The 72,089-nt window shown below is 38.6% G+C and overlaps 4 long non-coding RNA genes across 8 annotated transcripts; 2 read left to right on the forward strand and 2 right to left on the reverse strand.

The window, feature by feature from the left end:
• Positions 1 to 4,100: 4,100 nt before the first annotated feature.
• Positions 4,101 to 44,306, forward strand: LOC147654507 (uncharacterized). 5 transcript variants are annotated; one of them, XR_015285292.1, is made up of 5 exons: positions 30,735 to 30,948; positions 33,618 to 33,697; positions 36,109 to 36,150; positions 42,222 to 42,345; positions 44,092 to 44,306. It is a non-coding gene; the product is annotated as an uncharacterized LOC147654507 (long non-coding RNA). The 5 variants fall into 5 exon arrangements; XR_015285293.1 differs by lacking the exons at positions 30,735 to 30,948; positions 36,109 to 36,150 and adding an exon at positions 4,101 to 4,200; XR_015285290.1 differs by lacking the exons at positions 30,735 to 30,948; positions 36,109 to 36,150 and adding an exon at positions 30,528 to 30,692.
• A 2,727-nt stretch (positions 44,307 to 47,033) lies between these two features.
• Positions 47,034 to 49,985, forward strand: LOC147654508 (uncharacterized). Its single transcript, XR_015285294.1, has 2 exons — positions 47,034 to 47,232; positions 48,427 to 49,985. It is a non-coding gene; the product is annotated as an uncharacterized LOC147654508 (long non-coding RNA).
• A 3,339-nt stretch (positions 49,986 to 53,324) lies between these two features.
• LOC147654509 (uncharacterized) lies at positions 53,325 to 57,561 on the reverse strand. Its single transcript, XR_015285295.1, has 3 exons — positions 57,446 to 57,561; positions 57,051 to 57,098; positions 53,325 to 56,960 (listed from the first exon to the last, which is right to left on the reverse strand). It is a non-coding gene; the product is annotated as an uncharacterized LOC147654509 (long non-coding RNA).
• A 7,392-nt stretch (positions 57,562 to 64,953) lies between these two features.
• LOC147654510 (uncharacterized) lies at positions 64,954 to 71,711 on the reverse strand. The gene is made up of 2 exons (XR_015285296.1): positions 71,248 to 71,711; positions 64,954 to 70,531 (listed from the first exon to the last, which is right to left on the reverse strand). It is a non-coding gene; the product is annotated as an uncharacterized LOC147654510 (long non-coding RNA).
• Positions 71,712 to 72,089: the final 378 nt, after the last annotated feature.

Here is a 72,089-nt window from a genome sequence, read left to right on the forward strand (position 1 = left end):
CTTATTCCTCTGGAATCTTACTACCTTTCATACTCTGCAATGTGTTCAGATGTAGGTGACAAACTGCTATAAATCAGAAAATTATTTGGGTTAATATCTGAGAAATTAATAAATGCTTAGCATTTAACATTGGGAAATACAATCATTTTAACACAAAATTTATCTTGTATTCAAACCAAAATTTACCTCCACAGTTAAAGACATGCATAGGAGGAAATAAACTCTTCAAAAACATGCTCACAATAAATGTTCCACTCTGCTGATGAATTTGTATCAAACCTCTTCACCCTCTCCTCACTAGAACCAGCTCCTAATTTGCTTGTGAAGACACTCTGCATATTAACCACATATATACCTTCTGCATTTAAATGGCAACTGAGAAAGCAGAGACAGCATTTCAAAAGTTCAGATATTTTATTTTGAAATTAGAGCAAGGAAAGAATTTCAGGCTCCTGCAAATGCAATGCAATATTTGAGAGATGAAGACCAGCAATGGAAGACTCCCAAGACAACAGGATGTTCTCTAAATGTTACCTGAGCTCCTGAGCTGGGTACGGGCTGGGTTCCATAAAGGAGGGAACAGTCCAGCATGAAATTGCTTTTCCTTATGCACACATAACTAAAATGCACACAGTGGATTTTATTGTTTGCTTCCACTCCTATTGTCCACACTGGCAGAAAAGCTGCAGTATTATTTCAGACTCCTAAGTGTGCACTAATAACCAAAGTCTAGCCTCTTTTGAAAACAAAGTGGACCTCTGAATATTAAAGCACAGGAAGAGCTAAACCCTGTTCTGTGGGAAGAAGATTTGACAGGAAATTATCTTTACAATCTGCTGCTGAATAAATATGAACTTTGCTTTGAAATAGATTCTTAATTGAAAATGTGAAACATTAGAAAAAAAGTTAATGTTTTTTAATAAAGCAATAAAGCTCATACAGCCAAAGTATTCTGTATGAAGAAATACCATCCCACATAACCAGAAACATCAGACAGTGCAAATATCAAAAGACAATTTGAAGAATAACATCCAGATTGTTCCTTAAAACCATGTCCAGCAGATACAATAGAACCCCTTTGTGAGTTATATCTGTCCAAAATGGGTCCCTGACTCCAGAGCCAACAGAAGGGAAATGCTCAGAGCATGAAGTGAGAATGGGGAAAAATGGACAATGGATGAAAAAGGCCTTTCCTCTTCATGTGAAGAATGAGATGTCAGTGGAACTGGTGTGACTAACAGGAGGAATTATACTGATATAAATACATGAAATCTATGTCTCAGGTTCCTCAGAAGGAGCAGGTGGTGCTCAGAGCAGCCCTTGGTGTCAGCAAGGGCAGATGTGACAGGCCCTGAAGCCAAGGGACAGAATTTACAGCACGAGGGGGCTCAGTGGATTTTACTGGGCCACTGCACTGATGCTTCTGTTGCTCCCCTGGTTTTTCAGTAAGGAGCAGTTATAGATTTTACATCCTGGACTTCAAAAGCACTTTGGAGATCTCCCTTGAAGACTAAGGGATAGATTTAAGGAACTGGAGGTCTGGGATGTGATACTTGTGAAAAATGTTCTCTGTGATAAAGAGCTGTCTATCCCTTCCTGACCTTCTGTGTAACTACATTCGGGATTTCACACATCTAGTTTTATTTCTTATTTATTTAGATAGATCTCAAGACAGAAACCTAACACTTGAAAGGCACAAGGCATCTTGCAACAAAATAGAATAGCACTTTCTTCTCTTCAGCTCTAGCACCAACCACCACACTGAAGAAATCCAGCTAATAGTTCTGTCTAATATTTTATTACTATGCAAATAAGATACACCAAAAATACACATACACTATTATTTTCACAGGCTGGTTTGAAACAAACTCCATTTAATAATAAAAAAGAAAGGTTAAAGTAAAATTAACTTTTAAAGTGAATACTGTTATTAAACCAGTAACAAGGTAAGAATACTGTGGTGTTCAGACCTCATGAATATGTTAAGAGAGTTTCAAATAATGCTGGCACAGAACTGTCTCAAGAAATCTTTCATGTGGTATACATTGCCTTTTGCTCTGCTCATGGATGTATTTAAAAGTTTTAGATACTTTAAATAAGGAATGAGATTCTATTTGACATCATATTCCACCGAGGTTACTCTGAATTATGAAAAGTAAGCCTGTCTCTGTAGAGATATACCCCTACAAGCAAAGGTACTTCTCAGATATTAAATATGGTTCCTTCAAGAGTCATACTGATTTACAGAAAGCCCAGAGATCAGAAAATATTAAGTATTAATCAATATTCTAATTTTGTTCAGGCCTTGTATCATTTAACCTATTTAAATACTTAAATGTGATCAGTGAAATTTGAGAACAAGTGGGAGAGAGAACTCTTGATGAATTTGATGTCCACTGTACTTCAAACACTGCAGTTTAATACAATTCTGCACTTGGGAACACTGAGCCAGAGTCTGAAATGTGACTTTTAGCATGTGAAGACAGAGATATGATACCCAAAGAAGTGTGCCAAAATTTAAATTGCTGATAACTCAGAAGCTCTTAGAACTATGTGGCAAGTAACTGAATGCCTGCTCTGAAAATCTGGAGTTCATTAAATACCCCAATCTAGTGTTCTCAATGTTATCTTTATTTATATTACTTTAGGACATTCCTAATTGAAAAACAAGCTGTGCCCTCTCTTTCTACTACTGTGTGGAAATAGAAACTACTAGGAGCAGTCCCTGGGTACCTGGAGATGTCTGGGATTGAATGTGTAAGTGCTGAAGAACTGAAATGAAACATGGTAAGAGAACATGTCCTTCTCAGCAACAATTCATGATTTTGGATGTCTCATCTGAAATACCTTTAGGAGGCTGTGATTTCCTCCTCACCCATCCTTCCAAGAGGAAATAAAGTCCAGCAAAGTAGATGCTTAATGGTTTCTAATAGCAATCACTGCCTTTTTTTTTTTTTTTACCATCAACAATCACACACTAGAAAAATTTGTCATGTCTTAAACAAAAAAGTTCTCAAAAATGTACTTCCTAAAATTTGTTCTGCCTAGCAAATGTCCACTCTGTGGAGAGGCTTTACTCACAGGACGCTTCTGGGGATCCCTATCTCCCAAATTCAGGGTCACAGATTCAGACTTTTCTTTGCCTAGGACTGATTGTTCTCTCTAGGCACCTCTCAGCTAACTGAACTAAACAAATAACTTTAATGAGGACTGATGGATGCAGAAAAACCGAGTGGCTTTAATTAAGCCAACTAATGCATCTGGAAAAAAGGATTCTGGGCTCACAAATCCTTCATGTTAAGTAAATAATCAGTGTCATCAGAAGTAAATAAAAATACTGGAGATTAAAGAGGCTGAAGTTTAGTAATTAACATCGAATACATTTATTTGGGGGTAAGATCCTATTTAAATTTCATTCAAGCAATGTTTCTTTATTGGAATACCAGTGATTAAGGAGAATTAGGGAAAAGAGAGTTTGGGCCTTGGTTATTTTTTTGCAGGGATTTGAGTTTTTTTTGCTGTTTCGGGCTTTTTGACTTGGTTTATATATATATATATATATATATATATATATATATATATATATATATATATATATAAAAGCTCTGAAAAACCATAAATCATCTCAAAGAAGCACAATCTATTTCAGTCACTTAGTTTTCAAAAGATACATTAGCTTTCACTACTCAAGATTCATTAAAAAACTCCATTCCCCTCACTGATGGTTAAAAGCTGCCTTGATCCCTTTGAGAAAGTGCCATCTGTGACTGTGCCACACGAGTATATTCAAAATCCATTTATACATGAAAAGACCTGCTTTGTAAGACAAAGCTTTTTCACAATTATCTCTCTGAAGCTGGCATAGATGTGTGTAAAAAATATATTAAAAAAGAAGATGACAGACAACCATCTGCTTCACTTTGTTAATGCAGAGATGAAATAAACACAAAAAAAACCCTTAAAATAAAAGACCTCCACAGCATTCATGACAAGAACAAAAAAGTCAGCACTGCAGTTCCTCTGCAAAAGGAATAATAGGGATAAGTGGGGTGCTTTTACATGACTTTAAATCACTGCTTAGTTTATTTTTGACCCTGCTAAGACCTTCCTAGGATTTTGCCCCCTGTAAGGCAGCACGAGTGCAGTCTCAAAGATACACCAGGCTCAGGGATGTCTCCAAGCTCAGAAGACAGAGCAGAGGTGAGGAGAAACTTGACAAGCACCAATGGGTGGGAGTGGTCTGTAAAAGTTCAGAAACTCTGTGGACAGGGGTCCTTGGGTGTGCATGGTTAAAAAAGGCCCAGCAAGGCCTTTGTAGGTGATCAGACAGAAACTGGTGCTGTCACCTGGTTCTGCTTTGCTACTTCTCTTTTTCCATACCTGAGAAATACACACATGCTAAAACAACCAGTTTCATAAAGAAAACCATGAAGAAAGACTGCTTTGTGAGAGTTGAGGCCTATAAAAGGCAACAAAAGCTGTTACCATCAAGAGAACTTGCTTTCACATGCCAGAAGTGCTCTTGATGTCCAAGTGAAAACAAAGACCCTTATTTTCATAGCTGCACACACAGGAGCAGACAAATGGACAGTGAAGGCCACCCAGTTTCTCTTGCTTGGTGACTTTACTGCCTGTTATCAGGACTGCAATAGCCACTAGGTGTTTATGTTTGCAGCTTCCTGTGTTTTAGGCCTTCATTTCCCCAGATGTATTTCTTTAATCACTGTCCCAGTGGATGTATTCTGAGCAGAATACAAACAAATAAAGTATTTCTATATCACGATATAGAAGAATATAAGATTTGCTGTAAATATTTGTTTATGAAAATGTCTCTCCCAGGTATAGCAGCATATTAGCTACCGAGACACTTGACAAATCAAGATGTATATATTTACAGTGCAAAGTAATACATCAGAATAAACAATAAACAAGTCACAGGAATACAAGGCATGTGTGAAGAATGATTGAAAGTGAGTGGTTACCTGATTTTGAATGATTTAAATGTTTCCAGCTGGAAGGCATAACTGAAGGCTCACTTTATTGAAAGTGTGTGCCTCAGCCAGTGAGTTCTGCTGCAGGTAAGGATTTCAGCAGTGTACGTGGCCTTCTAACTTCGGGCACACCCAGAACAATTCTCCTCTCTGCTCCTTGGTGTAAAACAGTGAGACAGCCCCAGTTTCTGTCCCCAGCAGTCTCTGGTGAGTCTCACCTGTCTTTGCATGAGGCAGGAAAGTGGAGCAAAGCCTTTAATGTCACCAGAGGTGCCAGGCTCCACAGGAGCGCTCGGGCAGGAGATGCTGAGGAGTGCAGGCGTCACTCCTGAGGGAAGCTGTGAGCCAGGGAAGGGCTGGGAAATGCAAACACAGCAGGGAGGTGTCTGCAGCTCAGCACTGGTTCCTGACCCCAGAACAACCTTCTGAAGCCGTGCTCTCTCCCAGCCTTGCCCTGAATCCTAAAGACATTCCACATCCTGACCCCATGCAGCTCCACGTCTCTCCCTCCCCTGCTCCTGTCACTCACTCAGGACAATGTTAACTCAAGTGAAAGGATTTCTTTGTGTGATGTGATAAGAAGTGGAACAGTTGACACCACCATTTTCTCTACAGCCACAGAGCAGCTCACTTGGCACTCTTGGCTTTAAAATTCTTTCTTACATTCAGGGATGCATATGGGGGGGAAAAGGAGTTAAACCTAGGAAAAAACATCACCTGTTTCTCAGATCTGGATCCTTGTCTTGCTTCCTTCTCTGCTGGATAAAACAAAAATCTAACTGGCAGCAAGTTTTAAAGGTGGAAAACAAGGTTGGTTTCTGATAGTGCAACATAATGCTCTTAAAAAGGGAAGAGGGGAGAAAGATGGGAGTAGGACTGGCACCTCTAACTTCTTCTGCTCATACTTTGTGGTCACACACTGACAGGTCACAGGTATTTCTACCCAAAACTCTGATTCATAACACATTCTTTCTACATCTGTCAGGTTGTTAAAATGCTCAAATTATTTATAAACTTTCCCCAATTCTCAAACCTTGAGCAAAAGGTTCAATACTTTAAAAAAATCTTTCTACACTCTTTTTTATAACAGAATTTTTACACTTCCATTCAAGTTTCCATTCTCCATAACCCATACTTAGAATGGCTTCAAATTCCAGGCCCAAGAGCAGGAATCTTTCAGAAGGCAGGAATTTCCCAGTTTGGTTACATTCACAAGCCCAGCAAGGGCAGACATTGCAGACACTCTCAGGACCTCTGAGATCACCTGCAGGACATGAGGTGTGAGGTAGCAGGAATCTGCCTAAAATCTCCTCAAAAATCTAACCCTTCTGTCTGCATTGACCTGTATTTGGGAAAATCACCCAACCAAGGTCATCAATACCCACCATGCAGTCAAAGTTCACAACATCTGCTGGATTCTCTTCTCATCCTGACAAGGTGCAAAGTCTGCTCTGCCACATCTGCCTCACCCCAGTTCACATGGAAAGGAGGAATTAGATACTGCACATAACAAGTTTCAGCTTAATGAAATAAATATATAAATAAATATAATACACATCACCAAAAAGGTTTGTATCAGAATACTTCCATGGAGTGTCCAGGGAACTGGACAAGTATTTAGCAACAAACCAAAACCAAGCAAAACATAAGGTAAATAGGTGAAATATTATAATTTGCCTAAAGTCGGGTTAGTTTGAGGGTTTGGGGGTTTTTTTGTTGGTTTGGCTTGGTTTGGTTTGGTTTGGTTTGGTTTTAGTGCACATAAGCTACAGGGCTATTAAACAAATGCAAAGTCATTTTCCAAAATTACATTTTTCACTTGGAGACCAATTTATTTTCCCTGCACAGACATTTTGCTTGATGCAGCAGCATAATTTTTGGCATTTGCCACTCTTTCTTTCCAGATGACAAGCACATCTCCATTGCTTTCAACATATGTGACTTAATAATATTTTTTTTTTCCATTTTCTCAAAGCATATTGAAATCTTTGCAGACTTTCATCCTCCCTCTCCCTTGAGGAAGGACATTATTTTTTAAAAACCTATTTGTTTTTTGTTTTGTTCTTAGAGTTCATATTTTAAAAAACCTGTTTTATAAAACTCACTGTATTTTTGCAAAGATTAAAGATGTAATCAATTAAGGTCCCAAAGAACTTACCTGTGTAGCTTTTCACTGACAATCCTCTATGAAAGCTCACACTGTAAACAAATCCAATCAGAAATAGATCTCTTCCATGGTTTTAACTGAAAAACAGGAATATCACATTAATAAAATTCCACACTGTAGCAAAACAAACTCAAGAAAGGATCACTGTTATCTCAATCCCATTTTGGACAGGAACAGCACTTTATGGATCATCTCAAGATCTGAGTTAGGACATTTTGGGAATAATAAAAGTTATCAACATGCTATTTGCTTCCCTCACAAGAGTCCTAGAGAACGAAGGAGACTGGTTTCAAATGCAGATTTAAAATTGGCAGAAGGATTTAGTCTGTAAGTTACAGTTACAGTAGGGTCCTACATAATTTAAAGCCAGATTAATACTTCGGTAGCTTTTTATGGATGACACCTGTTCTTTCAAATGTTACTTTGATTTACTTGATGAAATAGTTAATTTATGTGATTATTTGATTTAATTCATATAGTAGAGGACAGGAACAAGATCTTGGCACTGTAAGGAGGTAATCCTCTCCTGCAACATTTTAAATGCAGTGACTGATGATTCAAACAGAAACAGAAATCAGATCTGGGCAAGAGCAGTGAATTGAAGAGTGGCTACAGCAAGGCAAGGCTCACAGCTCTAACAGCAGCTTCCAAATGGAAGAGCACTTCATCACTTCTCAAAATGCTGGACATAAGAAAATAACAAATTATTGCATTTTTTAAAAACATTGTCTTGATTGCAAATCAAATAGTTCTTGTTTAGGCTTCAAGATGTATTTTTAATGCTAAAAATACTTAAACCAAATATTTTTCAGCAAACATACTATGCAGGTGTGGATTGAACTTCTGCTATTGGATATATACATATGAACATTTCCAAAGTTCAGAACTTGATTTTTGGTTGAGGGGGAAGAGAGCATTGTTGCTGTTTCTGTGCTCCACAATGCATTGGTTTGTTGTTTCCATCTGTAACAGAGATGTCTGGATCTGCCCCACATTTGACTTCAAAGAAATTAAGAAAAAAAATCAGTTGAATGCTCATTTAAAAAAAAACTAATTTATATTTTCATAGGAAAATTTACCAGTTTTACAGAATTTTCCAATTAATCTCCATCAAACTGGAAGGATTTCTCCTGGCAATGCACATCTTTCAATACACTGGGTTTTTATACTGACTGTTTGCTGCCACTGCTGTTGAGATAATCCAGCACCATTCTTTCAATTCTTGATTACGACAGTATTTGTCCTACTCTCTTTTCTTCACATTAATGTAAATTATTTAGAACAAAAAGAAAAACTCATCATTTGCTGCCTCCTGTAAGCATAAGATCCTTAGCTGGCATAAATCAGCTGATCTATATCAGTGAAAATGCTGTCCCAGAGAGAGTTTGGGGTTTAGCTGAGAGTGGTGGGGTTTTTTAAATATTTAAATAATATTTTTCCACCTAATAGTTTTCATTAATTTGCTAGATGTCACCCTAGTCATTTAAGTTTCAATTTACCAAAAAGACTTCTGATGGACCCAGATACTCCATAAGGTGCTGATTTAAAATCCAGCTGAAAGATCTTTGAAGAAATCAGATTAAAAGAAGCAATTAAAGATATGGCTTTGGCAGCTGCCTAAAAAGAAAACTGACAGATCATCATTAGAAACATTTGGTTTAATATTGAATACTCCTTGGACCGTTCAATTAGGTTTATAATTAGGATTGATTTGTTGTGTCCTTAGCAAATGAAAGCAAAGATTGTACCTGAGAAAAATGAAAGTGTAGGTTGGGTTTTTTTACTTAATGTGGAAATGCATGCCCTTCAATTAAAGAAAAACTTGTCATATATCCTACATATTCTATATTTTTGCTGTTTCAGTCTCAAATGACACATACACAACCATCTGTACCTTAATCAGAATCCCCCTGGTGTGATTCAGCCTGTCTGCACAGAAGACAGGAGAATGCAGCCCTGCTTTTCCAGTGCCTGGAAGGACACCTCTCACACCCCGGAGGAAAAAGAGGAAAGAAATTACCTGGCCACTGAGTTCCTCACTACTGAGCCCCATGACACAGAACTGCTCTTTCTGGTTTGTGTCCTGTGGCTTGCAGCTACCTCCTGACAGAATTAAAATTCTCATGGAATTTTAAAATTTCTCATGGAACTAAGATCTCACAATAGTTCCTGAGGAAAATTCCTCTCTTGATCCTCACTTCTACACATCTCTTTTGAAGCAGCTGTTTCTGCCTCCAGCAAGTTCCTGGCTCAGAAGAGGCAGACAGGGGCCAGCCTGAGGTGAGCTCAGCTGGAAGCAGAGCCCTGCACAGCACTTTGAACTTGCACAGGTTTTATCCAGATTAAAGTGCATTCCACACTTACTTCAGGCAGGGTCACTGTCCTCTCCCAAACTGGACATCACTGCTGTCAGCAATGTCCTTGCTGACCTTGGCACCATCCTCCATGGTTCTCTATTGTAAACAATTTCCCTTGGCCATCCTGTACCCAGTTACAGTTTCTTCCTGTGCTGGGAAAAGTGGGGAGGGAGTCCAGTCTCCAGCTGCCTGCACAGAAATTATCCTGCTGCCTGCTGTCCTTGGTAATCCCACTTCCTTAACATCAATAGATTCCAGATATTTATTCCAGAGGCTCTCAACCTAGCACTACCTCTTCATTTAAATGCTTGAAAAGCAAGTCCCCATAAACTTCAGTCAACAGAGGATCCTTTCATCACCTTAGTGTAATCTCCCTGGATTTGCACTGACATCATCAAATGGAACACAATATTAATTAATGTATAATGTTATTAATGTACAATGTTATTAATGTATAGCTGCAACACTGCAGTGGCATCAACCCACATAAAACTGACTGGGAATGCAAAAAAATGTAGGCATTTACTGATAGCCACATTCCTTCAGATCCCTTCCAGTTCTGAAGTGTACTAATATCCCTGTGGTGACAGAAACTGCTGCTATCTTGTGATATCTTCAGAGCTGCTAATTGCTTTTGTGCTGGCAAAAGGTAAAGTGCCATTAGCTTGGAATGAGAATTCGCTAATTGTGCAAAGTATTCAACTGCAGTAAGTAGCTTTTGCTTTCTGGAGTACTTAAAAGCAATTCAGGGATTTGTTCTCATTAATGGCAGTAACATTTGTGTATTCAGAGCAGAAACAGCCTACCTCTGTCTATTTAATCTCATAATTGGATCAGGTAGGAGGTGCTGAGCCACAGCCTATGAACCAACCTGATTTAAATTCAAAATTTTTTAAAAATCTCATTTTATAAGCTAATAGATTCTTTTTTACATGAGCTATAGAGATATTCAAATAATTTCAAGTAAACTTTGGAATTTTTGAATCCATCTCTCTAGCAGCTGTGAGATAATTCTTCAAAGGCCAATTTTGATGTAACTGTGCTGTCCATTAAGGTCTGACTGAACCTCTTAACACCAAGCAAGGCTTACCTGTCCTGTTATTTATGCTTGGGGAACTAATCACACTACAGAAAACTTAAAGTTTTCTGCATCCAAGAAAGAAATGGACAAAACATACAGCTTTTAAATTTATTTCAACACTGACATTTCTCCCAGTCCTGGGAAGAATTTGGGGGGTAAAAGAAATGCCTTACTTTTTAAAAGGGGTCGTTTAAAAGGAAGTGGATGGAGCAGGTAAGTGTGTAGGACTGGAATCCTTAAAATCCCAGACTGTTATTTGGTTAAAGAATTGTTACTCACACAGTTCACTGCAGCTGCAGAACAACTGAAATCTAACAGACAGACAGGGATTATCATGCCTTTATTAGAAAAATGACTGCCACTCAAATCCTTACAATATAATTTATGCTCCAATTCAGATTCCAAGATTGTGAGAGAGCAGTAGGAAAAGCATAAACCTTTGTTGCACTGGGTCAATTTTCATCTGGGGTGAGACAAATTAAATATCAGAGGCATGAACAACTAAATTTGGTTCCCAGGGCAAAGACTGATTTGGAGCTTGATCTCCAGCAGTGTTCTCATTGCCCACTCTGCTGAGATTTTGTGATGTGGAGAAACAAGCAGCAGCAGCCACAAAGGGTGCAGCAAGTGCCCCAGAGGTGTTCTGCAAAGGGCTTCTCACTTCCACTTGGGAAGGGAATTCATCCAAATGGGTTCTGGTCTCATGTTTCTCATGACTGATTCACAGTTATTCAGATTGCCTCCAATTTTGACTTGAAATCTTCTCCAGGGGATGCAAAACTCACGTAAAATGCTCACTCTACTGATGCACCCTTCATCTGACACACAAATTTACAAGGCAAGGGCAGACAGAGACCAGGCCTTCCCCATTTCCCAGATTTTCGCTCCTAGCAACATTCTCTGCCATCTGCTCCAGGGTTTTTTAAAGTGAATTAGAGTTCCTCCTCCTCAGAGCTGAGATCTCATCTGATTAGAGATGTCCAGCACATTAGAGTCTGTCGTTCTGCATCTCACTGGAATGAGAGGGAGCACAGAGGGCTCTAGAAACTTAACTGCACTGTCAAAGGGCAAAGTGTTTATGGACAAATGATTCTTATCCCTGGAGCAGAGAAGTGCAGGAGTCCTGTACAAGAAGCAAATCATTTTCCAGTATAGCCTCATAATTGACTGTCACTTGGAACAGTCCTAGAACAGCTGAACATGAGGTAGAGAAAATGCTGATAAAGAAAGAAACAAAAACAAACAAACCAATCCCAACAAAACAAAACAACAACAAAAAAAAGAGAATGGGCTGTGTTTGGATGTCATTTGTAAGGCAAACTCCCCTGTTTCAAAACAAATGGCAAAATATGACCCCAGAAAACCATGCTATATTTTATCTTTTAAAGGAAAGCAAAAGCCAGCAACATCTATTATTAAAAAAAAAAAGAAACTGCATATTTTTATAATTAATATGTAATGATACAGAAGAAACTTGTTTAAAATTAAAATCTGCACCAATTCTGATTAGTTACAAAGGATGTCCTGAATCACCAGAAAAAACAGCAGCAGCTCATTCTGAGCAGATATTGCAGATACATTTGGCAGTTTAGGTTCAAGCTGTGCATCTGTCAATAAGGGTTGCTTCAGTTTTTCCAGACAGTTTCAACATGCTTTCTATATGTTCTACCATGTATGTCTCACATATAAAATGCATGTTGCAATATTTATATAAAGTGAAATTTCTAATTTGTATATTTCAATAATATACAATGTATGTATAATATACAATGTATGTATTATATACAATGTATGTATGCATATTAGCAAATATTATACTAATTACAAATTAATTTTAAAAACAATACTTAAAGGCTAAAAAACATAACTAAATATGCTATATTACCTGAAATTGAATCATGTTTAGTTCATGCTTGGAAAACTCAAACCAAAGGGTTTTTTATAAAAAGGTAAATTCTTTCTTAAATGAAAAAAAAAACCCAAAAACCCAATCCAAACTGAAAAACTAATAGAATAGTAATTTAAATTTTAAACAATTAATTTATTTGTGCAGCTCTCATTAATATGTGGAAGGAAATAAGAAAATTAATTTATTAGCTCAAATGTGATGTACTTGAAGCTGTGTCCAAGGTTCTTAACCCAGTTGCATCAAAACTTGTTCCCCCTAATTTGTTTATAGACAGGTTTCAAAAAAGCGAAAGGAAAAAGTTGCCAACAAAATAATTAAATATAATTTAAGGGAAAAGAAAGGAAAAACACTACCAAATTCCAGGATTATCACTGAAGCACACAAATTTCATCTACCAAGTCACCCTGAAAAGCAGGCAGAAAGACTTGGAACATGTTGAGAATGAAACCAATGCATCTGGCACACAAAGCTTGCCATTGGGTAGAAAAATGCATAAGGATCTGACTGAAATAATCCCTCCAGTAAACACTAATTAGAGTTGGAAAATTCACAGGATTTAGGAATAGAGAGAACAGAAACAGTAGCCGCTAAGAGCTTGATGCAGTGTGGGTTTTTATACCATAAGCAGCTCATCCTGTGCCTCAGAAACATTTTATTTTAATTTTTTTTAGAAAAATCCACACCTGTACTGCTGAGATAATCATAAAGCACCTTAAAATGAAGACTAAAGCCTCAGAAAAAAAGCAATGATACAAATATTGCCTAAGGGTATCAAAGGCACAGAGTAACTTAGAGGCACTTTGGGAAGAGTAAAAACGCTCCTCAGGACATTTATTTTGCTTAGTTTTCAAATGCAAGAATCCACAAATTAGAGCAGTTTTTGTTAAGCAGCTGACAGCCAAATTAATCTTAGCTTGGGATGGAAAGACAGGCAGATGCCAGTACATTTTCTGCTTGAAATATTGCTGAGCTCTGCTCCCACTGTGGGTTCTGCTCAGGATGGTCCCGTGGACTGAGGAAGGGCAGAATGCCCTGCTGAACAATTCTCCTTGCTTTGGCTCTGGGCTGTCACCACGGGCTTGGCTGGAGTTATTCTGTTCTGTGTAAATAGGAGGTAACTCAGCCTCATACACTTCAGGAGCCAGCAGTTTTCACATCTGCTGTAATCAAAACAAATTTCTTTTGCGGTGGATGGCCTTTTCCTACCTGCAGCACTTCTGCAGTTTGATGCCTGCCAGTGATAATGTTGAAAACCATCCACAAAAGCAACAGGTGGGCACCTGGCAGATTTACACTCTGCTGCTGCAAGCAACAGCCAGAAACAAAAATCAAAGCCAGGAGCAGAGTTATCACACCTTTAAAAATGTATGTAACTAGCTCAACAGAAATAGATAAAAACACACTTTCAGTATGTGAAGAACATATTTTAGGCCATCTAGCCACCCTTTAACAGAGAATAATGTGGCAGCTGCATTTTGCATCCATGCATGGGAAGCAGCTGTCTCTCAGTGGTGCAGGGGAGCACTGTTTATTCTCAGAGCAGTTTCAGTGCATTGTTTATAGAGATACTCCCAAACCTCCCTCCAAACCTCCCGCAGCATCTCCCACCCTGCAGCTGCAGATCCATGAGCTGCCACACCGGCCAAGCTCCTCCCTTCCATCACGGCACTCCCAGGGGCTTCCACAGCTGATCTTAACGTGGGGGCAAACAAGTTTCACTACACTCAGGTAGTAGAAGGATGGTAAAGAGAGAGCCAGAGAGAGATGAAGGATGACACAAAGTAAGCACATTCTGGTTCAGATATTTTTTTCATATATTCATGTTTCTAATTTCCATTGAAAATTCTAAATCTATTTTCAGCAATCCTACATTGTTACTGTAAGAGCCTGTTACTCACTGTACAGCTGGATTTCATACTGAGGAAGGTGGCCCCAGCTGTGCTGCAGATGTATAACTTGAGAGTTTATTTCCCCTTTCACGTGGAAATTCCGTTTTAAGGGACATACTTTTGTTAAGTTTTGGCAAAAAAACCCTGGAAATACTTATTGCGTGGCATAACAATATGAAAATTCTCAAATCCTCAAATTCTTTTCATTTTTCTGTCATTGGAGTCCATCATTTGTTGTTTATTAATATTTTTCAGGTAGATCCCTTGGGGATAAAAGATAATGGCATGAATAATGGACACCATTTGACCACATTCTGTGGAGAAAACCTGAAAGATCCATCATTGTTTTGCCTACAGAAAACATGTTTGAGAATATACCTAATAACAACCTTCAAATATATAACGAACTGTTGCAAAAACAAATTTTTTCCAGCTACACAGCAGATATGGCATCAACCATACAATTTCTACAATTTCTACATGAATGTGCATAATTGTAGTTTTTGTAACTTTTTTTAAAAGTTTTTTTTGAAAAAACTGCAATTGTTACTCTGGCTCCCCTTGTCAACTGCCAATAGTAGAGATCAGAGTAAATGATCTTTTGATTTGTTAAAAGTTTTTCAGCTGTCTCTAATCATAACTTCCTTGCTAATTCATAAGCAAAAAAATAATCTCATATGAATCAACTAAATTATTCTCTGTGAATAGTTCATTTAGCATGAGTATACAATTATACTTTTTAAATTGAAAGGAAGCATATTTTAGAAAATGCAGGTGATGAAAAGTTATAAAATAAATACTTCTTGACCAGGTATATTCTAAAGCAGAATTCTTGAATTCATTAAACTTTCTGCTGGTTCTTTGTGGATAACAGCATTGCTTATGCACAAAGGATGACTCTTTACAAAACTGAACTGTAAATAAGAGCTTTCAATCCTTTTTAATTTATGAGCTGTCCAAGTGATGTCAGAGAGGGTACCATGGCAACACTAGCCATGGCAGCCCTTGGCTGAGGTCTGGCTCATGATTTAGGTCTCTGACCTTTGCTGGAGCCAGGCTGTCACTTTGAACCTTTGGCTACAGGGAAAGAGGAACAGTGAACTACAGCTGTGGAGAAACTCGTGCTGATAGGTTTCAGCTTTGAAACTAAATCAGTGATAAAGTTCTAGGTTCTTAACTAAATCAGTGATAAAGTTCTAGGTTCTTTACTGATCTCATCATGTGAAAAAATATCTTCACTGTGAAATTCAGTTTCACTTATCAGTCCTATATCTTATTTTAATGGGCTTTTCTAGTTGCCCCCATTGTAGAAGGTTCCACAATGTAAAGAACATCTGAAAATGTAGAACCTTCCTACAGAAATGACATCTCCAGTGTCTTCTTTTAGTCTTCCTTCAGTTATCTTAGGTGCAAATGAGCACAGTGGAAGGACTCTGGTGGAAACTTAACCAACACACAAGATCATGCTGGGATAGTTTAACCTGCAGTAATAATTGAAGTGCTTTGGCAGCTCCACTTCAGTGCTAATTTATAATTAACTTCAGGTGCTTCTTTGATCCTCCTGATATAGATTTTCCCTGTTTCCTTATCAAGAGTCTGCATGCAGTCCATAATTATGCTTCTTAGTGTGACCATGGCTTTAAGTAACTGCATTAATACAAGCTTTGGGAAAATATTGGTTAAGCCAAAGCAAGCCTTTGTCTCTGAGCTGAGGCACTGCTGACTAAAAATGTATTATGTAAGCTCATAAAGGTTTGCCATAAAAATAGAAGAATGATTCCCAGTTTTAAGGTAATGCATGACAGAAGCAGTAAAGCTTGCACCCTACCAATGATCCACATACTAATAATGCACATATAATAAATATCACAACACTACAAAATGCAAAGTATCATGTTTTATATCAAACTAGGTTCTTCATCCAAAGGCATTTCAAATTTTTTATGAATAATGAAATATTGAATCAAAAAGATATTTCTAAAAGTGTCAAAAGCTGTTAAAATAACAGGGTGGTACAGCCAAACCCAGCTGAAGCAAGATAAAAATACACAGTGCAAGGAAGCAGAGCAGCATAATTCATTTCCTCAGCTAAAGCAATGGTCAGTAATCCTCAGAAGACCAGCTCTAATCCCAGATTTTCAACATATAAATAAGATGTGCATAAGGAATAATGCAACTGAGATCCTCATGTAAGATATTTTCTGTCTGAGAAGCATTAAGTGGAAATTGCAACAGAAGTGCTAGGGGCAGTGCTTTTGTGAGCACAGCAGTCTGCAGGTACAAACTGGGACTGGCGAGACTTCTCCAGTCACAAAACTGCTGTTTCACTGCTGTGCCACTCCAAAATCCAAATCCAAATACAAGTATCCAGGAATGGCCACAGTTATGGAGGTACAAAGCATATTCCATCCCACACTCTTCATCCCCCTGGCAGAGGAATTCTGAGAGCAGCAGGGCACTAGCCCTGAGTGGCAGCATGGATGGGTGTGTGCACAAAGTGCCTGGCTGGCTGAAGGGGACAGAAACGGGGACATTGGTACCCCTGCAACTCTAGAGACATCAGTACCACCCACCAGTGCACACAAGGTTTAAGACAAGTAATTTTCCAGGTGTGTTTTGTGATGTCATTTCACAAATTCATGTTTCTTAACTAATTGCTGAGCAGGGTGGCAGCACGGGAACACACTAATCCTGATGTGCTGCTCAAGGACCTCGCCACCTCCCCCCTCCCGGACAACTTCCTTTCAAATCAGTAATTCCACAAGAATCAGAATCATTCCATAAGAGTAAAAGAGGGAGAAAAAAAAAATCACAGAATGTGTGAAATTCACAAGCAGAAGCTAAGACTGATGGGTGAACAGACATGAAGCCACATCTTTCATTTTATTAACTTCTTCCTTCTACAAAGATGAGATAAAACCAGGCAAAGTAGCAGAGAAATTTTTTAACATCACAGATACAGCAGTCTGCCCATCATACATCAGCAGATGAAAGGCATGTTGTGCTTATTTTACTGCAGACTCATTCATTATTCTACCTGGCAGCAACCTGGGATGTTAAAAATAAATATCCTGAGTACAGCCTCATAGCCGATGCCACACAGCACAACTGGAGAGCTGCCAAGTGCAAATTGAGTGGCTCAAGGAACTTTTTCCCTGTGTTGACAGAAGCAGCTGTCCATCCTCATAAAATCTATGTGGGCCATTAGATCCTCTTGCTTAAGAGTCAGAATTCTGGAGTGTGCCTTTCAGAAAAAAGGCAAAGTGTTGTCCATGATGGAGACAGCATTTCTGCAAAGCAGTACTCAAGTACCCCTGGAAGAAGATTTGGCAGAATCTTGTCAAAGATATTTTGGGAGGGAGACCTCTTGTCTCTCTATTTAAAAAAGTGTATGTGTCCCATTCTAAACCGCTCTCAGGACTCTGTTTTTTCCATTCAAAACTACTGCAATCCTTCTTGAATTGTCAAAGATTGCATTTTACATCACCATGAACAGCTTTTATTAAATAGTAAGAAAACCCACATGGTAACCCCTTGATGAAATCTTCTTGCTACAGGCTCTTGTCTTAGACATTGTAATTTCTGTATGATGGTATGACAAAGATTCATTTATGCCACAATGTTCCTTTCTTATGTTTGTGACACACTTTTTCAAAATAAGTGACACCTTAATCATGCAAGTTCATCCAGAAATAGAACTCTTTTTCCGAAATGAAATCTTTTTTATGCAATCCAGCTCCCAGTGGCTGAGGGCGAGCAGGAGGCAGCACAAGGCAGAGCTGTGACTCCACTGGGGTTTTAGAGAAGCTGCAGGGATGCTGCTCCCTGACCTGGCACCTTCCAAGGAACTCCCCAGGTCAGGTGAAACTCTTAAAACAGAACCACAGAATATCTGAAGTTGGAAGGGACCCACGGGGATCATCGAGTCCAGGTCTTGAGAGAACAGCCCAGTCAAAGAGCCCTGTGCAGACACCAACTTAGAGATTAAAACATTTTAAACCTGAGGCGTTTATTCTTAAACTATCAGTCTGAGAATTTTATGAGCCTTTCAATTCAGCAAAATATTTTGATACTTGGACTTTTTTGTTAGTTCTGGCTGAAAGCAATGTTGAAATAGCATTTCCCTCAGGAAAGATTCAACTCTTCAGTCCTTTCTAGATATTATTTTAATCATGATTCTTTAAACAGAGTGAAATGGCCTAGCTAAGCATCAAACTGGGAATTGTTAAAGAAAGTATCCTCTGACTAAGTGTTTCTCCATTTCTGAAAAATCCATTTACAGGGTTGCAAAGGTATTTACTTTTATTCTCAGGCAGGGTTTCTGTTCCCACAGCAATTTTGCTCTCTATATAAACTAGCACTTTAGGAAAGAGAAAATGGAAATACCTATTTTCTGCCCTTAGAATTACTTTCTGCCCTTAGAATTACTTTCTACATTTTGAAATGTTCTTGGTCTTCATTCCATAAACAAGGAATGGTACTGGGTTCTTTAAGACCTGCTTTCATTTTACTGGGAGTATCTTGTGTTCCTCTCAACTTTAGCTTTAAAATGAAAAGATCTCATAATCATATGTATTATAGATCAGATTAAAAAAAAAATTTTGCCTCCTACTTTTTGTAAAATCAACACTAAATAATAAACTGCGCAGACATTTGGAGTCAAAGCACTTCAATGAAGCTGGGCCCAGCTCAGTGGAACACTGAATTATTTATTTTTGGCTCACTGAGGTCAATGGGAATCAAAGACAGGCCAGTCCTATCGGTCTGGACACACTTCACCTTGCACAGCACACAGCTAAATGTATTTAGCAGTGAGCTGCCCTGGCTCATTTGCCATTCCCAACCAAAACAGATATTCTCAGAAAAGGAAATTCAGCCCTTGTATCTCCATCAGATGATGGAGTTTGGGTACTTGCACTTTCAGATCTGTTATGTGACTAGACCCAATAAAAATGGTTTCTTAATATATCTATGAATGTAAGACCTGTGAAGAAATGCCATTTACCATGTAAGAAAAGAATTGCTAAAAGTTTTCCCCTCTGTCCCAGTTATTCCAGATCAAAGCTGTACAGTGAAAAGCTGTTAAAAGGGAGTCAGATTAAGCGCAAACCTGTTAGGCAAATCAAAGCAGCCAGTGGGAAAATGATAAAGTACTGAAGTAACCATTTTAAAATTGCATCCCTAGTACTCTCAGCTAGATTAATACGTATTTTAATACTGCTTGACAAAGTGTGGTGTCCCTCGTTTTTCTTCTACTACATATTATGAAAAAGGAAATTATTTTCAGGAATAAATCCATTAAGCAGTGTGTCTATTTTTCATTGGCATCTTGATCTCAACACTCCATCCTTTGGGTATGAAGAAAGTTTGAAGTTTGGAGCTGGAACCTAATGCTTTGTTTATCTCATGTCATAGAAACCGATCATTCTTCTATACCAGCCCCTAATCCTGATCCCAAAACACAAAGTGCTGGTGATGGACCCTCTTTGTCATCCTAGCAGGTTTTGTTCAGTAAATTTTAAAGCTTTGGAAACTTCTGCATATTCTTTGAGGTACAGGAAGGTCTGCTTCTGTTGTGCAGGTATGAGTAAGAAAAGGGTGATCTCCTGACAGGCCTGGGTGGCCTTCGTGCACTCAGCAGCACTAATGTACGGACAGCAGAGCTCCCACACTCTGCTTTAGCTGCAACTTGTCCGTCTATCATGTTAAAAATAAAAATATCCAGGGCCAACTAGAAAACGTAAGTACATTATCCTCCTGCCTTGGATGTGAAGCCATATTCCACAGGACTGCACCTGGGAAGGGCTGGACAGAAGGTTGAGTAAGCACAAAATTAATCAAAAACTCTTCTGAGCCTCTGAGCACCGTATTTCTTCCTCTAGCATCAGTAAATCCTGATTGTCTGTGTCAGCCATGGAAACAACCTGTAATCTACAAAACTGACAGAACACTAATGCATTTCCATTCCTTATGCTGTATATAAGGACAGTAAAAGAACTGATGGATACAGGAAATTGCAGGGAGCATTCTCCTTCTGGTAGATCTTTGGCTATTAGGGAAAGAAAGGCATTTTTTAATCACATGGGTACATGTCCTACTAGCTATTCTCACATTTTAGCTGTCAAAATGAGTAAACCAGATACTTTTAAAGAAGGAATTAAAGGTCCATATGCTAAGCTGAAGGCACTTAACTCTCCTGTCATATCATAGTTCATTAGGAGGACCAGTAAAGGATCACAACTCTCAGACACTGCTCTTACTTCAATCCTCAAAAAGAGGATAAGTCACTTTTTTATTCCAAGGTACTTAGGAGTTTCTAGGATTCTGTCATAGAAAACAGTGAAATAGCATCTAAGATGACAACATTTTTCTTTTCCATTCCTGTTACTACTGAGCCTGAAAAGTAAAAGGTTACATGTCATGGGAGACTGACCCTGTATGTACTCCCTGTATAAAAAAGTTCCATTTTGCACTGATTTTCTAAGCAAATAGTGCAGTTAGGGTGATAAGCTGTAAGCACATCTCCCACGGTTTGAATAATTACTTACAAGACAACATTTCTGTCCCCCACTGTTCTCACCAGTCCTCAGCAAGACATTGGAAAACTTGAGCACTTTCTGATTCTACTCCCTCAATTATAAAACCTCAATATTAGAGATTTTGGGGGATTTTTACCTCCTTGTGAGGCCACTCCTTCACCCCCCGTAACTGGCCATGATGGGGATGCAGACCAAGCCAAGATTATCCTTCTGCAAGATTGTCTGAAATGCTACAAGCACCCAGGAATAAAGAGCAAAAAGAAAACATGTCTTTAAGTCTCTTCCACTGGGTGTGTACACTTAGGGCTCTTATTGAAACTTAATGTCTCAGTTATCCATTCAAATAACGCTGCTGCTTCTTTTTATTTCTTGGAAAAATATTTAATTTTCATTTACAAGGCTTGTGATTAAAAAGCTGTGCTTGACTCTCCCTCATGACAGGCAGGGCAGATGTGCAGGATGCTTGGGGGAATGCAGAGGTCTCCTCTCCACACTGTCATTCCCAGAGGTAAAGAAATATTTCTACCCTGGAATGCCCATGCATATCTCAGCCTCCTCTGTGCACCTGTCTGAGTTTCCTCCTCTTTCAGACTTGTAGATATTTCCGAACTCTGCTGGATTTGACTGAGTCCGTTTTTGATCCTCTCCATAGGCCGCAGGGAGCACATTTCATACATCACTCTCATAAATTAATTATGTTAACAGATGAAGGGTGGAATCATATCAAAGTGTGTGCACATACCTCTGAAATCACCTGAGCTGAAAGACTCTTTTCTTACAAAAATTGTGTTGCTGCTTCTGAGAAAGCCTGAGGCCAAACGGGCAGGAGTGCTGAGGGTACACCCCACGGCTCCCCTGCTCATTAGGGCAGTGAGGAAACAGTGGCAGCTCTGCAGCATTGGGAACACCCCAGAGAGTCCCTTTTTTATACCCCACACCTTCTGGTTCCACTGCCTGTGTTGATGCTGCCGTTGTCTCTTTCTCTCCTGCTGTTCCCTTTCGTGTCAGACCACAGCATTTCCTTTCAAACCCCTTCAAACCCCACTCACCTCGTAAGGCATCATCCTGCCCTGGCCATGGAAGAGCTGATCTCTGTGTCCATGTGGCCAGGCCAAGGTGACCAGGTTAACACAAATGTGTCAGATTGCATCTGCCCATTCCTGTGAACCCAAGCATTTGGTACCATACCCACAGTTTAAGGACCACTCCTCATCATAACTGCTGAAATTACTTTTTCCAGATACAAGGGTTTCCCAATAAAATCTACTGTTTCAAATGCACTTTCTTTTTAACCTGTATAACCTTTCTCTGTAACAGCACTATTTACTTTTTCTGCATTCCAGGGCAATAAAGCAGAAAGGGTGAGAAAGCTGGTTTAACCAATAAAACAAGTAAGAACAGCGTAGCACAATTTATCTTTGGTAGGAGAAAGTCTCAGGAGAGAGTTAATTCTTGGGGAGTGGTAGCTATTTTGCTTTTCCTCCTGAGGCTTCTCTCACATTGCAAGAGAATTTTACAAGATGACAATGAATCTTTAGTTGAACTTTGACTAGAGGGCATTAAAATACCAGCTGAAGGAAAAGGAGAAATAATTTGACAATACTGCCAGTTCTTTTTGCAAAAGACCTGCAGCATCTCATGGCAAATGAGATGTCAATCCTGTAATTATCAAATCAGTCAGTATTAATTGTGTGTGTGCAACTTCCCATCAATCACTGCCATTTCCATGTAGTCAGGATGTTTTATACAACTCAATTTGTAAACAACATGCAAAAGTTTAACCCGCTTTAAATTAGTGCTCCTAAGTAGGAAAAGGGGTGTTTTAGCTATTTCTTTCTACAGATGGACTTTAAAAATTCTAGTAGGACCTAAGGGAAAAACAAGCATGCATTAAAAGCCATTAGTCCACATCCAAAACCATTTTTACCAATGTGTAGCACGTACTTTCTTGTCAGGAGTAGCACAAAACTGAGAAAGCCATGAGAGAGAGAGTCAAAGGCACAAGTCATTTCAGCAATTCATATTTTATGAAGCAATGTCTGTTCTTGATTTAAGATGTGTCCAGCAAGACATAATCCATGGCTTGCTGGCAACTGGGGGTCCAATTTTTAACAAATACTTAATTCCCTGCTGCTCAATTTATCAATTTCAAATATCAGAACTTGCTTTATTTTCAACTGATTGATTTCAGAAAGCCCTCTGTAGGAAAATTGTATTTGTCATTAGTTATGAGAACATATAACTTATATTTCTCATATAATGACTGCTGCAACTACCCTTTCACCTTAGATTTGATAGATTAAGTAGATTGAGCTCTTGGAACACTTCCTCTTTAATAACATTTTTTCATATGCTTTAATTATTCCACTGGCTCTTCTCACTGGTGATCAACAGCCTTACTGAATTGTGAACATTTGTCTTCCACTTGGAGACCACTGAAAGTGCCAAATAAAACAAAACTTCTATTTAATATTCTCAGGATTGCATTAAAACCCCTCCTGCAAATTGCATTCTTTCTCTCCCACACCATGACTACTTCTGACTGAAAATTAATTGCTCATCCACCGCTTGTGAGCCACTTAGATCCTGTGTTTAATATGGGCAGTCTGTTTCTTACCCACTCACTGTGAGATCCATAAACTCGGAAGCAAACCTCCATCAGAAAATGTTTCACGTGTCATGCAACGAATCACAAACTGTGCCTGTCTTCAGTCTGTCTCCTCTGGAGAGCTCAGCCCAGAGCACAGACTGGAACTCCTGTGTGAAGCTGCCAAAAATGCAAATCACAAACTGGTTGCCAGTTGTCCATTCTCTTTAACCCAAAGTTAATCTAAAAGCATGTACAGTGTCCAGTTTAAGACTGGCTTGCAGAGTTTTCAGGCCAGTGTTTTACACGTCTATCTCTTTCATAATGTGTTCCTTTGCAACAGGAAATATCTATGTATAAAGGTTGCCAGAAGCAGAAGGTCACCTTCTCACATGTGGTACCACTTTTCAACACCTTACACCTTTCCTTACCCCCAGTTTGGGCATCACGAGCCATTGAGTGAGGAAGTTTTCCTAGAAATATCCACACCTCATTGGCTTCAAAGATAGAGAAGCTGATGCACCTTCCTGCTACTCTAAAACCTGGGATTTCATTTTAGCTTGTGTGTGTTTTCTCTTGAAAACCCAGCAGATGTGCTAGGACCAGAAGCTGTTATTTTTCCACATAAAATCCAATGGTATACAGTATTCATGGACAAAACCTGCTGGGGAAAACCAAACTAAGACTTGAGAGGGGATGGCCACAGTGGAAGTGCCCAGCTGCCACCAGGCCTGGTGACTGTCACTGCACCCTGGGGTGACGTGTGTTCCTCATCAGCACAGGTGACTCTGTGCCATTTCTCCAAAGAGGGAGCTCTTTGCAGAATGAACCATCTCCTCCATCATGATCACTGCCCTCGGACAGAAAAGGACAGAAGCTGTACTCACATCCTAGGACAAGAGACACAGAAAATAAAAACTTAAATAGGATGAGTAAAGGGTTTGCCTTCCCAGCTAACAGACAGCAACATATCCATTTTACTTATATCTCTGTACTCTGATATTGGTATATATTTTACACTCTTTTTTACTGATACCTATAAATAACCAATGGTTTATCTATAAAACATTCTTACAAGCTTTGAAATAAATTTTAAAAATATGGACAACCTAATGGAGGAGATGGCTGTGCTGAAAAGTAAAATTGGAAATGCAAAGTTTTGTCACTTAGGGAAATTACGGACAGCATTTTTGGGAAGGAGCAGGATTTATCAGCTCAGTAGTTTACTGTGCATTTTTTTTCCACTGGAGTTACTACAACAACGAAAGGGCCCTAAGGAAGCCCAAGCCATTGTTTAGGAAGATACTTAACAATGTTTTTGGCTTCCAGCATGATTAATCTTATTACTTTCAATGGAACTATTCACATGCTTCAATTAGGCTTCCTGGAGTATGTTTACACAAAGCAAAAGGGGAAAAAAAAACAGCTCTGGAGGGAGCTGTTAAATTATTATTTTGTTGTTACAGCTCCTGCAACTGGCTGCCTCAAAGAGCAGTGCAAAACTGCAACCTATCAGCACTCCTTTTATTTGTTGCCAGATTTTTTGATCCATTCTAACTGGATTCCTCCCATCTAGCATATTTCTCACTTTGGGTTCTTTCACTTACAAGGTGGGTCTGCACTGAGGGTTTGCCTTTTCATGATTCAGATGCAGGAGATGTTTCACAGTGACACAGGGCAGCCTTTGCAGAAAGACAGTGTTTATGAACTGCTTAGCTTGCAGCACCTTGAGGACCCTAGGTCAGAATGGACAAGTACAGATTACAGTCATTTTTGCTTTCCTGAAGAACAGCTTTCGATTTACTCTCTTGGTGTGCTTGTCACTCAACTCAGTGTTGCTACCCAGGCTCTTCCAGACTTTTCTCACGTTATTCATCCCTTGTGAGCAAACTTCCCATCATGGTGTGGCTGTCACATCTTTATGGGGACACTGCTCATCCTAAAATGGCTTTTGGAAGTTCACTTGGCTTTTCTGACCAACAGCTTGAGAGAGAAATTACTCCCTTTGGTGCTATTGAGACAATGCAAAAATAGATGATTAACAGAATCAGGAACACTTTCCATACAGGCATTGACTGCTTCCTCCATAGCTGCCATTTCCTCTTGCAGTAATTTCAATTTCTTTGAAAATACTGTAGTGAAATTCTGTTCTTCTGAAATTATGGGCACTTTAAAGGAGTCAAGACTTCACACAGATTTGTTCCCTTCACTCCCACGTTTTGACACATGTTACTAAGTGAAAAGTCTGGTGTACATCTGTTTTTTGCTCCACTTTGCCAGGATCCAACAGCAGATATCATTAATCCTGTCTTGCACATGCAGTTGAGCAATGTTCCACACTGCTTTGCAACATTTCTGCTTCAACAACCTTGTCTGCATCAGCTAAAGCTGACATGGGAGCCAACAAAAAAACCTCTTTTAAGCAGAAGTTTGTGATTAGCTTTTGTATCCAGTTGCACACAAACACAATAACAGATGGAAGATTAGGAGAGAGTGGAAGGGAATTTATTTTCCATGTCATTATCTCTCCAAGATGGGAAGTACAGAAAAACACCTATTCTATTCTGTGTCTGGCACAATGAGCTTTTGTCTTTGGGCCAGATGTGATCTCGTTTCTGAAGAAAAGTGGAAATCTAATTAGAACGTACTGTGGAGAGACTGACCTCACACTCACCTGAGTTTTCATTAAAGTAGCTATCTGAAGCACTTGATGTGTTGTAGGCTGCAGCTGTCAGCTTCAAGAGCTACTTCTGAAAGCTCTAAAGGAGAAATAATTGCAAGGTAATGACTGCAGCACGGTGCAAGTGCAGCTTGCTGTTCCATTACAAGAATAACCTTTTAATTACCAGCAGTTAAAAGAGGCCTTTTCTATGGACACTGGGGCAAATTTTAGGAATTGTGAAGTTCCATTAATTACAAAGGAATTCCACAATTCCCATTAATTCCAAAGGACCTTTCCACCACTTATCACCACTCAGGATTTCGCTCACTCAGAATAATTAAATTTCTTAAACCATGACTTTCTTCGAAGTTTCAGACATCCAGCCAGATCTTCAGTAGGACACCTGATAAGGTCATCTGCTTTTTTCTTTTTTCTTTTTTAAGAAGGTGCATTTGCTCTTTAAAGTGTTTACTTTAAAGGGTTTACAGGCCTTTATTTACAAAAGCATTATATTTGAGGACATCAATATATCTCATCTGCTGGTTTTGCCCTTCACTATGCAAAATTACTTGAAAGGATGTCACAAAGCATTTGCCAGCTCACCTCCTCTTCCAATTAAATTCATAGCTTTAAGAGTGCAGACCTTTCCCTTGATCTGACAGGCAGCAGAACAAAGCACTTGTATTTTAAGTGTTGTCTGTCATGTTTTATCTGAGGAAGACATTTACATACTTCAGCAATGCCAGGAACACAGGCTCCCAAATTCATATACAAAATGGAAGCATTCATTAATCACAGATTAACTAGGCAGCAATCCAGAAGACCAGCTTGCTCTAAGGGCTTGATATCAACTGAACATCTGTCAATAGGTTTCTAATATACCTGAGAACATTTTGTGTTTCTGAAAATTCCAGCAGCAGAAACGTCAAGAAGAAATTGCAATAATGAATAATTACTTGCTATTACTGCCAACGAGTTAATATACTAATGGATATCTACTTTATTCCCCCTTGTAGGATAACTGATGGTTAATGCATGTTTTTATGTGGGAGCATTACTCAAACTCCAAAACATGACATTACTCTTAAATATGAGGTTCTGGTACTTTGCTGAATAGAAATGCTGTAGAGTGGAATAAATGCTGCCCATTTATTGCAGCTCTGCAGTTCTGCTGAGAGCTGTGTTAAAAGACAATGTCTCTTCAACACTGAGTTTCTAAATTAAGATTTATACCGCAACAGATGCAGAAATGTAAGAACAGGCAACAAGAATTTATTTTTTCTATTTTCCACACAAAAAGGCTGAAAATAGATGGAACATTCACCATTGCCCACCAGGTATGTTTCATCCTGAGGAAAGGTAGCTCAGGAGAGATCTGATCATTCTCCACAAGTACCTGAAAAGAAGCTGTGGTAAGGTGGGTGCTGGTCTCTTCTCCCAAGTCCTGTCAGACAGGACGAGAGTTTGTGCATGATCTCAGGCAGGGCTGGATACGAGCTGCTCCTCAACTCTCCCCCAAGAAAAGAGCAGTGGTCAGGAAAGGGAAAACAGAGAGCCTCAGCTTCACCTTCCCATGGCACAGACTGGTGCAGAGAGGTCCTGAATTGCTGATGTCACAGGCCAGGAATGAGTGGCTCCTGCAGGGATCCCAGAGCAGCTCCTCAGAGAACCCCCAGCTGGTCCAGCACACCTGCTCTGGAGCTCAGCTTGTGCATCACACACCACCTGCTCTGCTTCAAGCCTCACAGGACAATCCAGCCCATCAAACAATGGGCAGAAACAACTTTTTTCTCCAGTAAGCAGCAAAACTTATTCTAACTGCCAGCAAAATAAACCAGCAAGCTTTTCAGCCCTGCTGAAATCACAGACAGCTCTGTAGGGGCATCCTTGTTCATCTTCAAAGCTTTTTAGAAACACTGAATAATCATATTCCCCCTGAGGGTAGGAGGGTATTGGTAGCTGCCAATTAAAGCCAGTAGAGAAACAGAGGCACAGAGAAGCTGTAGGAGAACAGCTCAGATGTTCTGAGCAGGTAAGACCTGCCCACACACTCTTCAGCCAGAGAAGGTTTTGGTCCATTTGAAGTTTTGTGGGTTTATCCTTTACTTTGCTTAGAGCCAGCACAATTGGTATCAAGCTGGGGTTCTTGCTCCTCCTGTCTCCCCAAGGTAGCTGATGGTAATGGATAGGTGAGGAGATAAAACAAAAGGCAGCATGAAGCATCAGCTCTGATTGCTGTTTTTTCAGACTCACAGATAAAGGTTGTCTGGCTGATCATCAAAGAGAAACTCAGCTGGGCCTTCTCTAGAAATGCAGTGAATCCATTGCAGCTCAAGAACAGAGAGTAAAAAGAGAAATGGGGCCTGCTGACCTCTGCAAATATCCATAAAGACACCCCATCAAACTGCTCCCTGCTGTAAAGGAATTTGTCAGATTCCTTCTCATCTTCCTCAGAGATAATTCAAAATGCACTGTAACAATTCAAAGCATATTAGTACCGAGGAAGTATATGAGAATCCTGAAATATTTCCTGGATGTAATATTTTGAAAGGTTAAAAAAAAAAGGGGAAGATAACTGAGTTCAATTGAGGGTTCTGATAATCTGGGATCTATCATGCTCATCTGCCCTTCAGAAGGAGACAGTTGTTAATACACACATGTGAAATCTTGCCTGCCAGTTGTAAGGAAAGGATGGGAACAGGGAGAAGGGAATAAATTTTCACTGTTCTATCCTGAGTCATAGTCTTTGCACAGAAGAAAATAAAAATGTGCAAGTGGAAGCAAATTTTGCCTGCCTAAAGTACAAATTCTGCCTCTCAGCAGGAAGAAAAGAGTAAGAGCTGAGATTCACCTTCATCTGCCTTAGAGATGCTCCATCAAGGCTTCCATCACAGGCACAAACCCCTGCAAAGGAGGCAGTGAAAAGGTACCTGAGAGTGTTGGAGGGCATTTCAGACCACCTGTGCTTTGTCCTATCACCCCAAACAGACTGAAGTGTGATCACTCTTTCATGCCTTTCACTTCTCTTCAACAAGAAATAATTGTTCCTGTTGTCCAGACAAGGATTGCTACTTTCCCACTCATAACAGGGAGATCCTTCTGGATCATGGAGCTTAGATCCAGGTTTGCTTCCTCTTAGCATGGTCAGAGATAATAGTAACAATCACCAAAGGGAAGAACCCAGAAAACTTTGTCCTTATTCTAATTACAAATTTATTTTTTAAGTGCTCTTTTAAAAAGCAACAAAGAGAATGAAACACTGTAGCCTGCAGATATTTGAGAATCCATGGACTGCTTTTCATCTCCACAAGACATATTACCAAAGGAAACGAGCTCAGACTAATAAGATTTAATTAACCAGGGCTCAGACCATCAGTGAAAAATTTTCACAGGCTTGCACACTGAAAAAGTTTGAATTACTACATTAGGGTAAGTTTTTGTCAAATAATTCTATTAGATGAACAAATCACTGCATTTGAAGGTATACCACATGTTACTTTGTCCATTCCAAGACAAGCTTTTAACTTCCTCACATCCATACATCTTAATGTACTCTTGCAGGGTCTACCAAATACAAAAATCACACACTGAAAAATATAACTGAACTATGACCTAAGTCTTTAAGAAAGCATTTCTTTTTCTCACCTTTTTTCGCCCATTTGGATACCCAGTCACTGGCCAGGTAGGACACAGTCCTCAGTTTGCTTCCTACTGTGCTTGGCTCAGCATTTGTCATCTGGTCTTAAAATCAGTTAGAAAAGAAATGTACTTGAAGCTGCACAGACAGAACTGGAACAATTCCATCAAGATTTCTTAAAGCAGGAAGCTTCATGGGGTACTCTGCCTCTGTCAGATTCTGAGAAATGAAAAGCAATAAAGTGTAAAACCAGAAGAATTTAGCATAAGCTGCAATCTGTATTTTAAAACGGAGTTCACAGTAGCTGATCTTTAGATTTAATGGAAATGTTTGTATTCACTGTGTACCTCAGATGAAATTTGTGCTATTGCCTAGTTCTTGCAGAAAGTAAAGTCTGCTAAACAATGGCAACACTGCATTCATTTTTATGATTACTGCACTAATGGTGATTTTTACAGAGGTGTGGCATGAAAGGACACAATATCTGAGTATTTTCTTGAAATTTTTACTCAGTTACTACACTGGCTAAGGTCTGTGGGCTCTTTGTCTCAAGTCACAAATTGTAAAATCATGTTCTCCTGTCTGATTTCCTTATTTTTCTTCCCTGTGGGTTTATTTTTAAGGTGAAGATACATTCACATATCTCCATTTTGTATTTCATAGGCCATTTGAATGACAAACTTTTAAACAACAGAAAGCAAGATGGTCCAAGAATCTGCAAGTCAAAGTTTTGACTTGGACTTCATATAGTCCTCGTCAGACTTACAATACTCTGAGCATCTAAGGAGCCAGAAGGATGGTGTGCCAGGTTTTACAACAGGATAAAAACTAGAAAAAACAGCATTAGCAGGGATCCTCTACTTCAGTTCACTGGTGAATGAACTGTACAATCAACTGCTGTTTATTTTATTGCACTAAGGGCACAACCAAGATGATCATGGCCATGTAGAAGCTACCTTGTACATGAACCTTGCAGAAGTCAGTCCTCACTCTCCTGAATTAGCAAAACCAGGCACAGTGGAGAAAACAGGAGAGACAGAAGCCAAACAGCAGATATATGGTTTAAAATATCCCAAGACTCCTAAACTCTGATCCATCACTTTGGCCTCTGGACTACAAGGTGCTCAAGGTATTTTTCTGTGACAATAAACCGCCATGTCCAATACCAGTACTGACATTAATCAGTAAAAACAATAAAATAAATAAAAATAAAAAAATAAAAAAAGCAAACAAGCAAAAATCCACCTCATAGAAATAAATTCTGAAAATTCACTGGGAAAATCTAGCAACCTTTTTTACCCAAGCAGCTAAAGTAAAAGCTTGATTTGGTTCAGTCTGCAGCAAGATTGCACTGTCTTTTTCTGCATAATAGTTTGCACAGCTACAATAACATAAAGTGGAATGTGAATAGACTATGCTTAGGCTAATTTACTGCTGAGAAACGTGTGCTCTGTTTGTTATGAATTCCATGCTTTCCTTTGGCTTGCCAAATGTTTTTTTTTCTCAGAGAGCTGTTTTGTTTGATACTGTGCTTTTGTTTGGTTAACAGGCTCCTCATCCTGTTTCTTTTGATAGGAGTGATAGATCTCAGTATAATTAATGGATAAATACACAGTGAAGTTTGCAGACCTGTCCCAGGGCTCCACAATGTAGAGATGCCAAAAGTTTACCACATCATTACTCTGAATGCTACCAGAATCCTAGGAACCCATTTCAGGGAAAGTAAGAAGCCAAAAACAGATTAAAAGAAGAGGGGTATGATAGATAACTGGACAGACAGAGGTTTAAGGGCTGCTCTGCAGATGGAGTGGAGGAAATTTTCTTAGTCACAACTGGTCATTATGAGCAGGTCTGCAGGGGTAAACTCCCCAGTGTTTACCTAGATTCCCTGATTTTTATTTTATTTTTATTTTTTATTTTTAAAAGGAGCTTTTCCTCTTTGCTGAGTGGAAGCTGGGAAAAAGAACCTTACAGTACAGGTGATGAGTGTGATGGGAGTAAAGTTTATGAGGCTGTACCAGACTCTGCATGTCATTTATGTCATACTATTAGAGTTCCCTCAGAGGAATCATGAAATGGAATCAATGGAAGCATTTTTCCCTAAATGTGAGATTTTATTGTGCATTTTCAGTTATCTTCCTCAGAATTTCTTTTAAAAAAGAAAATGGTGCAAAAAAGAATCCTCATGCAGTTTTCTAGGAACAAAGATTTTAATTACCAACATATTTTAGCCCTGATGGAGCAGAGCATGAAGTTGCACCAGCCATGCTATGCAGTCACCAGGTTTTTATGTTTCCTCGTGCTACTGGCACAATCTGGTTCTCCTGGTCCCTTCCTCTTTGCCTCTTCTTCATCCTGTAATTACCATTTCCTATGTACTTGGACAAATCCATTACACAAAACATCCCTCAGAACAACAGAGGACAGACCTCTACTATCTCTCAGCAATCATCTAAACAACTAGCTCTGATCACACTTGAAACTTTGAAAAGAGCATCCAAACTGAAACTTTCCTCACCATTTCATTTTACATATGTTGAATCAAGTCACTTTCCTCAAAAATACATTAACTACAGTAGCTTATTGTGTTTACTACAGGCTTTTAATTGATGCAATTTGATTTTTCATGTTGCTTTATTCTAAATCGCTGCAAGCTACAGTTTTTATTAACAGGGTTATTGGACTAAATTCAAAAGCTTATCAGGATAATATTTAAAAAATAGCTACATATTTACGATGTTTGTCCTCTCCTGAATCCCTCTGCTACATTAATGCCTTTCTTACTTGCCACAAAGTGTTTTAGACTAGCCAATAATGGCCAGCAAGAAATTTAAATATCACACAAGGTGCATTTAGGTCACTGTCCTGCCTTCTGACTAGCTTTTGGAACAATGCATTTAAACTTGGTATTCTGTAAGGTATTCTGGAAGAGTTTAGTCCATTAGGAGCACAATCTGGTCTATAGGTTACATATAGTGATATGTGTATTAATGTATACTAATCATATTCTTTCAGGCTGTGCTGACTCAGCTGACATTCTGAATCACTTGCTGAAAATAGAATGGGTTCATTTTGCACATAGATATTTTTTTATGCACACATGAGCAACTATGATGTTTTCTTTACCTTTTGTCAGACAGTAAAAAAAAAAATTAAATCATGTTTTGTGTACAGTGTTACAAATGTTACTGTACTAGTAATTATTATTGAAGTGACATATATGTTTACATTTGGACACACACACTTTAATTCACTGTTGTCTCAAAGTTTCTCCTCTGCCAGTTCACTTTTATGTTTTTTTAAATCCCAGAATAGAAACAAAGTTTGCTTTCAGTCAACAACTGAAAACACACTGGATTTTAAATTGTAGTAAGACCATACATGACCATCTTACATACACAAGTCTTCCACCTAATGCAAAACCAAAAATTTCAGACACATTACATTAAATCCATGTATCATTAGCCTCATCTACAGCACACATCAGGGCAACAACAGCTTCAAAGTTCATCAAAACACAAACTCAATTTTTCTTCATGTTAGCTCTAAATTGGTTTTCAAAAGAGCATCCCTTTCAAGATGTATGAATTTACCTCCTGTGTAAAATTATTCAGTAATTTTCTGGGTGTCCAACCTGTGGTACCTGAAAAGGGAATAGTTTTCAGATCACGGGATTAATACTGAGATCACATTACTCAAAACTTAAAAATACCAATTTGGGACTCAAGTGATAGGAAGCTTTTATTACTGGAGGCCAGCCCACAGCAGTCATCAGGAACATTTTTATTTCTTCTATAGGGATCTCTAGCTGTGATTTTTCCATTGCTGTGAGAGCAGAAGGTCAGATCAGAACTCCTTGAACAACACCTGTACTCCAGGTAAGAGGCAGCAGCAAGTGCACATTTCTGCCTTTGCAGGGGAGACAGGAAGGCAATGGATTATGACTAAAGGGTCTGAAATCGATTTCATCACCAAGCCCATATCTCTGCCTGAAGGCAGGGTCAGCTCTGCAGAAGGCATTTCTGGAATACCTGTACCAGTAGCCAATACCAGAATACCAGTATTGAATGCACTGGTTTAAACATTTCAGCTGACAACAGATCATTTCTATAATTTTACCCAACAAAAGCTATCAAGGACACAGGCCTTAATTTTTATATATTTACCAAGCTGCCTCTCAGGTTCAAAATAAGCAATTACTGAAAGCAAAGTCAAATGTCTCAGATGAAAATGTCATGCCAGGTTCACAAGCCAAATTGTGATTTTCATCGATATTAACCCCAGTAGCTATTCTGGATAAATGCTGGTTACTGAAGATCAGAATAATTTCCAGCAGCTTGGGTTATATCTCCACTTAAAAATGCAATGGCACATGCAAAAAAACAAAAAAAAAAACCCTGAAATAACTCACTCAAAGCACATGGATTTGTTTGGTTCTCAGCTTATAATCTTCTGATTAATTCTGTCCCTGTCACTGTTAATGTAATGGTAAATGTAGAACTGTATAACTATAATCTTAATTCTGTGAGCACATCTCAAAGTAATATTCACCTTTTTTTCAGACATCATTTGCTTACCACAAGTTATGATGTGACCACCTGAGGTTTTACTCAGAGCACAGTACAAGAAATAACATTTCTGGTTTCCAACTTAATATGCTTGAAGGGTGGGTTGTTGAGCAGAGGGCCAGATGCTGCCTGCCTGCCCTGGTAGCAGTCTCTGCCATGCACAGCTGTCTTTCACTGCTGGACTGACAATGTGAATTTGCAGGAGCAGGCAGTGATTCCCAAAGCCCTTCTGTGGAGCAGCTTTCTGTGCCAGCAGCAGACCTGCTGCACTTACAAATGAGTGGCTTGCAATGCTATTTCAGGGCTCTGCCATATAGACACACACACACGTGAAACCAGACAAATCTTAGCATGAAAAAACATTTTCCTAGATTAAAAGGGCCACGAGTACAAACATACTTTACATATGTTACACTGTTCTGCTGTATTTTTATACATGTATATTCATTTTAGTGAGAACATTTTCCTTGTAAGGGCAATAAATACATTTGACTCACTAGACAAGTCTTTTATTCCTATAAACAATGCAATTTATAATTGATAAACAAAAATAAAAGAATGTGATGCACAGTCAGTTACAGATTATGTGAGGGTGCTATGCTTTCCCAGTTGGGAATGAACAGTAAAGCTCTCAAAGGAAGAAACAGCATATCTTTCAACAGACATTGCCCATATTGTGATAATGTGATAATGGAGATTAGTAGAAATGCAGACTGCATCTCCAGAGAATGGAAGAACTAACACATGTGCAAAATGAAAGAAGGAAATTAATTGACCAAATTTAGGTTAAATTCTCTCTATATGCATCAAGGGGAACAGTCAGCTCTCTGCTGGGATATTCTTTCTCAATGGAATGATGATTTAGAAGTGACTCAGGGTGTCCAGCACCTAAGAACTGAAAATAACAAGCACACAGTGTCATCAGCTGTGTTTCAAAACATATGGCATATTTTTATACTGACATTCTCAAAGTTTTATACTTCTGAGCAGGTTTAACCATTGAGGAACAGATGGTACCTTTTAAATTCAATATCCTCTTAAATTAAATATCCTGGGTAAACCATCAAAGTACAGAATCAAAATCTGGCTTCAAATTCATAACACCGTGAAATACAATCACCCAAAGACAACCTACATCACAAAAAGTGAGTGTGGTCTATGTCATAAAAAAGCCCCTCCACTGTTAAAGGGATGCTTCAGATTTGGTGCAGAAAATGTAACTTTTTGTCATTGTGTAGCTTTCTTTATGAGAATTTGAGCTCTGGCGGAATGATGCAGAGGCAGGACCTTTGCACAGCCCTGCTGGCACAGTGAGATGCAGAAGGGACACAGCTGAACCAGCGCATTGAAGGGGATGTGCTGGTACCTCCAGGCATCCAGGCAGGATCCTTGCTCGTTCTGCCACTGCTCTCTGCTGCCCAGAGTGTGACACAGCAGCTCCGGGATGGTTCTTTGTGCTGCCGGAGTGTCTTCTGCTTACGGAGCCTCTTTGCTGTAATTTACCATCTCTTTGCTTTAAGAGCTGCTGCTGTTGTTCATTTGCAACTGAGACCTTTAAATTAAAGCAGTCTGACCGAGATCCCCCCAAGGACTTACTTTGTGACTTCATCAGGCTTCTTTTCTTCACAAAAACTTGATCCCAGTAGAACTGGATGTCCCTCCAAGTGAAAGGGAACTGTGGCTTCACATATCTGTTCCTTAGCTTGTGCTCTCTACTTTAGGATGAAGTGGCTTCTGGGGACACTATAAATCTTGATATGCAGGTGAGAAATGTCTCTCTTGTTTTCCTCAAGAGCAGATTCATGGCTGGATTATTTTTTTTCCCAGCAGTAGTTGTGTTTTATACACTGGGATGTAATTAACTTTGCTCTGAATTTAAAAAAAAAAATAAAAATAGTAATTTAAAAATAATTTTCAAAAAAAGAAATTAAAAGAGCAGAATAGTTGGTAGTTACCTCTTCTTAGTGTATCTCTGGAGACTCAAGGAACACTGGGGACAGATTCCTAAAGCAGAAATTGTCCATGTCCTCTTCAGGCTGACAGAAGCTGCTGAGACAAATCACTTTCCCCTGCTTCCACAGGACCTGAATAAATCCCAGCCCTTCCTTACACCTGCAGGATGGCTCTTGTGTTGGAATAACACCTCAAACTGATGAGCTGGGTTTCCAGAGTCCGAGTTTACCCAACACTCACAGCTTCAAACCCAGTATGATGTGCCTCCTGCACTCTTTCTCCACAGCAGGTTTGTACCAGCCATGGCAGGATTTGAATCATTGCAACCTGGGTGCCTCTGCCCACGGAGAGCTGCTGAGGAGAGAGGCTGCAGGGCAGACCTCAGAGTGCAGGAAGCACCTGAACCTTTCTCCCAGAGCAGGGACAGGCTGCAGAGGTGCTCACAAAAGATGTGCCCGGGTGAAGCACATCCCAGAGCAGCAGGTGGCTGAACTTGCTGTCTCCTTTGCAGCAGGAAAGCTGTGTGAGATCAGCGTGGCCAAGGAGGATTTGGACAGCTCACTCCCAACACACTCTGCTGGATCCACAGCCTGGGGTCACACGCCCAAACCTCACCTTTCAAGGGGATGGGGCCAGATTCTTTTCAGTAGTGCCCCGTGGCAGGAAAAGAGGTGAGGCACACAGACTGAAACACAGAAAGCTCCATCTGAATATGAGGAGAAGCTCTGTTGTTTTGAAGACAACAGAACTGGAACAGGCTGTCCAGAAAAGCTGGGGACTCTCCTTCTCTGGAGGTATTAAAAACCTGCAAGGATACAACTCTGTGAACCTGCTCTAGGTCAGGGGGGTTGGATTGATGGTCTCCAAAGGTTCATTCCAACCCAAATCACTCCATGATGATGTGGAGGTGGATGGATCTGTGAGCTCCAAAATATGTGGAATCTATCCAGAGCAGAGACTTCAGGTAGAAGGAATTAGCTCTGTTAGACAGGACAGGACAGGACAGTCATGTCCTGGAAAAGGGAGCCACCCTCAATTCTTGGACATCCTCAGGACCTGACTGGAAACAGCTATGAGCCAAGTGAACTCTGTGCTGAAATGTTATTACACAGGAGTTTGTAGGCTGAGGCACTGAGGCCTTTCCAACCTGAGGCTGTTGCTGAGCATCCTGGTTTTGTGATCAATTCTGACCAGCCTAGAGAGCCAGGCTTTCCTTCCCCTCACGGCAGAGAAACAAGGTCAGAGGTGCTTCTTGTTTCTGATCCACCTTGTATCTCATGCTCCAGTAAGTGATGAGTACTGTTACCCTATTGCCAGTGCATCAGCATGAAATCATTGCTGTGGAAAGAGGTCATTTGTTAACCTATGGCTCTTTTCTTAACCTGATTCATGTTGCTGGCAAACTATTTTTGGGCAAGCACTATTTCTGCTTCTATGACAAGTTCACCAAAAAAAAGGTGCTGTTATCAATATTTTGTTGTTTACAATACCTAATAATTAGGCAAGAGTCATTAGGAGAAGCAGTATCTTCTTACAGCAACTGATAACAGCTGGGAATAAAAAAATCAGATTTTCAGATACACTTCCTTTCTCAGATTTGCCTTCTCACTATCTATCATGTCATCAAGCCACTGAGAAAAGCATTTTTGACTCCTGGCTATCATCAAAAACAATGATGTCATATTTGTCCAGAGCCTGCTGACCAAACCAGGCTGCAAGCAATGCAAGGCTCTGAATATGCACTGTTAAATTATTCTGGGTTTCTCATGTGCAGCAGGTCTGTGTCCCACCTGAAGCATGCAGGTATCCCTCTGAAGTCAACAATCATCACCCAGCAGGGTGTGTGTGTACCTCAGCCAGTCAGAAAATGGCACTGCCACTCTGCCACTACATTTTCTACCAGTAATGTTACAAGCCTGCAGCTCTCAGTGATGCCTGAGCTGGATGTTGTTCACTGGCTTAGTTCAAGGGCTTGAACAAAGCTCACCTCTCAGTGAGGTTTATGACCCTTTCAGAAAAGCAAAGAGTCTGAAAATCAGCTGTTCCCTTGCTTACATCTCAGTTACAAATGTATTTGAGGAAGTTATTTCCATAAAATTAAACAGAAATACTGCTTGACATTGATACATTTTAATTAACATCACCATTCTCCATCTTGCACAAACCAGAATTAATATAGAATGATTTCTGTAAAATTAGGTTATGTCTATTCATTTTGAAACCCCATAACTACTCCCGAGTATCAATCAGATACATTTTAGTGTTAAGTACAACAAAAAAGTTGAGTTACACCATAGCCTCACAGATAAAGCTAATTATATGGAAAATTCATTCAACCGAGTTTGCATTGCTTGATTTGAATCTGAATTAGCAAGAATTGGCTTTGTACTTAGTTTTCTAACTCAAATGAACAAGAAATGCACACATAGATAATTTTTCTCTGAACATCTGAATCAGGGAAGTCTCTGGAGCTTGAGACTGTTGCTGTTCAATCCCCCCAGAATCTCAATGACCTCCATGAATCTCAGCACAGGCATGAGGATCCATGTGTGAACAAACAGCCACAGAAATGGGGATTTACTTCCCTTTTACTTCTCTGGATACATTTCTAATGGAATTGTCACATTTTTGTATGGATCCTAACTAGAAGTTTATGGACTTCTGAAAGCCCTGAAATTACATAGGACAGGGGAGAATGGCTTCAGACTAAAATAGAGTTTAGATTAGATAACAAGAAAAAATTATTTACTGTGGGGGTTGTGAGGCACAGGCTGCCCAGAGAGGTTGTGGATGCCCCATCCCTGGAAATGTTCAAGGCCAGGTTGGATGGGGTTCCGAGCAATCTGGTCTGGTGGAGATGGCCCTGCCCACAAATGGGGGACTGGAAATAAATGATCCTTGAAGTCCCTTTCAACCCAGACTGTTCCACAATTCTGATATAAAAACCAAAACAAGAAATGTTTAAGAAACCAAAACAAGATATGTTTAAGCAGACCTCAAAAAGGATGAGATGGCACTTTCATATCAGTGTTTTGATCCCTCCAGAGTTTGGATGCAGCATGTATTATATGTCAGAGAATTTAGGCTCTCAAAATCAGCAAGTTTAGCCCCTTCTCAGGCAGGAATGACTCGAGGGATAAACTCTATAGTGAAGGATATTATACTACCCATTAAGTTGGGAAGACATCAATATGTTTACAGGGAAGAAACAAGGGATGAATATTCTCTGTACATTATAATGTGTTCCAGAAATTTTGAATCAGTGTAGTGAACATGCCCAAGAAACATCACAGGAATCACTCCAAGTGACTTCATTGAAAAAGATATAGCTTTGTGGAAATGAGGAAGTAAGGTTCCTCATGATGCATTAGAGCAAAATACAAGGAACTCATTTTAGTATCTGAGGTTACCCTTGTGAAAAAAAATAATCTCTGATAAAAAAAATTCACCAGCATGAACCAATATCCAGAAAAAGCAGACAGTAATTAATTATTCACTCAGGATACAAATGTGCTGCCCAGAATCTTGAAGGAGAACAGAGAGGTAGATTTCATGCCTGCCATCCTTTGCAACAAGAGCCCAAACAACAGGCAATAGGAATTTCAGAGGAAAACAGTGTACAGGAATTCCAGGCAGTCGTAAAGAGCAGCTTTGAAAATGAGGAACATGGCAACATGAAAAATACCATGAAAGTGTTGAAATACAATCAGTGATAAAGCAGTATGAAGTAACACACAAAATCCAGAATTTTCATTATTTGTTGGAAAAAGTGAAGAGTAATGGAATAAAAAATACTGTCAGGAAATATATAAGATATAAATATATGAAGGCAATTACACCAACTGAAAGGAAGATTGGTAAAGAATGGGGGAGAAAACTAAGTTTTAAAAAATATATCCCTACAAAGCTCAACCTAGTACTTTAATGAGTTCTTCAATGCCGAAATTTCTAGAGGGCAGGAACAAATAGCTGTTTTCCAATTAATTATCTACAGGAAATGCAGCTTCAATGAGACTCTAGAATGATCAGAAATAATAAAGCATCCACTGTTGACAGTGTTTTCACTGAATTATTAAAAGAAACCATAAGGAAAAATTATATGCAGTAATAATGAGTAGCAATAGATTAAAAAATTACTAATTAATTCTGGCATCCTACACTTCAGAAATCAGGCCTAGTAAATACAAAACTGAAAAGGCATCTTCTCATTACAGCAGCTTTTAAAATTCTAACTGAATAAATAGGGGATGCATAACAGACAGTGACATGTATTAGTCCACTGCTAAAAAAGCTTTTAAATTCATAATGATTCAGGGAAGGTGAGGAACATGTCAGAATATACAGTCTTCACAAGAAAAAAAATCACAACAAACTAATAACTTCTGAAATTGTCCTTATATCATGGCAGGATATGAAAGAATCACTCTTATATGTTAAGACAGCACAGCTGCTTGTTTATGGAAATTGGTGAGTGAGAAAATGAAAATTAGCCTCATTTAATACCAGTATGTAAACAATGAGGAGGAATTCCCCATCCTTGATACTTTTTAACTGGACCATGAAAAAAATTAATGCCTTCATTATGTCATTTTCAGAATAGGATGAACCAAGCAGATTGAGCAATTCTTGCTGGTGAGCTGCTTGCTTTAGGGGTCTGAGAATACCCTGCAGGCTCCAGGAGAGAATAAAGCAAAGTATGACTTCAGATCTAGAGTCCAGCTGTTGGCAAGATGAGGAGATATTAAAGAGATTGTGGATCAGCCAACAACCTAAAAATAAATCAACATGTTAAACACCAAGAAGGAGCAATAATTCATACCAGATTGCAAAGAAGATTAATACAAAGGTTCAGACCAAGAAGGCAAATTATTTTCTTTTACATACAGGATGTGAGACATGGACACCTATGAAAATGGGAGGAAACAAAAGGACTTTAATTTAATAGGGCTCAAGGGAGGCAGGCTAAAGACAAGTTCCAGAACAACCTGGCGTAACATGAAGAACTGAGCCTGGAAAACATGTACAATCCTACCGAGTCCCTAGGCAAGAGTGACAGCCAGGGTAAGGCTAGACCAGCATCCCTGGGGTGCTGCGTGCCCCTTGCAACACCTGCAGACCCAACACAAACTGCTCTTGAAAGTAAAACTTACAAATAGGAATATCTGCTCCCTAGACTGGTTTCTGTTCTTCATGGTTTCAAAGGCAAGCCTAATAGACCAGAACTCACTGGATTACTTTACTCGCTTTAGGTCAAGTGTATGGATAAAGCAATCACAGAATGCCTGAGGATTTGACACTTTTTGCTTCATTAAACAAACTCAATTTATGAGGTCAGCTGAAAATAATTTCTGATATCCTTACATTTTAACTACAAAATCTGAGGGAGGCATTCCTTTGACCAGCATCCTGACACCTAGAATTTAAACATGTAGCTTAAGCTAGACATTCTTGCTTAGGGGAAGAGATGTCCCTCTTTAGTCAGCAGAAAGATGAGTAAAAGACACCTCCAGAGCAAGTCTAGTGCCAGCTTTCTCTGACATGACTGTGGCTGGTTAAATATTCAGTAATATATATGTGTGTATTATATATACATATATATATAAAATACCTAACATCTATATATAAGCAGGGCTTCCTTATAAAAGAGTCTTTCTTCAATTTAAACAGCATTCTAAATTCCAGAGGACTTTCTTGGGCACAATCACCTCCTAAACTGTGTTACTGCATATTGTTACAATACATTGGCTCAACACTGAAGTATCTACTATTCTACCATCAGACAAAATGTGCAGCTCTTTGGTTATCTGCAACAATAGCTTGTTCAATAACAACTTTTTGTCTGTGGTTCAGATCTTTTCTTTTTCTTATTTTTTTATTTTAGGAACTTTTAACTTTGGCATTTATCCGGTATCCTGTGACAAGACAAGACAACATTAAAAGCAGAACTGCAAATTCAGCTGAAAACAGACAGTTTTCCTTCCTGAACACAAGCTGACATTTTTCAGGTAAATTGAAAGCTAGTGCTAAAAAATTCCACAATCACCGCTTTTTTAGAAATCAGCAACTTATGTTGGCACCAAGGACAAAGCATTTTTTCCAAATGTAAAACTGAAGGATGCTGTCCAGCAAAAGATGCCATGTGAACTTTGTATTACTGGCTGAAGAGATTCAACCTACCTACACCGAGCATGCAGCACTGTTGTCATCAGATACAGTATGTGTCAGTGAATGCTATTTGATTGTGCCAAAATATGCAGCTATTTCTGCTACTTGTTCTCTTCCCACTCTTGGTTTCATTTATCTGCTCTCTCTAGTGCTTTAGACTTTCATCTGTTGAAGACTGAAAACTCTTCCTTATAAAAGTCTACCTGTGCAGATCCCTGACCTGGCTGGAGTTCTGAGACATCCAGCTAAAAAAAATACAACACCAGTAAATTACAATACCAAAGGTCTAAAATGGAAATTTAAGTGACACTAAATGGAAATTTAAAAGGTTGTAAAACCAAGTCAACATAGACATGAAAAAGAAAATGTGTATATATGTATATATTATGGGGGTTTTAAAGCAGTCATGAGGATTTTAGATGGAGGAATTACTGCTTCTATTAGTTTCTACTAAATCCAGCAGATAAATTTCACTCCATCAGACGCAAGAGTCTCCACTTCCCAATGTCCCTTCCTACTCTCAGCATGAGTTATCTAATATTATCTATTTCTAAAATAGGCTATACATCATTTTTGTAAAACTGGGCTGTTCCTTCACTCTCTGATAACTGCATGCTTTCAAATGGAAGATACTTTCAGCCACCTAGAGGTGTGCATTAACAAAAAATACATTTCATCAAGACTCCAGTGGAAAAAATTTACTAGTATTTTAAACCTATTATTTCTGTTGATCGATAGAGTCTTGACTCCTGGAAATTCATAAAAGCAATAAACTGTATAAGCATTTAGAAGTCCAGAAGTAAGTCTATTTTAGGTCTTGTTAAAAAGGAAAAAAAAAAACCAAACAAACACAAACTCAAATAGACTGAACATCAGCCACAACATAATTTAAAATGTCTGATGAGAAAGTGGTTAATTACTTCTCTAATGGAATTTATTTTCTGCTTTAAGTCACTAAGTCAATTTGATGATATAATACACAGTTTAGTAATATTAAATATATCTTTGGAACAGAGTCTCTTAGACACTAGAACATAATATCTTACCAATTAAATAAGACTGCTTAACAGTGAAGAGGAGGAGGAATTTATTGAGTATTATGTAGTGGGTCTCCCTTGTGTTAGTCCTGTAATCTACATAAATTTCGGAAACATTTCACACCTCCATCAGTATCTGCTGAAGAACCAAAAGAAATCCAGGAATAATGTAACACAGGCAAGGAGTGAAACATACACTGTTCTCATCCAGCCTGTTAACATTTTCAATTTTCCTTTAATTCCAGGGTAACTGAAACAAAGATTAAAAACCAAGGAGGGATTAAAAGGTAATAAAGGTAATTTCTGCCATCCAAAAACTTGCAATTTCAGAAATGCTACTCATCACTAAGACAACGGTCCCCCCCACAATTAAGGTTGTTTTTCCTGAACTCCAACTTGAAAATAAGTTTTGTTTTGAAGCAGTATTCAGAGGTGAAAGCATTAGGATTCACCTTGGCTTCTGCTGGAACAGTTAAGTACAACACCAAATCAAAACATACTGACCTGCCAGGCTCCCAGTGTGAAGGGCATTTTATTTCTTTCCCACAGATTCGCTGTGAGAGTGAAGAAGTGGGCTGGAGTTACCTGGGAAAACCTCTCTGAACATTCCTCAGAGTGTGATGCCAACAGACACCCGGATGCAGCAGGCTGAACCCATCCCTGACACCGTGCTCTTGGTTACCATTCTGACTGAGTGTGGTTTCCAGATCCTATTATGAATTTTGTCTAAGTGAAAACTAATAAAATGTCTCTACTTTGTTACAGCACTGTCATAAGGACTGAATGTACACCTGTAGATATACATATGTATATATACATGTACAGGTATATCCTGGATAATGACGCTGCAGAAAAACACTTCACACTCTGGGACAATCCACTGAAGTTCCCAGACATCTGAACACTCAGTTTCAGCATGTTGAAGCTGCTTAGAAGTTCTCACTTTATAGATGCCCTAATTTTTTCATTGATATCAATCTACAAGCTTGCTTAGAGATTTGTGAGGGAAGGAGGGGCTTTGCCCCCTCTGATGTACCATTACTTCTTAAACATTTCAGCACATTTGCATTTTGTTTCCCCAGGTAATCTCACAAATTTGCTTGCTAAGCTCAAACCTGCGGAAAACCAAACACATTCCAACCAGAAGATTTAATGAAACAAGGAGAGCTAAATGGAGGCACACTGGTTCTGACACACTGGGAAGAACTATCAAATCCATCTCTAATATCAAATACTCTGCCTAGGGAGACATTACACAGTAAAAACACTTCCATCTGTTTAGGAAGAAAGATGTGAGATTATGGGAGATTAAAAGGGACCAAAAAGGGATTTGCTTTTAAGAGAAAGAAAAAGGAGTTCATAACATTGAGAGTATCACATAATAGGCACTTCTGCACAGAAATAAAAGCAAAATGCTGAGTTAAAAGCTCAGAGCCTTTGAACAGAATATCTAAAATATAATACTCATTTTTATTTTTAAATTGAGAATTTGAAAGAAGAGAAGCAATAAAATACTGTAAAATGTGGAAGGGAATCCACTAAAGGATTTAGACCCATTTCCTTTACAAATTGTTGTCCCAGCTTATGGACTACACACCCCACAACAGGGAATTTTAAGCAGGTCTTTATTGTATCAGTAAACAAAGCCAGGTAAAATCCACCCAGCTTCTCAGAGAAATATGTTACATTTGGAAAGCCAAAAAATATAAGAGAATAGTGTCTGATTCATGGAAAGACAAATGCACTGGGCTTTCTAGAGTCTAAAGCTGGAGGAATGAGAGAAGGCAAGGTTTCAAATTAAGAAATTAACAAACCTCTGGGTGGGGTTTAAATAGAAAAGAATGTTTCAGATGCATGAAAGGGGAGGGAAGTGTTTAAAATCAGGCTGTATATAAAACTCAGTGATAGACTAGGAAAGTATTAGAATATTGCCCAGCAAAGCTGTGATTCTCCACTTGCAGAGCAAACCAGATTTCTGTCAAAATGTGTAAGAATACCTTGTCTCACCCTAGAGAACAGGAATGAGTGATGTGGTTCCTTGATGCCTTTTCTAGGCCTGTTTCACCAAAGCCCTCACAACACAGGGATTCTTACCATCTTTTACTACCCTTCCACAGAATTTTCATAATCCAGGGCCTGACAGATTCTGCCAACGTAAGGCCTGAAATGGAACTGACGTTTATGTTACATTAAATTATCCAAAATATTACATTAATTACTTAACCCTGTGTCCCCATGCAATGGACACTGAAATCCTCCTGCCACCACCTGAGGCACAGAGAGAGCCACAGCGTTCTGAGCAGAGCAAATCCATGTGCTGTCAAGACACTGCTCCCACACAGAAAATACTCACTATTCCCTTTTGATTGGGCAACTGTAAAACAAGGAAACCAGCCAGACCAAAACCTCCTCTCTCTTAGATCCTGATGAAATTATAAACACCTCCTGTTCCTATTCTTTATGCTCATTTTGACTAGGGGCTTCTGTAGAGAGCAAGTTCTGGAGTTCAGTGAAGCCCCAGGTTTTAAGCACTGGAGATAGCACTGACTCTACCAGCTCTGGGTAATGCTCCATCTCCTGTCTCCACCAACATCACCCTTGGTCAGGACAAAAAAGATCTCTAGACTATGAGTAACGCTTTCCTCACATACGGCAAACATCTCACTGGGAGCCTGTCATTAAAAATCAGCTTTCCCAAAAGGATGGCATTGAACTTAGCAATCCAGTTAAATTTTTTTCTGATCCTACTTAGTCTGTTCTTCCTCTCACCCTCTGCAAACTTCTATTTAGTACCACAGTGTACAGTAGTGGGATTTGGGTTTGTTATCATAATCTTTGCAATTTATTTAATCCACCTAGAAACACGTGAAATTTATGCATAATAAAAATCACAGATGGGGAGTAATATTGTAGCTTCATTGAGAAAATAAAAATTTGAGCTAGTTTAATTAGATTCAGATATGATTATGGCATGAGTATTGAAAATTTTGATGCAGTCAGATTCAGGTTCATTTAATTCAGGCCAAGTGGAATGTGTCTACAGCACAGGAGAAATGTGAGTCACTGTGCTGCAGCACTGGGCAACAAAAGCTGTTAATCTAGCACCTAAAGAGCTGAGAATATCCAACAGACATAAGACTGACTCAATGGATGCTGATGATTGGAATCATCACTGCTGAATGGAGGACCTTAAGTGCCCTCCACTCCCCAGTATTCTAGATGCAATTTAGGCTTTCACAGACTCCTCACTGTAATTCTATGCATATAAACTTGTGTTCAAGACTGAATCAGAGAAGGTTAAATACAAGTTCTGCTGCACTGCAGATTCCAGGGCAAGACTTTGAAATGCAGACCATTACTCTTTTGAGATCCCAAGATATTCCATCCCAATTCAATTTAAATTACACTGCAAGTAAAATACCCACTAATTTCAATGAGAAGCACATGATAGAAAGTCTGGGGCACATCTGGGCACACCCAAAAACACCTGAGCACACCCGGAGCTGAACAAAGTCCAACAAAGACTTTTACAGAAGCCAAATAATCTGACTCAAGTAATATCCTGCTGGAGCAAATATAATTGCTTAAATGTATGAAAAGGTATATGTACATAATGACTTGCAGGATTGAGTATACTTCTACTAAAATACAAAGAATGCAGCAGCTTCTACAGTAGGATTGGAAGTTTAGGTATGTATTAGTATTTTTTATCTTAAGCCTTTGTCACAAACTAAGGAAATAGGAATACTGAAAGATTTCTTCCTTAAAACCAGTACCAATCATATTGTGACCATCAGATATCCATATGCCATGAGTCTGCAGTAGATCCCTAGAAGTTGGAACAGGCAGGTGGATATAAAATTATTAAAAGCTATAAAGGCTGGCAGAGTAAGCTATCTGATATATTTATTTTAACATAATACATGTTTTGTGCAGATTAGATTGCAGAAACTCTTCTCCACATTTTCTAGAACAAATAATCTCTAACTCTGTATTGTGCCAGTATGCAGAGCAGTTTGAGGAAAATAAACAGAAGCTTGTTTCTCAGAGGTAAATTTTGCCTTATACTGGTTGCATTTATGTAAATGTCAAAACATATTCCTCAAATGTGAGTATGTTCTGTTTTCATTAGTCACTTAGAAGGAAAAGGGAAGCAAGTATGGACAATTCTTACAGCTTTCTCTTCCAGCTCCTCACCCCTTTAAAGCACACAAAACCAAATCCAGCTCTTGGAATACATTTGCAAATTTATTAGACTGCCTCTTCCAATATTTTTCATGAAACTACACTTTTTGTTAGACATTTCACACTGTACTGCATTTATAATTATTTATCCTGTCTGCATTCAGAATGTAAACTAATAAAATGTCTATTTTGGCCTATCAGATATCATACGGTGCTTGCTTGACTCAAGAAAATAAATGCAGTTGAACCAAATGCCTGATAGCTGATTAGGCTCACATTTCACGATTTATTGAGACAAATAGAGTCAGAAGGAAAATACAAACAAATTAATTTTACTTCTAAGACCAGCAAGTCTATACAGATAAAGCAAAAAGCTATGGTATTATGAATAGCATAATTAAACTATGGGTGGAAAAGTCTGATATTATTTTCAATTATTTGTGCACCAAGCCTGGAATCTAATTTTGACAAAATTTGATACCAGTTATTTTCATTAATTATTCAATAGCAAGCTTCATTAGGCTTTTTGGAAGTAAAAACAGCAACAACAAAACCACAGAAAAAAAGAAAAAAGGGGTTTACACTAAATCACACTTTGCCTCTTGTAGTGAGATATCTACACTGCATCACTCTCTCTCTGCCTGGTGAGATTGATTGATCCTGCATTTAAGGTCGTTAAACTTTGTCATTCCTTTTCAGTGAGCTTGGGATAGAACCTTAATTGCCAAAGCAACAAACCTTGGAACTCTCCACAGTCAGTGATGGAATTTCTTCATGATTCCCATGAAGGATGGGACTGGTTTGTCAGCATGAAGTGTTTAAAGCCTTTATCAGAGGACAGCAACACGACTTCCTCCATTCAGAACAAGGCAACAAACACACTTCAATTAAAACCAAGCAAACAAAAAATAGAAAAAAATAAAAGAAAATTGTAACTAAAGGAAATTTAAATGATAGGCATACAGAAAAATAGACACAAATGAAAGGGAAAAAACAAACCCTCTAAAAGGCCTGTGAAAAGCAGAGAGAACTATAGGACAGGGTCAGCATGAACTTAGGCACTGCTGCTTTGAAAGCTCTGAAACCACAGCGAGAAATTAATTGAGTTTCCATGGAATCCCTGAATGCCTGAGGTGGGGAGAGCCCCTGGAAGTCATGATTGCTCAAGCAGGGCCACCTAGAAAAGGCTGCACAGCACCATTCCAGCTTTGTAGTGTCTTCAAAGATGGAGGCTCCACAACTTCTTGAGGAAACATGTTCTCACTCATCCACTGTCTTTTCAAATTAACATTTCATATTAATGCAGAGGAATCTTTCTTAATGACAGTAATGCTGACATTGCTTTATGTGAATGGGGAATGTCTCCTTGCAAAAAAAACAAATTATATAAAAAACAACAAACATGTTCTGAAACATTCCCACTTGCAATCAAAGTTTTTAGTATTTATAAAAAACTGATGTCAACATTTTTTCCTAAATTATTACCTTAAAGTCAGAAATCACATTAAAAAAAGCTTTGTCTGTCATTGAACCAGAGAACACCTCTGGATGCTGGGGTAATGAGAATGTGAATTTTCAGTTAAAAATACATTAAAAAGAACCAAACTGTTTAAGTGTTAAATGTTAACATTTTTCATTCAGAGGCCACAGGAAAAGAAGAAAAAGTTCACAGGAAATATTCTGATCACCTCTAGAGCAAGTCAAGGACACTGTTTCTGACTCAGGTCCACAATTCTCACGGCACCTCCTCTCCAGGCAGGGTGCTCATGGTCTACAACAAGGACTTTGCAAGGGGTGAGAGTGGCTATTGATTCAGTCTGGGTTCTCTTCCTTATTTCTTCATGGTCAGAGCCATTTCCAGCATCTCTCCTTCCCTTTACCCTACTGGAGCTGGTCTAACCCAGTTGGTTTAGTCTCTAATAACAGACAGTCTGCACACAGAACATCTATGGAGGTTTGGCTTTGTTCCACAGTCTCTGTAAATTTTGTGCCCTACTGAAGGACTGTTGGGTTTCTCCTATCCCCACAACTATAGAGAATATTTCAGTTTTTATTTATATTGTGTCCTTTAGGTTAGCACACCGAGAATATGGGCTAAGGATTATATTTTCACAAATTTTCTACTTATGATTAAGACTTTGCATGTCTATTTATTCAAAATTCATGTTCAATTTCAAATGCTCAAGTTTGTGGAATAGGTTTTTTCTAACTTTGACAAGGAATAGTTTCTCTTTTGACAATAAACAGAAAAATCCTCATATTTTTCTCCTGTTTCTCTGATCTGCATCTGAAATAGAGTAACTGTCAAAAAATCATTTTCCCCAATACAAAATCCCACTTAAGCTGCAGTAGCCATCTTACTTTGCTGTACTGCTTATCTGCTTACCTGCTGCTAAGAGAAAGGTTTGTTTAACCTAATCCTCTCATCTTTGAATCATGACAGGATATCAAATCTCAAACCAGTCAGCTGAAAACCTGAAATAATTTAAAATTGGAAATGCTTCTCTGCATACATCATTTTCTCCTCAGAGATGAAGGAAAGACAGGCAGAAAGCCAGCCTTGTTTCTCACCAATTATGCCCAAGCTAACAGAACTCGAATGATCTCTCTATGGAGCACACAGGTAGCTGTGCTGGCTTTCTTACATACATTTCTGCAGTGAAGAAGACAGAATATTTTGTAACGGGAACTTAATACTGCCTAAAACATCGATGCATGTTTTTGCAAAACCAAAAAAGGCATAAAGATGTCAACAAAAAACACCATTTCTTAAAAAAGCTTATATTCAATCATTGTGTTACTTTCAAAGAATATGTGTGACAATGATAAGTGGCAAATTGTATTAGAAGTCAGCTGGGAAGTGTGATTAGGCAGTTAGAGGAGATTTTCCCATGAAATTGGAATTTAGAAAAGAAAAATAAAATAAAATAAAATAAAATAAAATAAAATAAAATAATTAGATATAGATATAGATAGCTATAGATATAGCTATAGATATAGCTACAGATATAGATACAGATTAGAAATAGAAATAGAAATAGAAATAGAAATAGAAATAGAAATAGAAATAGAAATAGAAATAGAAATAGAAATAGAAGTAGAGAGAGGAAATAAACAAACCAACATACATGAAATTATGCAGACTAAATCTAAATGTAACCTGGTTTGTGTTTGTAAAAGGTCAGAAAGGGCTTTCTATCTTTAATAGCAGTGGAAAGAGCAGAAAAAAGTAGGAGAGAGAACTTCAGGCTTTGTCTGGAGATGTGAGCTCTTCAAATTTTAACTGGACAAGTCACACCCAGAACATTTCTATGCCTCACGTGGGCATTACAGTCCCCTCCAGCACAGATATAACAATATCTGATACAAACAGATTTAACAATAATTGAGCTGCCCATCCCCTCTCCAGGTGTGGCCTGACACAGCCACAGTGCACGTCCCTCTCCGAGCATCCCTCCGTTCCATCCCAGCCAGTCCCTCCCAGCAACACCGTTTTCACAGCTCTGGCTGCAGGTGATGTCAGGCAGTTCAAGCACAAAACATGCTGGAGAGGGATCCACACTTCAGGACAAAAGCCAGTCCTGCAGAGCTCTTAGGGCACAACTGATACTACTCAGATGTTTTGGGTGTTGACCAGCAAGGGCTCGATGGAATTTTAAAAATGAAAAATGGGAAGACAGAAAAACCCCAAATCCACAACATCAGCAGTTATGTCACTGAAGAGGGACAAGTTTTATATTTTTCATCCAAAATGCATAAACTCAGAAGAAGTATTCAACTGCTAACTTGCACAAGACTTGTCTAAATAACATTCCAATTTTGGAAACCTCCCTTTCTAATCCAGGGATGGCTTCATAGCTTCCTGCTTCACTGGGTTTAAAATTCTCTTGGTTGTAAAAATTTCTCTAAGCTGCTTCCCTTCATGAGCAATAGACTGCAGTGAAATCATTTCTCTGCAGTATTTTCTCAGTGAAAAGGTCCACAAATTGATTTTTCACCCTTTGTCCTCCCTTTTAAGATACAAATTCAAATATAAATATGTCAGACTATCACTGACAGTATATACATATTTTCCCTCAAGTGACTTCATAAAAAGGCAACATATACAAAGTATTAGACACACATGAATAATAAAACTTACATGAAGAACTTAGAGAAAAATTGTGAGCTTTCATAAAATTTCAAATAAAACCTCTCAAAATCTTGAACAGGAGATTTACTAAATTGGGAAGATTGAAAGTAGTTCCTCCCTCTGAAAATGATGGAAGGAATGAGATCTTCTGTTCTATGGGAATCCCAAACAACAAAACATTTCAAAACTGTATTGTTAACACTCTAAGATTTTTACAAATCTTCTTGCTCTATGCATGTTCCACACTCAAAGCACTTCATCCTGCCCCTATTACAGAAAAGAGGGCAAGCTTGGAGAAAAGCAGGGCATAAACTATTAAAACACTTCATAAATTTAACAAAATTCCTTGACTGACACCTTGAAGTGAAGCCCACAGGTAGAGTACATTCCCTCAAGAAAAAGTAGCTGTAGCTACTGTTGCATTCTGCTGAACTTCCTGACTGCAGCCTGGAGACTTGATAAAATCTGGTAATTAAATTCTTACTTTTAAGCTAAACAGCTATGACAACAAAATGCTTGGAGATATTTTCAACATACATGACATCTTTCTTCACAAAATGAACTATTTGTACTCAACAGCAAAAAAACACCACATTTAGTTCTGGATGACTGGCATCAGATAATTTATTTTAAAGTAAATGCAAAATGCAAATTAAGTTTCTATGTTATTTTTATAGCACAGAAGACATCCCAATTTTGTACAGCTTAAGCATCATCCTAGCAAAGGTGATTTGAAAATTGGCACTCTGTGCCCACTAACTTAGCTCTCACTGTGATTCTGGAAGAGTGACTGAACACACTTGTAAAAATGAGGTCATAATAAACAAATATTTGACATTATAGAGAATTGGTGTGACTTAATGCAGCATTTGAAAAGCCATTTGCAGTTCAGGAGCATTTAGCAAATGCTAAGCCACATTCTTCTCCTGTTCAGAACATGAAGGAGAGACCTGCAGTACTTGAGAAGAGAAATATGGGAAGCCACAGCTGTGGGCACCCACTGTTTCAAAAGTATCATGTACCATAAGAAAGTGGCACTGTGCATCTTTATGACCTCCTCTTTTTCCACCTGATTTTCCAAACAATTCCTTGTCTCAAAAAGAGCATTTTTTTGTAACCTGGAGTTTGCTGAAATATGCTCTGATTGCATTGTGGTCTGAGTTCAACAAATTTTACAATGTGGCAACTTATTAAGCTGAAATAAAGCAGTCATTTCAAACAAACATTCAATTACAGAAGCTAAAGACTGGATTTTATGAGGGTTTTTTCAAGACTGTGCATTTGCATATTTATTAATCTTAGATCAGAACTTAGAGCTCTGTCTGAACTCCAAGCTGTCAGACCTTTGATTCACAGTAAAGAGCTCTTTGGTCTCCTCACGCTTTGAACTGCAATAGCAAAACTGAAAATTTCACTGGGATAGTTCCTTCCTCTCTTCTTTGAGATTAGAAAGTTATTTCAAAACTTTCTTTTTTTTTGTTTTTTTTTTTTTTTAATCCTTATTCCTCTTTAAAGCTAACACGGATTTAATCAAGAAAATGTTGATTTTGTTTGCATGCTAATTCCCCTTGAAATACCTGTCCCAGTAGAGAAATGCCTTAAGAATAATATTGAACATCTTTCATTGTGAATTACGAAAAGTATTGCAACTGTATCAGCTGTCTTTAAAAAATACTCCAGCTTGTGGGGATACAAATCCTTTCTGGCATGTAAATCAATAAATACAGAATTCCAAAATGGAAAGGTTATACAGTGCTCCTTTCATGCACCATCAAATTAACATTGTGATGCTCACTTGCCTACCACCAGGTTCTATTTCGACATTTCACTGTTATTAAATGTTGACAGTATGCCAAAGAGCAATCCAAATTCTTGCGTCCCCAGGAAGTTTAAGGACTCCATAGTGCTCTGAGGCTCTAAAAAGGCTGTCTGATTTCCACATTCAATCCTTCGGGAACAGAAATATAATCCTTTATAAAACATTTAGTATTCCTTTAGTTCTGGTCCAAGATTCTGATGGGAATAGCATTGAGGAGCCTTGCACACACTTCCCTGCACTTTGCTCGTGCACTGCCTCATTCAGATTTCTCTTTTGTTGGCAAACTTCAGTAGCCAAACCTTTACCCTATTAATTAATTCAGTGTGGTTTCTGCAATATCTCTGGATGCCAGCAATTGCCCAATCTACAGCAGTAGTTCTAAAAATACCGTGAGCCCCACTGGTATCTAATTATTTACCTGGAGCCAAATTCCACTGTTAAACCCTTGAAAACATTTCCCCAGCACTAATTTTCACCATACTAATTTTCATTTACTTCCTATGGCAAATAACCAAGCTGCTGATCTTTACTTCCACTCCCCACTATCAATTATTTTGACTCCAGGACACCAAAAGCTGTGATTTAGAGGCAAGGGGAGCATATTAAAAACATGCACAAAGCCTGTTTTCAAAGTGTGTGCTCAAACCAATACTCTATAGCCAAGCATTCTTTTAATCAGGTGAGAAAAACAGGAAAAGAAGGAGGCTTTTTTTTACCAATTAACCAATTAAGAATTAACCAACGCTATTCAGATACTGAATGATCGTTGCTATACATTGAAAAAATTGCAAACCAGACCTTATTCCTTGATATAGGTAATTGTCATCGAAAAATTGCTAATTTCAGAGAAATACCACACTTCTATAAAGTGCAGACCAAGGAAAATGATGTTACATTAATTAGCTATAGGATAAGGTATGAATTATTTACCAAGCTTGATTCACATGCATAGTTCTTAACAGTCAGGCATGCAGATCAGATCAGATAATTCCACACAATCATATGATTACTAATTTCATATCCAATTACTTCATCAGTGTCTGTAATTGCATTACTTAGAGCTGCAGATCTGATAATATTCTTGTTTACGTGTTCTACAGACAGCTAGTAGATTTTTGGAGTCTATGTAGATACTCTATATATGATTTTAAACCCCAATTTTTATCCTTCAGATACAAAGATAAGGCCATATGCTCATAACAAAGGTTTTCATCCAACTGTAGAAGAATATCTTCAGCTTCTATCTTCCTCTGGTTCATAAGGCATAAATTGCACTGTGTCACAAATCAGAGGGATTTTTCAATGACAGAAAATATGTTTCAATATTTGTTTAATAGAGGGTGTACAGCAAATGCAGAGTACCCTTTTACTTAAGTCCTAACCATAGCCACCATTAAGCCTTAAGTATCAATCAAATTGCTGCTGCTGCTATACTTGACAGATGCAGGTAGAAACTTAAGAAAACTCTATTCCAATATTCAGAATTTCTGCTGATGGTTATCTTCAACACACTGTTCTGATTTGCAGTTTCTGTGACTACTGGAGCAGCACTAATATCTTCAAATTAAAAGGAAACAGAATTCAATTTTGACATTTAAACAGGAACAGGCACAATTTTCTTTGAAAGCTGTTCCAGCAGATAGAGCATATATACATCTACATATATATCTCTATTTTAATGCAAAAAACACAGCCATATTTATTCCATTTCAAAGATTTAACAAAGCAGAGAAAAGCACAATTAATTTAAACAACATATTTTTTATGCATTAGGAAATTGTAGTACTGAAAGTACTGTACTTTTACCTTTTAAAACTATTCACTGCAAACCATGTGAATTTATTTTGAATTAAATAAAGCAATGAAAAAGAGCAGCATAAATATGGTATTTCATTCCTATACATCCTATATGATGATGAGGCTTAGGATCTTTTTTTTCCCTGTATACTTACACCTGTTATTTAATTTGAACTCCCTGAACCTAATGAAGGAAGCACAAATATCTATATGGCTGTTGTAAGATTATGACTCAGTGTATTGATTTCAGTGGTACCAGTCATACATTTGTGTGATGCCTTTTCTAGTAACAACAGTTCCCTTAAATATATTGTGGTCTTAGACACAAAAAGTTTAATGGCATCAGAAAAGCACACTACCAAAATAAGCAAAGTTCATCATGGCCACTGAAGGTATTTGTCATTGAAGAAATTGGTTATTTTTTGTGCTGCCTCTGCTTCGCTTTAGCCTTACCCCTTGATGGATGTCCCTGCTGTGCCCTCGAACAGGGCAGCTGCTGCTCAGGGAATGAGCTCTGGGTAACCACAGAGCCCCCAGCAAAGCACCTCAACATCCTTGTTCCATGCCAGCTCACCTGCCCACTCTCCTTTCAAATACTGAGGGACTGGCATAAAACACATGTCTGTAAAATCAACATTTTTACAAGACACTGCTATTCTGCCAGAAAAATAATAGCTGGGCTTAAAACTGAGTACTGGAAAATACACTGGGAATTTGTTTTCTGATTTAAATCAAAACATTATTGAATCCATCCTTCTTCTAGTAATTCTATTATCTCACTATTTCTTTCTGTTAAATTATTTCTCTTCCTTGAAAAGGAAATTTGTATTTCCTGCTCTTCAGAGGGAGCAGGAAATACAAAAAACATCTTGTCAGGCAGAGTGGAAGAATATTGTAATTTGTTTCACTTGTGTAGCTATGTGGAGACAGCCTTTCTTAGCTTCCTTGGCTGTCCCAAGGAAGAGAAATATGAAGGGCAGTCATCCCAAAGGAACAGCCACATCTCATTTGGAATCACTGTTCCATATAATGGAACACTTCAACCAATTGTTCTGAGATCATTCCTAAGCCAAAAAAATAAATAAATTAATAACAGATAACAATTAGCATGTTAGTTAGGAAACAGAACAGTAGAACTCACATACATCACAAGAACTTGTATGTGTACTTAAGGCCTTCCATCATCCACATTAATGGTAAATGCTTCAGACCAAGTAGCCTACATTTTATCTGTTTTTGTCAAAATTAATATAAAACTCCTCTGCTTTACATTTTTCTCCCTCTGCCATCTCCCCATCATTTAATATCCAAAACCAAGCACAGACTATATGATTCCAGTCCATGTTTTTCTCTCATGTGCTACTTCCCACTTGGTGCTGGTGAGATAACATTCAGTCAATTCTTTTTTTTCTGGACAGCAAACTCAACGAGAGCCTCGGAGCATTCTCTCCACTTTATCATCTCCATCCATCAGCCTTATTCCAACTGAAATGGAAAAGCAGCACTTAGCAAGAACCGTCCATAAACTCTTACCCCTTCTGTAGCTGCTTGGAGAAGAAACTCTCTGCAACTGACATTTGTGGGCACAGTATGGGTCACCACAGCCTCCACAGACACTGAAGTCTTTTTTTCCCAACAAAAACAGAAGAAAGAGCTTAATCAATGAAATTTCCATGGTTTTACAGATAATTACAAATATGTTCCTATGCTGCCATCAACGACAATCAAAACATGTACTACGTACATCTGCATATGAAGACTGAGTTAACAGGGGCATTAAGACTGAAATGTTAATCCTTTTTCTCTGTGTAATTCACACAAGTCATAGCAAAATCCACACCTTTCAAACTGCTCACATTGAGCTTTTGAGCCTCAATCCAGCAAACGCCCAATGACAACAGAGAACTGAGCCCTTGATTTTAGGTATACACATTAAATATCTTTTGTTGGACTGGAAACTTGTAACTTACTTTTGTCAGCAAAATCCCTTTCACTGGTTTCAAATAGCTCTTGGACCTGGCAGTTCTTTGGAGAATGAAGCAGATAAGGGTTATCACTTGCTCTGTGGAAGAGGGCTGCTGGGTTTGCCTGTATGACATGTAATACACCAACCCAGTTAACACTGATTATGTTTCCAAGATACACACAAACATTTTGTTGGCATGGGCTTATCTCTGGCTCAAGGCCTAAGTATAATTATGGCTCGAGGCTAGAAATAGAAGAGCTGTCTTTGAGCATTGCAATGGAAACACAGTGAATAAGAAGGCAGAAATCTTGACAAATATGAAATACAATAACTTGTCAGGCAATAATGGCACATTGTAAAACATGGCATGACTTGTTAATATAACAGCTAATGGAAGGTTTTATACAGCAAAGTCCCTTCCTCAGGAGTCAAATTTTGTTGTACACAATTAAATCAAGGAAAATTATCACCACCATCTTGAGAGTGGTAGAGAAGAAAATACAAACCATCCTCAGAATTCCGTCTTCCTAAACTTATCAGGCTTTTCTTATAAAGAAATCCACACAGCTTGTTTTAATCTATTTACTTATTTGTTCTTGCAAAGAAAAAATGGATGAAAACCGTTATCTAGAGTGCCATATCAAATCTTCAGAATTTGGATGGATTCAGAAAAATCCATCCAGCTTATCTAGTTCTACTGAAACACTTTTTATTGCTCTGAACATAGAAAAAGGAATTTCTGATTAAGGGAATTCTCATGAGATAGTACAGAGAGCAGAAAGATCTTGAAAGTCCAAAACAGATTATAACTCTACACAACCAATTCATAAACTGATAAAGCCATTCCCACATGAAAGTGTATTTCAACAGTCCAGAGGGGTTATCTACTCCTTCTGAATAATCTAACATGCAAAACAAATTTGGGAATTATGGTAGTGGGATGATGCCATTTTGAACTATTAAGTAGGAGAAGATACAAATTTATCCAATTGTGGTACACAAAAATTATTGCTAGTCTATTTAGGACAAGATCTAACTCAAAATCCAAAAATCACAAGAATTTACAGCTACTCCAACTGACTGAATTCCTGTAACCTTTCAGGTTCTGCCAACTGAGCAAGCCTGGGTGTGACGAGGTTTCTTGCAAGTAACTACTGATATTTCTTCAGCTGCATTACAATCTCTTAGAACCTGCAGCTGATGTTTGTTTCTATGCTGTGATCGGGCTTGCTGCTTGTACTGTCCTCTGCATTCTGAAGCCTGTGTCCTTTGTCTGTGTGTCAGAGACAAATGGTGCAGTGCTATTGACCTTCATGGGGAACAGAGCAAAATGGTCAGCAAATCCCACATGATGGTTACAGCTGGAGGCCAACTGGTTTAATGAATTGTTCCTCTACCAGTGATCTATCAAACACAATCTGCTTGCTACTTTTGGTTCAAGAAACCCTTCCTTGGCTACCTCAGTTACAGAGTGACTGAATTAGAGTATGTTTATTGCTTCGATGATAAAGTTGAAAACTGAAGGCAAGAAAATAGAAAGCAAAAATGGAACTTGAAATGCTTTAATTTCCTTTTCACACACTAATCACATTGCTGACCCTGAATCTGTTTTTTCTACTTTTTCCCTCCTTTCTTCTTTGATTTCTGTGGTCTGATTTCCCAAATAGCTATTTTTGACAAGACTGAGTGTTTTCTAGTTTCTCTTTCCAGGAGCCTTTTCTGCAAAATTAATAAGGAAAAAGCAGTGGGGTGCAATCATAACACACACAGGGGGAAACAGAGACCAAATGATAAATCCTTGAACTCAAGGAATCCACAAATCCCTGCCCAGGTTTCCTTCTTAATGGCATTTAAGACTAAATTAAAGTAGAGCTGAGAAATTCCAAATTGTTCCCACTGTCATTTAGTTGAAGAGAGATGAATACTTTCAGAGTAACACCCTGTCTCTGGCTCTATTGCAGATGCCAGAATGGCAAACCCAAACAGGAAGCCAGGACCACTATTAGTGACAGATGAACTGAGGACTTCCATCTAAGGGCTTTCAAGAAGCTCCATAAAACATATTCTCTCAATAAAACTGTACTTAAAAATAGAGCAGAACTTAATAGACCTAGAAAAATATGCTTGCAACAATTATTTGACAGGTTGTTTTTATTTCTCTCAGAGGAAATGTATGAAGTTTATTTGGTTTTATATTCACCAGTGTTAATCATGAAAATAGTTCCATCAGATTTGTCAGCATACAAAGTCCATATTGTGTAATTTATGGAAAGATCACATGATTCTCATGCCAGGAGTGATCTCATCTCAAAATAAGTATTTTGAGTGATCCCTGTTTCTACTGAATCTTTTTAAGAACACCGAGGGAAGCTCTCTGTCTATGTAACTGGGCACAATACCAAATGTCAGTGTAACCTTTTCCACTTACACCACCAACCTCAGAGAGTGGCCCGAGCCATCAGGTTAATTTTAGCTATAATGCTGCATATTACAGGTCCAGAACAAGGTTTACATGAGATTGAACAAAACCATGAAATGAAAAGCCACTTGAGATTACTGAAACTGTATAAATGAGGCAAACTGCTGAAGACAAAGGAGTCAGAGAAGGTTTTACTGCAGGCTCTGCTATTCTTGCAGCCTTCAGTTTTGGTCACATGTGCACATATCCATGAACACAACAGTGGCATCCTTATGTTCTGAAATGGCATGGAGAAAGTATTAAAACATTGCTCCATTTTGTCAACTCAATAGCCATCACTGAATCTCCAACTCAGTAATCTTCAGCATCTTACTCCCTGATCTCCCAAGATTCCAGATTCAGCTAAAGATGTAGACACTTTTATTCAGACCATAAGAGATCCTAAAGAATTTTACCATTTAAGCTTAAAGCACATAAAGCTTGTCTTACTGCTCTTTTCCATGTTTTATTTTCAACTGGTGACCAAAAAAATTTCCCAAGTATTTACTGAGGAAGAGACACATCACCAAAACCTAGATAAAATATGGATTTCACTGATGAGATCTATTTTTATAAAATTCAAATTATTATGTCTGCAATCCCTAAATTATTTCAGGAAAAGTGCCAACATCATAAAATGCAGGAAACAATAATGAGGAGCCCTCTTGCCTCTGTGGTAGCACCATAAATTATTTTTGATGAATGAGGCAGGCTTCCAAAACTTCCATTCGGAAATCCAAGCCAATACTCAGACTGAATAAAATCAAGCTTGGCTCAGTTACAGCCTGGGGAAAAGAACCTTCAGTTTCCCTTTCCTTTCCCAGGACAGTTTTGCTCAGCAGCAAAACCCAGAGGACCCGGGCTGTGAGCTCCCAAAGCCATCTGCTCTTGAATCATCTCTGAAAACCATCTGAGTACCTAACTAACTGCTTTTCTCTTTTAGGCAGCTTCCTGTTCCCAGATTTCTTCAGCTTTTCCTCCATGAATATATTTAAATCTAAGCAGCTATTCCATGCCTTTCTTGCCTTTACTTTGTGTTTTAGCAATTTGCAGGACAGACAGATGAGCTTTTTTCTTTTAAATAAGAGCTGCCAATAGTACATGTTTAGAAAGAGAATGAAAAAAGCTTGTGTTGTTCACGTCAAACAAATGAGAACAAAAAAAGGGCACATCCCCATTTGTTTCTGCCACAAGAAAGACGAGACACAGTCTCTTAGAGATGGAAATAAACCTATTACTGTGACCTTTTGTAAGTTCCCTCACTTCAGTCACTGGTCATTCCCTCTTTTTCACATTTACAGTATCAGTAAGTAGCACAAGAACACGTGAGCTATAGAAATACAAAACAGCCATTCAAAATACTGAACGCTAATCTTTTTTATATTTATGTTTACAGTCTGTAAGAACTTCACAGCTCACCACTGGTTCTGACAGACGGTCGCTTTCTTCTACATTTTTTGAAGCAAATCATCAGGAGCAGCATCTGGGCTTTTTGGCTGTACCTTTGCCCTGCAACACCTGTCTGAGCTGACATCCTGCTCAGAAGGAGCACCAGTTCCCACTGCAGATCTGCCACACCAATGGAACAGCAAAAGAGGTCGATTTTGCAACGTGTACCGGGAACATAAATTAATTATATGACTTACTTAAATCTGCATTGTTTCTCTACAATTGTGGCCTTGGTGCAATCATGAGATAATGACACACAAGTCCTTCAATTCACTTTTTTGCTTATCTTGCTATCTGGTGACATTCAAATAAATTATTTTTTTTCATTGTTACAATTCAACTTACGAAGTTTACGTATTGCTGTTATCCTTTAGTTCCCCACTGCTGTTAAACTTTCAATATATGTGAAAACAGATGTTATTTGCTCAGCCCTTTGTACCTCTAAATTCCTAACTGAAAAAAATCTGAAGACAAAACTAAACCTATGGGTTTGGCTACAAATAAGCAGAGACTGATCTACAGTATGAAATAAGAGGTACGAAATAAGAAGCTGATATTCAGTGTCTCAGAAGTGCATCACGACCACTGACTCACAAGTCAAAAAGATGGTAAATGTCTATAGTTTTTGAAAAGTGTAAATTGATTCAGTTCTGAGCACCCACTGACAGTTTCAGTTAAATAGATATGATCATAGAATAGAAATGGATCCACTTCAAAGAGCTTAGGGAAAAACATAAAACATATCTCAGAATTATTAGGAATTTCAGACTGAGAAGAAAACTTCAGAACAGTTAGGGATAAACTACATTCTTCGGTGAAAAAGCAACCCCACTTATATCATTAGCAATGTGTAAACATCAATAATGTCTCTGGATGTTGTATATTGAGTTACAGGAAGCAGGGGCAAATAACAGCACTTACTCCTCCAGATGTGCACTCATGCACATACATTTTCTTCCCTGTATTATCCTGAGTTCAGACAGGCCTATGGGATGTGTCCTAAGATCCAAACAATGTGCAAGTAACTAAGCTGTCACATCAAATATGAATGTTTTCATTTCTCAGCAGTGCCAGGAAAAAAATGAAAGATTCCTGGTTAGGTTCATATTATAATATATAATATATATAATAATATATTAACCCAGTTAATATGGTGGAAGCACACTAAAGGATGACTGAGGTGACAGGAATGGTGGTAGAGAAAGAAGGCATAATCTGTCTCAGAAAAGGCATTTTCTATCAGTATCATTTGTAATTGGATGGCTCCTTTCCGTATCCAAAATAATACTGCACACCCTAATGAGAAGAGCCATGGAAGTGACTCCCTGCTACTATGGCTCTGAGGGAAATTAATTCTTTCCATGTTATATAGAGAGAATTGGACAGAAGCATTTCTTTAAACAACAGGAAAGTGAAGATATATGCTGTTTTTAAATGTATCCCAGAAACCAGGAATGGCTGTGAACACAGAAACTAAATTCAAGGCTTACATAAAAGCTTTTTCATAGCTGTGTATTTCCTTTGTAAAAGTTTAATGCACATAGGACAGTATTCCAGACCTATTGCTTCGTTGCCATCTCCATCCCTCAGAAAATAAGGAATAGAACCCACCTCTTGAAAAGGTGTGAAACAGGCTCCTTTTGGCCAACTAGCTGTGGTCAGCTACAATCAGCACTGAAAAGTCAGGTTTGTGTTAGCAGTTAGGCATGTATTATAAAATGTTATCTCTTGCCACAGATGGAATTCAACAATAATTGCAGCTGAATTCCATTCAAATCTATAATATTTGTCCAGGGACATTTAATAAAACAATTTCAACTTTAGGATACACTATAAATCATAAGGAGAGGAAGCAAGGAGAATTCATGTTACCATGAAATAAAATGGAAATGCGATACCAAGAAAATAAATGAGTCTGAAATAATGCAGATGGAAAAGACACATGTGCTTTTCCTTTTTTTTTTTTTTCCCAGTGATTGCTTGGGAACTTCCTTCATTTCATTCATGTTAATTATTCTTAAATTTCTGCTGCCATTACTGGACATGAGCAAGGAGCTCCAGACTGTCAACAGTTCAGAGCATTTCTCCAGAAAATAATTTACAGTTCTTCATTTAAGTCTGGCTGTTACTTGGTTGAATAAAGAAACAATTTTTTTCATTTATCTTGTACTTACTTCAGCCTCTCTGAAGAACTATTAATATGTGTGGTTATTTGCGGGTCTTGTATCTCATTTAATAAGGAATTAGTCTCTACGGGATGAAGAAACAACATGAGTTAGGGACAAGAACAGGAGGAAATCCAAAGCCTGTAGAAATTTTAAATTCAGGATAAAAATCTCTCAATCGATAAAATTATATATCAAAAGTGCATGTGGTATAATCTGAAAGTCAGCTTATCATTAGATCTGTATCACATAATGAAGCACAAACTTATTTTTGCATAAAACATGGAGTATTGGATCTTATTTTCACAGATCACCAGAACTGAAAGATGTCTGGTTCAATTACTTCTCTGAGATTTTCTGCAGATGTTTCATAACCCATAAATGTCACTTATCAAAGCGCAATTACATCAACTCTTTGCCAACATTAACATTTGTCCTTATCTCCCATTTTCTGTCCTGCTCCAATCCCTTTTCCTTTCACCCCAGTTTCTTTCTCTCACTCCTTATTAACCCTCCAGGCTGCAGTGGCTCAGTGCCCAGGGGTGCCCCTGCAGCATCAGCTGGAGTGCTGGGAATGAGAGCGGCAGAAGAGCTGGCACACAGCTCCTCTCTGGGGCAGGAACTTCTGGCAAGGACTAGGATTCATAAGGGCAACAGCAGAACTCCTGACTGCTCCCACTACATCACCCAAATCCAACTGTCAAAGTCCCCAAATTGTCTGGTATGACTCCAAAATACCAGTCCAGGCTTTAGGAGCAGAAGAGCCAACAACCACGACCCCCAAAAGGGGCTTCTCTTCAGAGCTGTCAGCTCAAACTCTGACACAGTGACTGTAACCAGCACCAAAGACAGCTCAGAGCTGCCTCAGGACCCTGAAAATGTCCCCTGAGACTGCCCTCAACAGCACAGCGAGCTCCTAAAAACACAGGGTTTGGAAAAATAAAACAGCCCTAGTGTATGTACTAGCAAACTGTGAGCAGTCAACACTCCTTCAATAGTGATGAAGTGCCCCAGAGTGCACGGTGAGGGCAGGGGAAAGGGAAAAAAAATCTTATTCCTGACTCTCCACAAGTTTAAGATTGCCCTCACTGCCCTCTCACACCCTTTGGGGCAGGCAGCACTGATTAAAGGACTGGAGAAGCAGCTCATCTGGAGACCCTTGCCTGCAGGATCGGAGATGTAATGTGAAAAGGGAAGAAAACTTCCCTTTCTGTAGGACAGGAAAGGATACCAAGAATTCCAGGGGAGAGATTCATCCAAAATAGCAAAATAGCAGCTCTGTCTGTATAAACACCTTTGAACCTCTTCAGGATAGGAAAAAAAGGTATTTCAAGCAATAGGAATCTGGTTGGCTTTCAGTATAGGCAGTTCCTTTACATCCCAGAACATGCTCATCTAAACAACTTTTAAGGATTTTTAGATTTTGACACAGATACAGTATATGGAAAAAAACTACACCATTAAGACAGTTTTATTCTGCAATAAAATCTAAGCACATGATAAGAATTAGAACATATTCTATAGGTGATTGACTATAGAGAATTTTTCAGTGTTACTCCAATGCATATATAATGCAGAGATACTTCTTAAAACATTCAAAATCAACATTAAACCACATTACAGCAATAACAAAAGCTTTTATAATGGAACTAATTTCCCAAGAGTTCATGAAGCAAATGTTTATACAAAAGCTCAAAAGCTCAGGTCTACCTCCTAGCAGTCATTTTTAAAAATTGAAGTTGAGCTACAAATATGCACTCAAATGTCCAGAAAAAAAAGAAGCAGGAAAGCTGAAAAACACTAATTAGATATTGGGGATGCTGATGCACTGTGAATATGGAAAAATCCATCTACAAGACAGATGAAGAACAAGAGGAAATTTGGACCAGCTGCTCTGTCTTTACAATCTGTAAGTAATCTTACTCATATGTGCCTAAATACTTCTGGATTTTTATTTTTCCTCCACAGTAATAGCTTGTTTTATTGGCTGGAGACTGATTGTCTTACAAGTACTAAAAAGAAGTACATCTAAAAAAACACCAACCAAAAACCTCTGCTCTTGTGCTGCAGTTATATAATGTTAGAACTGACTTTATACCTCAAGAAAGCCATAGAGAAGTGTTAACAATTTTTCTTAAAAACATGGGAAAGAAGTGACTTCTGAAGATTGTGTCAAAGAATGCCAAGGATGTAAGAAACAGAAAACTCCTGTGTCATGATGTTCCTGTTCTATCAATAAGCAAAGCATGAACATTCTGAGGTTTTCTGATCTGGTATCCTTCTATGGCTTTCTACTCACTGTAAGGTTTCTAATTAAAATAAAAAACAATTCTATCTAACCCTTTGCCTACTACCATCATTAATTTGCTTTCCTTTACAAATTAAAGGCACTAAAGCAGATTTTTTTTTAATGATGTTATTAATTTAATTCTCTTGGATCTTTTACTTTTCTTGCACAAATTAGTTGCCTGCATTACTTTCAGTATCATCTCTCCTGAGAGGTGATCCAGTAGGTAAGTTATTTTTAATAATGCTTGGGTGTCAACATTCTTTTAAAGATTCTGCAGAGCTCATAATCCTGACTGGAAGGAAAAGGTTGGCACATCTAGATCTGGCATGGTGTTAAAAAAATGCTATCAACTTAAAATTTATGCTGAGCCACACCCAGGAAATATGAGTTTCTCCCTACTTAAACCAGAAGTCAGAAAAAGAACAACCACAAGAGGAAGAGAGATAATGCAGCAGGATTGGGAAAAATGCTGAAGACCACTGAAAAAAAATCACCCAGGAAGAAACTGAAACGTGGGAACATGAGACAAAGCCAAAAAAAATATTTTTCACATTGCTTACTGGTTGAAAGGTTATTTAAATCAAAATGAATGGAGGAAAGATGCATACATGTGTCCCATGCTCTGGAAGTAGGTGCATGGGCACTGACCTACCTGAGGAAAAAATCTCCATCATCTAGGATAGCAAATATTTTCCTATGGGCTGTCTCAATACCCTGTGCCTGTTGATAAGTACTGTCACCACAGTGTTGAAAAGCTAATGGTTTTCTTTTTCACTAACTTATCACAAAGGGTATTACTGTGGGGACAATGGAGTTGGTTTCTTTCACTCCAAGGTCTCAGAAGAAAACATGTATGCTTACAGCATTCAAAGTCCTAAAGTAATTCAACTGCAATATGAAAAACAGAAATGAAATATGTATATAATTTAAATGGAGGAATTTTCCCGTTACAATCCATTTTAAGAAGATGATTTTGTTCACATAAGTTGGACTTGGACTTGATGGTTTTGGAGATCTTTTCCAACTTAATGATTACATGACACTTTATTCTGAAATTAACAGCTCCTAGAAATTCCAGGACACCAGGTGTGTTTACATTTTCAAGCAGTGAGGTGCAAAGGAGGGGTGGGGATGGATGTGCTGCACTCCAGTGTGGTTTCAGGCCCCCACATCCACCCTGTGTCTTTACCTGCAATGAAGTTGTGCAGGCACAATGCAAATTGATACCCAAAAGAACCCCAGGGACCTGCAGCTCTTCTCCCAGCTTTCATCATCAGACAATGCCATCACAGAGAGGCTGTGCCATTCTGACAGCATGCTGTCACCAGCTTTCAGCCTGGTTTATGTGAGGAGTGGTGGCACATGTCGATCTGAGTGACGAGCCATCCAAAATGTTAAACATTGCTCTGACACCAACCTCATCTACGAGGCTTAACAAATGACTGCTTCAGCTTTCCCTCGGTAAGAAGCAATGAATTATCCCACAAGAAGGAATATGGGCCAGTAGGAGGTACTGGATAGAGTAACTGTATCACTTGATAGACCTTGAGAAAACAGCAGTTCTCTTCTGAGTAGTCCTGAAATGCTTCACACACTCAGAAGTCTCTGCCTGCAGAAAGATCAAAGGATATCAGTATATTCTTTAGTCACAAAATGTACGTACAACAACCATGTAGAAGATAAAATGAGATGAGCTATAGGATTACCTTGGAGGTTGTAACAAATTAGGACCAAAGACACAAACCAGTGAGAGGTAGAAGTTTCTGAGGATCATGCAAATCTCAGAGTTGAAAAAAGTACTATCAATATTAAGAACTGCTTGAAAGATTTCCTTGGAAAAGTATTCAGCTGGCTTCCTTTATCTGTACTTTCCAGTGCATACTAAGAGATATTGAATGAATATCCAACTTAGACCAGCTAAGTTCTTTGTTTTCCCTCTGGAGCTATCAGGGAAGTATCAGTACCTAAAAAATGTTGCTTTAGAGATTGAAGTAAATTCCTGGTTAAATACTAAGCTAATCTTCTTCCTGTGGTCCTTTTCAAAAGAGGAGTCTAGAAAAATCTTTGGAGAAGCACAATAAAGAACATGCAAGCAATAAGAGAGTTGATAAGTCATTTCTGAAAAATTTGAAGGGATAACATTTCCAAATGCCAAACCATTAACATAATAAACACATTCCATTCTAAAACAGACAATTAGATAACTCCCATACCCAATCCAGTGGGAAGATGTGAATTATGATGTCAGAAAGCAGGCAAGCATGAAGTCCTTCAGCCAGTTTCCTTAGGAAGGATATTATGCAGCTAGAAAATAGGAGTCTGCTTACCTAATGTGATACAACCAGTGGATGGATTCAAGCTTCTTGAGAAACAGCCTGAATGGTCACATAAATTGAGCTATCCCTGCCTTTACATATCCATTAAATGGTGATCTTTACACAGTGTAAATTCTTTGTTTGGTATCTATAGTCTTGCATTTAAGAATTAGTTTAAGAATTACTAAGGTTCACTGAACTTTACACAGTTAGTCATGACATTGTATAATTATTTTCCCTCTGCCTTTCCCCTGCCAGATATTCTGATTTTACACACATTAAAAAACTCAAATAAGCCAGAAGTGTACACAAACTAAAAGGGGTAAATGGAATTTTGTTTGACCATCAGTACTTAGAGAGTTACCCACAAGATAACTCGGTCCTAGGACAAGGACCAGAATCCAATGATAGCCTAGAACTGGGATTAGTACTTTGATGGTGTATTCAGATTCTGAGGTTTGCCAGTAGAAAGCAAGATCAAGGTCTGCTTAAACCAACAAAGAGGTTTCATCCTTCAGAAGCACTTTGGATCTGTTTCTTTATTCTCTGTGAAGAAAGAACAAGCCCATTTCTTATTTTTTAAAAAAAAAAGAAAATAGGCTGTCTCTAAGCTGAACAAAATAGAGCAGTCCTCCACATTTAACAGCGAGAATTGGCTTGACAGAAAGACATCAAGGATTTTACTAACAAAGCAATAAAACCAAACAAACTGTGATAGCAAGCTGCAAGAAGCAGTAGGGCTAGAACTCCTACATTTTTTCCTGTAAGGTGCATATCAGCACTGTACAAGTATAAGGTCTGCAAGCTTGTTTGAATTATTTAAAACTAACTGAGCTTTCTTTCAGAAAGAACCTCACAAGAATCCAACAGAGAATCAGGGACAACATCACACAAATAGACTTGAGCTCCTTCCTGCTTACAGTTCTCAATATAGCTGCAGTATCAAACAGCAAACTAGACTTAAATAATATTCTTCTTATGGGGATTAAACAAAAGAGTAAGTATAATCAGCAAAATTGTAACTACCAGAGCAATTTTCCTATTCCAGCAACAAAGAGAGAAAGGCTGTAGAACAGACACTGGTTTCTTTCCTTCCAGGTTAAAAAACAACTAAAAAAAATGAAAAAAAACATGAATAATTCAGGATTTTACTTTCTTTATGTAAAAAAGGGCCCTGCCTGTAAATTCAAATGAGTCCCCCATTCACTGAAAAATCAACTCATTTACTTTCAGAACAGCAAATGGAGAAAATAATTTCTTTTCAGATGACTGCATTGTATGTCTGTTCTGCATCCTGTTGAACATGCAATTAAGAATTAACTGGCATAAACATCTCAGCCCCTACCCCAAAGGTATGAAAAGCCCTGGCAAGAGCCTTCTCCATCTCTAATTTTGCTTTTCTAAGTAAGCATTCTTGCATATACAAGATTGTCAAAAATTAGCACAACATATTAACAATAAATGAGGATAATTAGATCACATTCCAATACCACTTTTTGTAACTCCACTGAAAGGAAAGGAATAAATAGAGTGACAAGGTCTCTGATGCTTTTGTTGCCTAGTTCTATAAGGCCATTTACTCACTTTCAAACAGCTACCAAAAGTAAAATGAAACAGCATTGCTGATGAATCACTGCCTTAGTTCTAAATTTTTCCTGCAGCATTTTTTGGTATTGGGATAACATTGGGATGCACACAGGACCCAAGATAGCAGATTTTAGCAGCAGAGAAAGCCAGAGACAGTAATATTCTTACTTCCCTTGGCTGCAGCCACTACAGTTTAATCTTTTCTCTACAACATTTGAAAATATCTAGATTTTGGACAAAACCTGAGTTTATTTTCACAATCATGATTTTAATCTGGTTTGCAAGATTCTGTACTCACATGAACCTAGAGAGTCACTAAACATCTGAGACGGTATTTCAACTAGAGAATTCCTCGAGATAAATGTTTTGGCTAAGTCAAGTAAACAGCAAGTTGTAACAACAACCAATAGAATTCCCAAAGTTTTATTTGTTGTTTAAAACCAAAGAGAAGTAAAACTGTCTTTTGGCTGAGGATGGGGGCACCTGAAAGATCAAAGAATATTTTAATAAACAAAGATTAACATGCCCCCAGTGTGCCCCCATGCAAAGTGTTGCAGGAAGGGAGGAATGACAGGATTCCAGCCTATCTGTACCAAATGGCAGCTCCCCCAGGTGGGAAAGGCAGGCACTCCAAAACCCATTTCACAGTCAGGGTTTTATCTGCATCACACACTGCTCAGAAATACTTCCATTATAGATAAAGAGGAGGAAATGGTGGCTGCCCAGGAAAGCCTCAGAAATCTTCCTGCTGCAAACTCCCTGCAGCAATCCCCTTGTGAATCCTCTGCTTCTCACTGTCAAAGGCTAACAGCCTCCATCGTCTGAGCTGGACAGAAAGAAAGGCAACCAGAAATTACTGGCACATTAACAGAAAGAAGGAGTTCTAAATGCCCTAAAACACAAAGTGGGAGTGGAGGAGAGATAAAAAACATAAACTCCCTTATTCTGTTTCTATCATTTCTCTTTGTGCATTGCTTAAAAGAAAAAAAGTCCTGTAGAAACACGCATGGATATTTTTTTCCTGCCAAGACACCAGGCAGTCTCCAGAGCATAGAGGGACTGTTATTCCATTTCAGCAGTAGAGAGAAACAAAGAGGCCATCTGCTTCTGGATTTGAGTCACTGAGCTCCGGGAGCTGCAGTGAGTCATATGTTCCCTACATTTGCTGTGGGGTGTCACGGTAATGATTCCTGTCTGTCATTTTTCACTTTACCTCATGACTCCGTAGGATGAACTGTGCTTACCTCAGCATGGGTAAGTGCATATTTATATGGCAGGCAAGGGAATAGCATTGCAATTTTTGCTTTTCCCCTCACTCCAATAGAAAGCAGACTTCCATTCACATGGCAACCTGTTAGAACATCTCTACTAAATGAAGACAGCAGCTACTATAGGCACATCAGCCAGCCCAAAGCAAAAGAGAAAATCCAGCCTACAAGGACACAGTCAATTTATACACCCACCCTCAAGAAAGGTGTAATGCCTAATTAATATTCAGTTGTTTTCTTACATATTTCAAAGTATAAGTGATGTCATACTTACCTTTAGGCATAAATTCATGATTGTCCTGTGCCTTTTTAGCCTCATAACTGCTGAGGATGTTGGTAGTCACATCTTCACTGTAGCTCAGGGCCTTGCATGAGTTCATTTTTCCACTGATACAGGTTCAAGGTATTTTCTAGCATCATGTTGTTACTTGCCCTGTACAGAAAGCCTTAGAAGCAGCACATGGACAGTGCCTGGCAGAAGCCACAGCAATGGTTAACTCCTTCAGCAGTTCAATATGCTGGCATTGTCAGACTTCTCTCAGCCCCTAACATTGTCATCTTGGATTGCCCAGAGCAAAGTTTCTTATCTTAAAGTATGTGCTCTGGCATAAGTGTTCTGCAGAAAAAAAAGGAGCTTCAGGTACTAAAGCCTAGAGCCTAGAGCCGGATTTTGACAAAGGGAAAACATTTAAAGCAAGTCTCAGTGATCAGCAGCAGACAATGACTCTGTTAGCTCCCAGTCCTGAGGCTGACCAGGTTTATCAGAAAGAAAGCAGAGCGGAGCAGAGCAGAGCCGGAAAGAAAGGATTGGTTTTTCTCACACTAACTATGCTTGCTTTTATCCAAAAGAGTTGTGAAATTGCTGTATCAGAGAAGAAAACACCAGGGCAAAGTTAGAGAAACATAAGAAAAATCAGTTTAGTTACTGAAGGACACAATCTCATATTTCAGGAGAAGAAAAGGCCTTCTGGGTCACATAGCTCATATGCCTAGACAGCAGGACGGTTGCTGCATGGTCTCTAATGCGTTTTCATTGATTTTTCTCTTTTTTTAATAGTCCAGAGAGACAGCATCTCATCACACCACCCATGATAAATTCCTCTTTGTCCACTTAAT

Source organism: Cyanistes caeruleus, chromosome 3 (assembly GCF_971803275.1).
Source record: "Cyanistes caeruleus chromosome 3, bCyaCae1.hap1.1, whole genome shotgun sequence".
In the NCBI taxonomy this organism is placed as follows: domain Eukaryota; kingdom Metazoa; phylum Chordata; class Aves; order Passeriformes; family Paridae; genus Cyanistes; species Cyanistes caeruleus.